The sequence below is a fragment of the Theobroma cacao genome, chromosome 10 (genome assembly GCF_053813885.1).
Source record: "Theobroma cacao isolate CCN51 chromosome 10, ASM5381388v1, whole genome shotgun sequence".
Classification (NCBI taxonomy): Eukaryota; Viridiplantae; Streptophyta; class Magnoliopsida; order Malvales; family Malvaceae; genus Theobroma; species Theobroma cacao.
In genome coordinates, this window is record NC_142648.1 from 5593953 (window position 1) to 5666041 (window position 72089).

General features: G+C 33.5%; 5 protein-coding genes across 13 annotated transcripts in view; 4 read left to right on the top strand and 1 right to left on the bottom strand.

The window, feature by feature from the left end:
- Positions 1-13886: 13886 nt before the first annotated feature.
- FU (kinase family with ARM repeat domain-containing protein) lies at positions 13887-24895 on the top strand. Of its 4 annotated transcripts, none has more exons than XM_018129698.2 (23): positions 13887-14012; positions 14377-14511; positions 14600-14674; positions 14787-14879; positions 14965-15039; positions 15151-15243; positions 15475-15538; positions 15646-15730; positions 15868-15940; positions 16104-16172; positions 16270-16350; positions 16558-16639; positions 16734-16886; positions 18110-18248; positions 19354-19537; positions 19893-19994; positions 20075-20623; positions 20766-21920; positions 22342-22575; positions 23129-23272; positions 23488-23568; positions 23700-23888; positions 24429-24895. In XM_018129698.2, exons 2-23 carry the CDS (start codon positions 14422-14424, stop codon positions 24672-24674), a joined length of 4056 nt encoding a protein of 1351 aa, XP_017985187.2. In that variant the 5' UTR covers positions 13887-14012; positions 14377-14421; the 3' UTR covers positions 24675-24895. The 4 variants fall into 4 exon arrangements, with proteins under 4 accessions (XP_017985187.2, XP_017985189.2, XP_017985188.2 ...); XM_018129700.2 differs by having other exon boundaries at positions 19366-19537; XM_018129699.2 differs by having other exon boundaries at positions 16561-16639.
- Positions 24896-29636: 4741 nt separating this feature from the next.
- Positions 29637-30850, top strand: LOC18586543 (uncharacterized). The gene has a single exon (XM_007010000.3). It carries the CDS (start codon positions 29992-29994, stop codon positions 30604-30606), a length of 615 nt encoding a protein of 204 aa, XP_007010062.3. The 5' UTR covers positions 29637-29991; the 3' UTR covers positions 30607-30850.
- A 1048-nt stretch (positions 30851-31898) lies between these two features.
- BTR1L (binding to TOMV RNA 1L (long form)) lies at positions 31899-38451 on the bottom strand. 6 transcript variants are annotated; one of them, XM_007010003.3, is made up of 9 exons: positions 38295-38451; positions 38044-38155; positions 36024-36262; positions 35839-35945; positions 34175-34368; positions 33120-33181; positions 32642-32737; positions 32503-32564; positions 31899-32387 (listed from the first exon to the last, which is right to left on the bottom strand). In XM_007010003.3, exons 2-9 carry the CDS (start codon positions 38126-38128, stop codon positions 32291-32293), a joined length of 942 nt encoding a protein of 313 aa, XP_007010065.1. In that variant the 5' UTR covers positions 38129-38155; positions 38295-38451; the 3' UTR covers positions 31899-32290. The 6 variants fall into 6 exon arrangements, with proteins under 6 accessions (XP_007010065.1, XP_017985100.1, XP_007010066.1 ...); XM_018129611.2 differs by having other exon boundaries at positions 33120-33244; XM_007010004.3 differs by having other exon boundaries at positions 38044-38152; positions 38295-38448.
- Positions 38452-58131: 19680 nt separating this feature from the next.
- Positions 58132-62067, top strand: LOC18586545 (uncharacterized). The gene is made up of 4 exons (XM_007010008.3): positions 58132-58308; positions 58662-60029; positions 60171-60274; positions 61515-62067. Exons 1-4 carry the CDS (start codon positions 58156-58158, stop codon positions 61651-61653), a joined length of 1764 nt encoding a protein of 587 aa, XP_007010070.3. The 5' UTR covers positions 58132-58155; the 3' UTR covers positions 61654-62067.
- Positions 62068-71504: 9437 nt separating this feature from the next.
- LOC18586546 (histone H2B.3-like) overlaps positions 71505-72089 on the top strand; it is a 591-nt gene continuing 6 nt past the window's right edge. The window contains exon 1 of the mRNA XM_007010009.3: positions 71505-72089. This exon is cut by the window's right edge and continues 6 nt beyond it. Within this exon, the coding sequence (XP_007010071.1) occupies positions 71530-71961 (432 nt within the window). The 5' untranslated portion in view covers positions 71505-71529 and the 3' untranslated portion in view covers positions 71962-72089.

A 72089-nucleotide genomic window follows, 5' to 3' on the forward strand; every position in this document is an offset into this window, starting at 1 on the left:
CGAAGGACAACGTCTACCCATGTATGTGCAAATGACAATGTAATCAGAAGCTGAAAGACTTTTACAAAGCAGTTGAGAAGTTGGAGTCATCTCAACAAGTGAGTGAATAGCTACTAATTTCTGTTGTGCATTTGTATAATAATTTTCCCAAAAAATTAATCACAATCCCTATTTTGAGTTGTGGGCAATCGAACCTTAGAGCCCACCCCAGATGAGGCCAGCCGAGAGTATTTTATGGACATTGATGTCCCGTCATCTGAGGGCCACCAGTACGTGCCAATAGGACACATGGAGGATCAAGTAGACTGAGGCTTAGGTGTGAGGGAAAAAAGGAGAAACTTAAAAAAGAAAAGAGCCACTAGTGGCATGAAGCGAAGGCACACCACCACTGCTTTAGTGGATGAGCTATAGAACCCTGAGTTTATAGAGGAAGGGGACGACTGTGCCAATGACAGTGAATAGCCGATAAGGACGATTGTAACAGTTTGTGTTCAACAATTCCATATGTGATTATCGAATAACATATCTGTGTTTGTAGTTAGACTATGTGACAACAGCTCCTTAATCATCGAGAGGTCCTTTTTAGATGCACAGTGCTAACGAGCCTTCGATAAGATCGATTGTAAAGGTTTTTGTTCAACATTTTTTCATATGTTTATCGAGTAACACAGTAATTTCTATCATTACAGTTGAAGAAGGTGACGATATCTCCTCAACCACCGATCGATCTTGCTCAATCGTATAGTGGTAACGAGCCGATGGTAAGGATATTCAAGTTGTAACGGTTAATGTTCAACTATTCCATATATGATTATTGAATAACACAGTAATATATATTATTGTAGTTGACCCATTCGATAAGAGTCAATGACGGAGTAGTCACAAAGCGTCAACTGCGACAGATCATGCACCGGCATAAAAAAGACATGTTAGAGCTAAAGGCTTCAATTCAGTCATTGACTCTGGCAATCTAAATGTTTGAGGATTGTGTCGTTGCTCAAATTCTAAAGGGCCTGAAATCACAAGTGCAGTATTCTATATTCGCTCATATATTGGTCATTTACGTTTAATAGGTGTAGTTCTATTTTTTGTTCTTGGTTTATGGTTTGTGGCATTTTATGAGCTAATAGATTTTCCCATTTGCCTCGTTCTGTAGGGCGATCTTTCATCTCACGATGCTGGTGAGGACCACGATGATGCTGATGATAGGCAGCATGATAAACTTGGTGTTCACATTCACGATGACGTTTTTGGTGATGGCGGAGATGATGCTGTGGCAGGGGATGTGACCCTTCAATCAAATGTGCTTAAGGAGACCATGTTCCTGAGGCTGATTCGGTTATCGATGCATCTGCGGGAGGGGATGAGAACATTGCATCACTTCAGGTTGAAGGGGACCATCTTCCTCACAACATTCCTGAAACCAGCAGGTCACGATTGTTGTCACCAGAGTCGTCTGATGTCCATCATCTTGCAGCATAAATTTCAGACCCAACTAAGCGGGCACTGGTTAAAATGGCGAGCAAATACATGGCAAGCCCGTACGTCGACCCCTCATTAAGCCTTCAGGATCAAAAGAACTCAATGGTGGAAGCGTACGAAGTTTTCAAGAAAGACGAGTGTGCGAGGTAAGCTCATAAATAACATTGCAAATATTGTTTTTTTAATGAAACATTAATCCACCAAGGCTTTTCAAACTCATTCTGTTACATATGCAGGCATAACATCGGGATCTTAAGGGATCAAGGGGCTGACTTTTTCACAACATTAGAGCATTCCAAAGAAGAAATGACTAGTGAACAAATAGATGCATGCCTCAGCATACTTTATAAGCAGATGACAAGGCCGAAGTCGAAGTTGTACACTACCTGTGCATGTGTGGTTGACACGATATTCTTCGTAAGTTTATTTGAAAATTTTTCAATTCTGAAAATACTAAGTTTTTTATTACATTAAGTGTAAGATAACGAATACATGCTTCACAAGACACCATCCATATGCTACACATCCCATTTCCAACTGAAGATGCCCAGTCCACTAAGGAAATTTCATGAGTCATGAGGGTACGTGGAGGGTGAGAAGCCGACATACGGCAAAAAATGGGAAGATGTCGATTTCATCCTCGCGCCTTGCAATGAGGGTGGGCATTGGGTGGTAGCGAAGATCGACTTGGTGAGGTGGACGATCGAGGTGGTGGACTCCACAAGAACTTCAGATGCTAAGGATAACAGAGTGCGTGCGGCTCAGATGACACCCCTTACAATAATTATGCCAATCATTTGCCACCAAGCCGGTTATTTCAACAAAACACGCCAGAAGACATAGGATTTGAACCCGATGCCATTGAAAATTTATTTGCCAAAAGCTAAAGTGCATCGGCAGAATGATAGTGTCATCTGCAGTATGTTCATGATAAGGTACATTAACGATATTTTGCAATCAGAATCGATTAGAGTTAAGCAGAATATGATTGCAAATATGCATAGCCAATACGCTCTAGAAATTTTTTCCAATAGTTATGAGAGCGAACCTTGAACATATTGGCCCTTGTCTGTACATTTTTTTTGTATATACAATTAATTTTATTAATTTTAATATTCGTACATTTTATACATTACTTTTTCTTTCTCAATTCAAACACAGTGCCTTTAAATTAATACTGCAACCACATGGTGTGTCACCCCATTGAGGCATGGCGTGTCACCCTTGAATACTGCAATAAGTCAGCGTGTCATGCCAAGAATTTGCTTCCACTCAGCGTGTCACCACAATTGGGGAGTTATAATATTGCAAGAAGTTAGCGTGTCACCATAGAAATCTACATGCACTCAGCGTGTCAGGCCGAGTATCTGCTTCTGCTCAGCGTGTCACCACAATTGGAGCATGCTGTGTCACCCCACAATACTGCAAGAAGTCAACGTCTCACCACAGAAATCTGCATGCACTCAACATGTCACGCCAAGTATCTACTTCCACTTAGTGTGTCACCACAATTAAGGCGTGCCATGTAACCCCACAATACTGTAAGAAGTCAACGTCTCACCACAAAAATCTACATGCACTCAGTGTGTCATGCCAAGTATCTGCTCCCACTCAACGTGTCACCACAATTGGGGTGTGCCGTGTCACCCCACAATACTACAAAAAGTCAATGTCTCACCACCGAAATCTGCATGCACTCAGCGTGTCACGCCAAGTATCTGCTCCCACTCATCATGTCACCACAATTGGGGCTTGCTATGACACCCCACAATACTACAAGAAGTCAGCGTCTCACCATAAAAATCTACATGCACTCAGCATGTCACGCCAAATATCTGCTTCCACTCAACTTGTCACCATAAGATGTCATTGACATATACCAATTACAGCCTAATCGTCACCCCCACACCAGATGATCAAAACTGCCACAAGGCATTTCTTTTATTAACTTAGCATAACATATTTTTTCGTTCATTTTCGTCCTTATATTTCAATGTTATTTTTAACATGTTTTAATTAATAAAAAAATAATTATGATGATTCATAGATGAAATTTGATTGGATGATCCATAAATTTTTAAATTTGTTTGGTCAAATCATGTGTTTTAATCTTAAATTTCATATGATATGTTTTTAATTAGTCAAAAAATTTCTCTTTCTATACTTGCAATCATTTAAAGTAAACTCCTTGGTACAATATTATTATTATTTTGTTAAGTGATTGGCTTAAAGTTTTATATGGAGGTATTAATAACATAAAATAAACGTTGTAATTAAAAAATTACAAAAAGAAATTGAATATTAGGATTTAGAAAGGAATTAAATTAAATCATTAATTGTTTAATACAAGTGGTAATAAAATGTAAGAAAGTGGGTAACAGTATAGGGACTTCACAAGTCTATTAAGTGTTCAAAACTACGAACAAAATGAAATGAATAATCAAATAATATATCTACAAAATTAATAAAAAAGTAAAGAGTCATCTACAGGAGGAAACTAACAAACATAAAATCTAAATATAAATGAATGTAAGCTTCTGCAACAGCAAATTGTGACCAAGGTATTGCACATGGGTTACACATTAAGTTAGGCCGACAAGCTGTCTTCATCCACAAGACACCCTACATTTTCAAACATTGTCCTTTGTATTGGACAGTTGTTGCGTGTGTGACCAGTTTGTCTGTAACTTGAACATGCTTTCAGTTGGCGCCTCCACGAGGGGCCGACTGACTTGGAGATGGTGCCAGATTTGTGGATGGAACTGCAAATGAAGATGGGCAATTCGGTCTATTATGCCCGTACCTCTTGCATTGCGAACATCTTCATGTTCGACTGCCTTCACCAGTCGACGGAATCATTTTCCTCCTAAGCCTTCCCGCTTGGCTTCGCCAAGGTGGTATCAAGACGACAATTTGTTTCACATAAGGGGGGATGTCCCACTCACTAAGATGCCCTACCGAGTGAATGGACCTCGCATAACCCTCTACTAAAACGGTTGTCTTGTAGTAGTCAACGCAGAATTCAATGGCTTCACGTTTGCATTTATTGAAAAATACAATGAACTCAATGTTCAAGCATAATGTAAATATTATGTCAATTAGAGTTTAAATAAGAAATAAAGATATTTTGACCTTATTGTTGCAATGGCATGGCTGCATGGCAGTAAATCTATTTTGGAACTCACAACATGAACACGTCTTCCTGGACAGGTTTACAAGTTCGTCCATCTTCTCGTCTTTAACTTAGAACTTCATTAGATTGATAGGTTTAACCACAAAGTGATGTGCATCATTGACCCATTTACTCAATTGCCTGGCAACCCAAGGGCTGAGGGGCATGGTCACCTTGATGGCATCCTCGTACTAGTCATGGAACCAACACTAGAACTTGTCTCTAATGAACTTGATCAAAATAGTGATTAGCATTTGTCTTGCATGCTTCAAGCATGAGTTAACACATTCCGCAATGTTGGATGTCATCATTTGGTATCGCCTTGCTAGTGAACATGCACGTGCCCATCTCTTAGGGCCTATTCTCATAAGGTCAGTGTGGGCTCTCGCGTGAATCTGCTTGAGTTGGTTCATATGTCTGTTGAAACCAGAAACCTTATAGTAATCTCGAGCAAGGGTGAAAATCATAGAAACGTCATCGCGCTTGAACTTGTTTTTAAAGTTTTTCTTCAAGTGGTAACCGCATAAACTGTGGTGCAGTTCTAGGTATGCATTTTGGATTGTTTTCTTAATGGTGAGATGCTAATCAGAAATGAACATAGTATTTTCAGGACAACCAACTGTATCACACAGCTTGCTAAGAAACCAAGTCCACTAGTCTTCATCCTCAACATGACCGATGCCAAACGTAACTGGATATACGCACTCGTTCGCATCTTTGCATACAACGACAAACAGAACACCCTTGAACCTGTCTTTCAGATGTGTCACATCAATTACAACTGTAGGATACATTACATCCCTAAACCCCCGAATACAAGCCTTGTATGATCAAAAATAATATTTGAATCTTTCTACCTCATCAATAGCCACTGCAGTGACTATGTCGGGATTTTCTTGTTCTAACATATAAAAATACGAGGGTAGTAGTTGAAATGACTCCTTTGGGGGACCGAAAACAAGCGTCTCCACATACTCCTTCGCTTGTCAGGCCTTACCATACAAGCATTCAAATCCCCATTGAACCCTCATCTCACCAATTATGTCCTTAGGTCTCAATGCTACTTCATTAGCTTGAACCTTGTGTGACATAAGTTCACCAATTATCTTCACACTCGCGGTTGCAAAACGCCCTTGCAAACCATCTACAGTACATGTGTGTACTTTGTGGAATGTCCGAACTTGCCAATATTCTCCTCCTTCAGGTAACTTCGTTGCACGCACACTAAACTTGCATGCCTTGTCCTTGCAACCAACCTTATAATGACCTGTACATGACCTTTTTACTCTTATCCCAAAATGCTCTTTTAGAGCCAACATGTTCAAAGCTCGTTTTAACTCGACTTTCGAGGAAAATATTCTTCCTTTGTATAAGTGATCATCTGCACATGTCGACTCTTTAGTTATAATTGTTTGGAAGGAGAACTTTTCTGCACCTGGAATTACCCACGTACAAGATATCCTTACATTTTCCCTTTTCCTGATAACTGTCATGGAGCAATGTATCAGGGGAATGAATCTCGTTCTCATCAGTGATGGGGTTATTGTATATAGGGTCATCACACTAAACATTTTATACATCAACACCTCCAACAGGTTCCGTTTCACCTTCAACATTATTGCAAATTGGAATGTCACTATCATAAAGCTAGTCATCATCTGAACTCTCATCATGCCATTCATCAAGCCCATCATCTAAATTGTTATCAAATATATCTGTACCGACAAGGAACAAATCCTCATTTCCCTCATTAGATGCAGTTTTATCCTCGAACGTCGTAATGTCACCCTCCAACGTCGCAATGTTGTCCTCAAGTGTCGCGTTCTCATTTGAAAATTCCATTACAACCTGTACAGTTTCACCTAATCATTGCATTTGTTGGACAGAAGTAACTATTTGGTTCGACACACATCCTGATCGAAATTGTGCAGCCAACTATTCTATGAATGTCGTGTGTCTACCGGGCTGCACAAACTCTTGTACATACGTCAATTGCCATTGCTGTGGGTTACAGACCGAATGTTGTGGTATATGTGAAGCATTGTAAATCTCATTTTGATTGAGTTGATTACCATGTTGTTTAGCTTCTTCATGTGACATAACATTTGTTTGGCATCCCTTAATGTTGACATACACAGCCAAAACATTCCTCTATTTTAGCATAATTAATGCAATATCCTCATTATCCTTGATAATTGGTCGTGATAGCTCTCCGGGTGTACTAATCAACGTAGGTAACTCAATCTCGTCAATTTCTGAGTTTACCCCAACAACATCTTCAACCAGTTTCATCAAGCCCACAAACGACAAATCACTCTTAACCCTCTGCATTCGTCACTCACCACCCTTGTAAATGCGATCCACCCACTAACCATCTTGTCTTATCACAAGTCGCACAATTAGAACCCCATTGAAATTTTGAAAATAAAATAAATTTGTCAATCATTTAACACATTACATGGCATGTCATGTTCTAGAATTTGTCAGTCATGTTGTTACACGCCATGCATATAATGTCAAATGTTGTTACACGCCATGCGTATCAAGTCAAATGTTGTTACACGCCATGCATATCAAGTCAAATGTTGTTACACGCCAATGCTGACACGCCAATCACTACAATTACTGTCTCCTTACACAAATTAGCCTAAAATACCCATGGCATGTGACACGTTAATCAGTGTAATTACCTCCTTACATGAATTGCCCTAAAATAACTAATGTCATGACACACTAAAATAACACTAACACATGTTGTAAATGCATGGCATGTGACATGCCAATTAGTATAATTACTGACTCGTTACACAAACTGCCCTAAAATACAATAACTAATGTCGTGACACGCTAAAATAACGCTAACACATGTTATAGATGCATGGCGTGTAACAACTCTGGGCAATGTTTCTAATACATGTTCTAATTTACACAAAAAGTTTTAGCAATTTATATGTTACAGCAATAAACCCAATAACATACCTTGATGTCATCTCTGTTATAGGGTTTGTTAATTGACGACAATATGGCTAGATACCGAGAGATAGACCACAGCTCGATAAGGATAATGCTTAACAGAGAGTTGACAGAGTTCATACATTTCATCAGCTGAGAGAGCTGATGACGATGGTGCTCAATAAAGAGTTGACAGAGTTGATACAGTTCAGAGAGTTGAGAGAGAAAAATGAGCGAGCTCAAACAGCTGAGCATTTATTTCTATTTTCTCTCTAGTTGGAGGGAGATATCGGGAGCTTAATTTGTCGTGATGTTTTTAAGGGCATTTTGGTATACTCATGCTTCTTTTTGGCTAGAAACAGATAACTTTATATGGGTGGTTATTTCTGAAATCACCTTATGATAAGGACTATTTCTCACAATTTCCTCTTTGTTAAATTTAGGATTTTATGTATTACATCAGTGCATTTATCATTTGAGGAGGGGTATTACACATAAACGGCCCACAAAGGCACCGGCCTTGTAAGCCAAACCTGTTAATCCGCCTTGCTCTACACAGCTCATTGTTCTACACCTCATGTAGTCTAATCTTGTTAACGTCTTATGCACATAGCAACCCCTATTTGTTGCTGGCTTGATAATTGTCTGGATTGGACTTGTCATAGATTCATGAGCCATGACATTCTCCCCCACTTGTTTCTAGCAATGCCATCGTTACTGAGCAGAAGTGCTCAAATTCTACGTCGTCTTGTCTCAGCACTTTCGGTCATGTGCATGCTTACTTCGAGCACCTTTGCCCTATGCTCAGATTCGGTGCTTAGTCTGTTGACACCATCTTACATTGGCCACTAGTTTGTATGTCAAATTCACCCTATTCCTACGTGACTTACCCCACTACACATATTCCCTAGAACAGTTTGGTTGTACTACTACCTTAGCGATGTGGCACTTTGCTGCCACATGCATCTCAGTTGCGAAACAATACCCATTTGCTCCAAACTTATTGCCATGCCAGCATATTTGGTCTCCGTTCCCTCTAATCGAACTCTCTTTGACTAGCGTTAAGCTCCTTTTACATGGCTCATCTCTCGCCCAACACATGTTATCTCCAGCATATGCCGTTTCTCAAGGTACCTCAATTGCACACTATCTTTGTGAGAAACGCCTTTCTTTCGAGTGAATTGTTTGGACTTGATTGCTCTCAGAATAATAGATCTGAGCTTCTTAACTTCCGAATCACAATTATCTTCCTTTTGAATGATGGTCACTAATTTGGCCTTTTTTGGGCATTCTCACACCTAGTGCTATTTGTTACAAAGAAAACACGAACTTGGCCCTCTTTTCCTGTCTTTAAATGTAGTCTTCCTCTCAACTGGTTTCTTGCCTTTGCTTTCACCACTCTTATCTTTACCACTGATACACCAATCCTAATTGTTGTTGATTTCTCACACAAGTGCACGTATCGTTAACAAGTAATATAGTAATGAAGTAAAATATTGTTCCCACAGAGAATTGTTTAATACCTACTATTAACTACTAAAACATAACACCTTAGTTTTATCTGAACAATTAAAATAAAAAAATTAAAACTAATAAACTGAAACTAAAATTAAATAGTAAATAAAACTCACTTAACTACTAGACCTAAGATTATGATATCCCTTAATACTTCATGTGATTATTGTCTCTCTTTCTTAACTCAATTTAATGGATTAAATTGCTAACCTAGAGTCCTAAATTATTTACAAGTCTCTATCGAGTTTCTCATAAAAACACCTCTCCCAATTAATTAACTATATGTCTATGTAAATTAAATTGAAGAATGATTTATTAAATTTGTGCTCTAATCCCGACTATGTATGGCTTATAGGTGTATATGTACCCTATATGAAAATCAAATCACCTAATCAACTAAGTGCATTCGATCATACGTTATTCTATTCAAGGTCTACCTAAATCTCCTTCGTCAAGGTTTAACCTAGGTTTCCAATTCAATCTAATTAATGATCGAACAATTAGAAGCATTAAGAATAGAATAAAATAAATGACTTAAATCAGTAAAACATAAACAAAAGAGAGATAAATAAATCAGACTACATATTGAGTTCAACCATAATCTTAGATTAATGAATTAGTTCCCCATCAAGTCACACATCATCATTGAATAAAATTTAAATATTAAAAACAAAACCAAGAGAATAAAAGAATAAAAAAAATAGAAAAACTTAAGAATTGTATTCTTGATCTCCAAATCTCCTTGAATTCTTCAAATTTTTCTCAGCTTCAATAACTCTGTGGCTTGACTCTCAATTTGGTGTTTCACTCTCTTCTCCTTTTTCTTAATAGTCCTCCGAAAGGTTGCTTTTATAAACTTTGAAGTTAGGCCAAGTTGGGTGAAGAAAGAAGTCAATTTTAGCTGGGATTTCCTCATTAGACTATGTGGGTCGCAACCTTGCCCAATTAATTAATAAGAATCGTAATTGCTTTAGGACTACTACAATGTATTAACTTTGGAAAGATTTTTTGACCACCTTCCAGGCTGAACTGGGTGAATTGGTAAACATAAAAGTTGTATATTTTTCTCTTACCTTTTTAATGGTCTAAGAATCATCTCATTTGGAGTTCTGTAGAGAGAGTTATAGCTGAAATACCAAAATATATGCAGTGAAAGTCTACACCTCAAAATTGCTCTCCTTCTTTCATTAAAATTCTTCCTTTATCAAACACCTACAAAAGCACAAATAAATTAATAACAACCTATCTTAACCACATTAATACCAAATTAAGTATAAAATTAACTAAGATTAGATTGACTCACCTAAATTAACTAATTTAAAATAATGAAATAAAATCTACTAATTTCTATGCATTACTATAAGAATTAAGCTAAATTATTATCAAAATTAAGCCCAAATAACTTTATATCATAGAGGTATCACACCCCCATACTTAATATTTTGCTAGTCCTCGAGCAAAATATAGAAAAGAAACTAACTTACGAAAATCAAATTCAGATAACAAAAACAAAATAAATATAGTTATTTCTACTACTACTATCACTACTAGGGATAAAGTGCACCAACTCAATGATTTCACATAATTTTCTCAAAAGTATGTCTATCAATCCTTAACCTAAGGAAAAATATAGGCATCATTCAAATTCATGTTTCAATTCCAATGTAATCACATTTTCGAACGGATTTCTGTGTATGTGTGTTAAATCTTTTACCAAGAATATCATGACATCCGGATGATGATAACAAAACATTGTTCACTCCATCTGTTTTTGATGATAACAAAAAATTTCTCATTCATTAATGTCTAACTTCATTAATAAAGTATGCAAGATATCCTCCGTCAATAAAATAAATAATTGAAAGTAAAATCATGTAATAGACAGTCTAATTAGTTAAAGAGAGAAAAATGGAAGGATTTTGTAAAGATAGAATATTAGTAACTGATTATCAAAAGGCTTTAATTATTTAAAGAATGGCTGGGCTATAATTTAAAACAAAACAGAAAAATTTTAATTAGTTAGCACTTAGCTTAATTGATTAAGAAGGTGTTGGACAAAGGAAAATGAAGGCGTGTTAATCGATTAAGGCATAAGGTTAGTCGGTTAGAGCATAAAACTTGAAGAACCTCTAAGCACTAAAATTCAAATTTAAGGTGAAGTTGACTGTTGAAGGGAGCCAAAATGAAGAAGTATAAATTCAAAGAATTTTTAATTGATTAGAACTTATGTTAATCGGTTAAGGCTTAAGGAAGTTAAGCTCCAATCAGTTAAGGGAAGAGTTAACCAGTTAGAGGAAGACTATTGTTTAGAGAAAAATGAAAACAAAAAGTTTGTAATCAGTTAAAGCAGAGAACAAGCAACAAGATAGTGAAAGATAGAGAACCTGTAATCAGTTAGAGCAGAGATCACAATAGCAATACTGTACAAGGCAAAAAAGTGGTAACTGGTTAAAGCTACTTGTAATCAATTAGCCGAACTCTGTCTACTTTTTTGAATTTAAGCATTTGAGGATAAAATAATGGTTGGAATGGCATCAGAGTTCTCCCCAAAGGTTAAAAATTGTCTCTAACAAAAAAATCTGACTCCTTAAGTGACCTAATGCTTGCTTGGATTGGATTTGTCATGGATTTGCGAGCCATGACACCTGACACTATTTTTTAAGCACAAGGTTGGCCAAACATGAGAACATTAATATATTACTAAATAATGTAATTTAATTAAAAATTTAATCCTAAAATATATTTAAAATATTAAATATTAATATAAAAGTATTTTAAATATCTTAATAATAAACCTAACTTAATTATGCTGGTAGAGCCGAGGCTAGGATTCTCAGTCAATCAAGTCTGAGAAGTCTCTCCTTTTTTTCTCTTACCTAGAATGGAAAAAAAAAAAAAAACTTCAAACAAGTAGCTCGTGCAACATCTCCCACTTGCCCTTCTTTTTCTCAATCTTATATCTCAAATTGTGTCATGATCGGGCAGCCATGCAATGTATTTCACTTCTAACTGTAGGAAGAAAGGTTCAGCGCAACATGTACACAGGCGTTAATGTCTTTGTTTTGACCTCAACCTAATATTTTTATTTGATAAGCACTAGAAGAGATCTAAAAGCAAACATTCCATTGATTGAGCACCCATTCCTGTGTTTTATGATGATCCAACTTGCTATCTCAGCATAAGATTTCCTTGGAGATACAAAGATTCAAATAAATAATGAGCAGTGAGACTTTAATGGCCTAGTATGACTAGATAAAAGCAGAACCATAGTCTTCCTCCAAGGATTGGTCATTTATGAGCTTTCCTTTCTTTACGAGATAAGGCCAAAATAATAAAGATAGAGCTAGTTAAGCAAAGTAAGATTGCACATTGAGACATGTTTAGTCTTTAGGTCTAGTTTGGCATTGCTGTTATAGTTGAAAAAAGCTCGAGTTGGGAAAAATTATGTTTGTAAAGAGTTATACGAGATTGCTATAAAAATTACGGTTTGAGATTTTCAAGTATTTGGTATTGCTATTAAAAAGTGCTGTGGAGAGTTCAAAGGTCTTAAAAGGACATAACGTTGAAATGTAAAAAATAAGTCATTTCTTTTCAATACTATTTAAGTAACTTACTATTAAGACATACAAAATAATATATGAAATTTAATTTTAAAAATTTATACAAAGTAATAATTTTTAGAAGTATTAAAATATTTCAAGTTAGAAAAAAAATAGCTATCTTCCTTCTATATTATCATTTTTAGTTCAAACTATGTCAATATCAAAAAGCGATATTGCTATATATTTGAAATAGAATCCAAAAAAAAATGATAATTTTATTAAAAAAAAGATTGAAGGATAATGTTTTATATTTCACATCTTCGAATAAGGATGAATATTTAGTAATTTCTTCCGTAAACCAAAGTTTGTGAACCGCCAAAACACCTTAAAAGGGCTTTTGCCATTGATTCAAGAATTGTTATAAAAAAAGTGATTTTATACTTGAATTCATGATGATTGTAAAAAATATGTTTTGAAAGCCAAACATAGTATCGAATTAGCTCATTGGCTTAGTTTGGCTTGGATCCCAAAATGTAGTTTTTTATAAATAATATAAAGTCAAACACACAACAATTAAAAATATCTAAATATTTAATTTTATTAATTGATGTATGATTTTTAATAAAATCTCATTTTTTTCAATTAAATAAAACACATGATAATTTGATTTAAAACACAATTTAACGGTCATTTTATCGACTAACCGCGAAGGCTCTTTTTAACGGTCATTTTCTGACTAACCCCAAAAGCTCCTTGGAAAGTGCTTTTGTGATTTGCAACTTGCAACTCATGGTTGGTAGAGGAAATGACGAAATCCCCATTCCTATTTTGTAAGATGACAAAATTATCCCCTCTTCAATTATAAAACTATCCTATTTTTTTATTTTATTTCAAATACATAGCATTAATTTTATTTAAAATGAATGGAATATAATTATTTATTTTTTAAATCAAAGTAATTTAAATTTCTTAAGAAAATCTAAAAACTATGTTTTTGAATAAATTTTTAAAATGTTTCATAATAATTTATTTTTTGATACATATTGAAAATAATTTACTCAAATAATATTGAAAATGATTTTTTTAATTTTTTCAATGTAATACCAAAGAAAAGATATTAAACCAAAATTCTTCAGAGAAAATTTTCAAAACCGCACCCAAGGATCCAAACCCAAATAAATCGACCCGGAGAGCCTACTCCGTACTAACTTTAAATCTGACGAGCGGGACTTTCTTTAACACTTATTTTCAAAATTTTTCTCTTCAAAAAAATCAGTCTAGCTTTCCTCTCCTCTTTCTCTCTCGAAAACTTTCTCTAGATTTGCTTGGCTCCCCTGGTTCAAAGTCAGGTACTTCCCCTTCTCTGTTCTCCAAATATTGTTATTTTATTTTATTTTACTCTTCATTTTCACTCCAATGCTACTACCATTGATCGCCGATTGAATGCAGGAAAAAGGAATGCGAAATGAAAATTTTAAAAACCTAAAGCAAGTTTCTAAGTAGTGCTGTTTTCTTTTTTCTTTTTCCTTTTTTTGCCTCTAAATTTTTAAATTTTCCTTCACTTGCTCAGCTCCCAAATGGTGCTCGATTTAGAAATCTTTCGTAGAGTTAGGGTGTATGTTACCTGTTCATCTTGAAAATAGAAATTAATTCTAATTTAAAGCAGATTTTTAGATCCAAATTACTTCCTTATTATTATTTTTTGTTGCTTAGCTTGAAAACAAGAAGCAGATAAGTAAAAATTGTGGAAGTAAAAGAATGGGAATAGAGGAGTATCATGTAATAGAGCTAGTAGGTGAAGGCTCTTTTGGAAAAGTATATAAAGGACGGAGAAAATACACCGGCCAGGTAATTTTTCCATTTCCATATCATTTCTTTTTTTTTTTAATTTTTGGTCAATTTTTTTATAATGTTATTATATAATTTTCAATATCAGACTGTAGCAATGAAGTTTATTATGAAGCATGGGAAAACTGAGAAGGACATCCATAACTTAAGACAGGAAATCGAGGTATCATCTAATGTTTCAAATAAATGCATAATTATTCTTTATAAGATTTGTCCATGCCAATGTTGTTTAATTTTTTTTGGTAATTTGTGATTTAACCTCTTACTTTTTGCAGATTTTGCGAAAGTTGAAGCATGAAAATATCATAGAAATGATTGATTCATTTGAAAGCCAACAAGAATTCTGTGTTGTCACTGAGTTCGCGCAAGTAATAATCTCCTATCTTTAAATGATGCGCACAACTGATTAATTTGGAAAATATTATAAGTTGATGGAGTTTTCGTGGTATGCAGGGTGATCTATTTCAGATTCTAGAGGATGATAAATGCCTTCCTGAAGAACAAGTTCAAGCAATTGCTAAGCAACTGGTACTTTCATCTTAGAAATGTTGCTGTCAAAGTGAATTTTTTCATTACTGGCTTCAAGCTCACTAGTTTGCTGGACTTGGAATTCCCCTTCTTTTGGTTGTTATTATGTAGGTGAGGGCATTGCATTACTTGCATTCCAACCGTATCATTCATCGTGACATGAAGCCACAAAACATTCTCATTGGTGCTGGTTCTGTTGTTAAGGTTGGTTTGTTAGATGCTATGCATGTGTTTAATAAGTTTAGCATTGTGTCTGTGAAGAGTAGTCATGTTCTGATTTTTAGTTAGGAATTGGTAGCATTTTTGTATCATTGTGCTAATTGTACACCTTCCATATTCATGTCCAATTCGATGCTGAGGCCTCTTACTTTATGCTAATTGTTCTTCAAAGGGCATCTTTTGTTTGTAACTTGTGCAGTCTTCCACTTATTGCAGCTTTGTGATTTTGGGTTTGCACGTGCAATGTCCACAAATACTGTTGTTTTAAGATCCATAAAAGGTTTGCCTGATATTAGTATATATATGGCTTTTTAAGTTTCTCTCTTATTCAACCAGATTTTCCTTCATTTATGCTAGTTCAGTAGTGCTTCTACAAATTTTTTGCAGGCACCCCTTTGTACATGGCCCCAGAGCTTGTGCGAGAACAGCCCTACAACCACACTGTTGACCTGTGGTCTCTTGGAGTTATACTGTATGCACGCATTTTTCCTAATTTTACAGCGAGGAAGCTCTTTGTTTAATTGATTTTTTGCTAGATGAATAAGATGTGCTGTCATGTCCTTTATCTCTTGTTCACATTGAATTAAACACTAGCCATAAATGCAACAGGTATGAATTATTCGTTGGGCAGCCTCCCTTTTATACAAATTCAGTATATGCACTCATCCGGCACATAGTGAAGGTGCACATTAAGAGGAATCTTATTTTTCTAAAAAAATTTTCCTATTTAGTGTATTATTAAGGCACAATTACCCAAAAATTTTTTCTTTAAAATATAATTTTGCCTTGCCTAACTGTAAATTATGCTGTGCCAAGGAAATACTAATTTACAAGCAATATTTCAGGATCCAGTCATATACCCTGATGACATGAGTGCAAGTTTCAAAAGCTTTCTTAAGGGATTGCTTAACAAGGTTTTTCTGTTGTCTAGATGCAAAGTTATTTGTTATGATCTTTATCTTTACTTTAAAGTTCAAATCCTGATTTTATTTTTAATATCATTGGAAACAGGTACCTCAAAATAGATTGACATGGCCAGCGCTTCTTGAACATCCATTTGTTAAAGAAACCTTAGATGAAGTTGAGGCCAGGGTAATGTAGCTGATGTGTACAAAATATTATGCTTCCATTATTGAGATAAAAAAATGCAAAGAGAAACTTTTGTTTACTCTAAGCAGCAAGAGTCTGTACTCCTTCCAAGAAAATTGTCATTTTATCTTCTATAGAAGAGAAACTTGTTAGTTTTTTCTTTTCTAAATCCTTAGAATATTAAAGTCTAATTTTAGTCAAACATTCAAGGAGGTGCTTGCTACAACTACTCCAACCAGGCGATCTGATGTTGCATTGAGGGGTGAGGAAAACAATTTCCAAACACCAAATGGTATATTTTCCCTTTTGAGAACATTGCTTTCACTGCTTATTTGAAACATAGAGGTTTTACTCTTTTTTCACCATCGTGAACTACTTGATCATAGGTCAAGGCAATTCTCCTGCTGCTTCAGAGACTTGTAATGCTCCAAGCCTTCACAGTGATGCTCAAAAATATAGTCCTAATACTGTCCAAGGAAATTCTGTACTTCATGAGGAGTTTCCTGGATTTTCAAATCCCAATGACATTAAGCAGTCAGGTAGACAATGCTACGTTGTTGTTTTCAGTTCATATTTGTCCATTAGTGATGTAGAATAAGAAAGGGAAAGAGAAAAGGTTAGAAATCAGAGTTGAAAATAAGGGGTAGAGGTTCAGAAGAATCCTAGATATTGGGTGTTCCACAGTCTCAATAATTGATAATCCAAAACCAACTAGAAACTAAAAAACATCAGTAAATCCTAATGCCCTAATACTTGGACAATAAGGAAAACACTAATTAATACAATATAGCCTAAATAGTAAAATCATAACTCTATATTAAAATATCAAATAAACTCATAAAATATAACAAAATCACAAAATTTAACTAAAGTTCAAGCAACTCTTTTCCATGCTGCATTAATTGGAGAATATTGTGATCTGATGATTGGTGGAATATACACATTGACTTTTGCTCACAGATTGATGATTTTAATACTATATATTTGCCCCTTTCTCATTTTTTAATTTTTAACTGAAATTCCTAATGTAATTTCAAGCCATGTGTCCTTGTTTAGTTTTGTTTATTTATTATTTGATATTATCATTGTTTCTTTTTGTCAAGTTCATATAATTTGCCTATGTTGTGGAGTTACTTGACTATTGTTTGTTTTGTTTGACTTGCTCCAGAAACACTAGGTCGATCTAGTTTTAAACTTGTAAACTGAGATTTCTAAAGTAGTTTGAATCTTGCTCTTTTCTACGTGTTTATCTTTTTGAAGTGACCATAGTTCTGTTTTTTTTTCCCCTCATATTTGTATAATTTATTTATGATGTTTTGAATTCTTAATTAAGTTTGATTTCCTTGACCAACTGGTGCATCTAGTTTTTAACTTGTGTTATTTGACAGAGAGAAATAAATGAGTGATTATTCCCTCCTGTGCTACATTTGCCTTTTCATTTGTTGTTCTCGTGCATGTTGCAACCTTTTCATGTAAATGTAAGCTTTTCTTTTTGTTAAATAGGTTAACCATATCTAATGAAAGCTATAAACTAAAGAAACAGTTCATAATAAGAGGTCAAGGGCTTTAAGATGAACCAACTGATGCTCTATAGAGGAATTTGTCCTCCCTTCACTCTGAAAATGATAGAATCTTAACCTACTGTTTTTAAAGCCAATCTTGTCTCTAGTGTTAGTATTCTCTAGCTTTATTATCATTCAGAAATTGGTTTTCTCTATACATTTCATTGTTATGACATTTTAAGATTTATATCTCTCTTCAGGTAACCAGGCATTGGACCGATTAGAAAATAACTCCCGCACAGTTAATGGTGCACAAATTATTGGTAAGGATAATGAAGCATTAGCACTTGTTTTGCTGCCAATCAAAAGATGGTCAGAAGGATCACAAAATGCTTGCAGGTAAAAAAATGAGTCTATGGATCATCTTCATTTAGCATCAAGTATCTAACTTGATTGTCTGGTTGAAATGTGTTAGTTATCACTGCAGCTTTAGTTCTATTTTTTACTATTTTTTTTTTTGGTTTTTCCTAAGCAAAACATAGTCAAAGTTGTTGCACTATGACCAGCTTCCATTGCAAGACATTTTTTAGTCTTAGATATGAATGTGAACTTGCAAAGAATGGTTTATGATGAATCTAAAAGTTATATCTCATTTTGTAAGTGTGCTATCACAAAAAATTATTTTAGCTTCACATATTGGCTGTTTTGCCTTTATGTAGAACACAGTTTTAGTAACTAGTTTCTTTCTTTTTTATGTTTTCTGAGTTTTTGTTTTTTTGGCAGTGGTCCCTACCATGTTTTAGAAACTAAAACCATATATATGCATGCTAAGCAGTAAAAACTGATCCACAAAGGGAGGGGGGGGGGGGGGGGGGGGGGAGAGAGGAAAGAGGTGGTACTTATTTAACTAAAGTACTTAGTATTTCCAAGTATTGAGGTTAGACTTTCTCAGTTTCTCATTTCCTTTAATGGGGGACTGTCTGTTTGTTATAATTGTTACCAAGTTACATTGGCAAACACTAGATTCCAAGGCAAACTATAGATGTTAAAATGGCACAGGATAAAAATGACAAAATTTAATGTCCAAGATTCCAATTTCCAAGTGATGCCTTCATATAATATCAACAAAAATAAAATAATTGGAAAATTCAGTTATTGCTAAGTCATTAACCAAAAGACATCTCAAAGATTTCAAAACCAAGGAGCAGGGTGGGGGAAAGATGGAATCATAAATCATAATCAACATGGTGCAGCTAGGGAAATGGTCTTTTTCACTATTGTTGAGGCAGATTTTCTTGAAAGATAAACCTTGTATCATTTTATAAAATGTATTTCCAGAGTTATTATTTCAATGCTGGCTATAATGTTGCTCTGTCATTTGGTTATTTTGTTTTACTTGATTCCAGTGTTTCTGAAGCATTCTAGAGTGGCTTATTATAAATCTCCTTGAATCAAATTCCAGATGTCTACTGATACTTTCTTGAAGTCAGCTCTCATTTTACAGTGGCTTGTACAGGGATCAAGATATTCTCCATTCAAGTCAGTCGTTGAGAATTCTTTCAAATCTAGTTTCAGCTGGTGCTCTCCATTCTGATGGAATTCTTGATGAAATAATGTGTGAACTTCTAAATTTCACTGCCATATTAGTTGGTTTGAAATCATCTGATGTTTTCGAGCTAGTAGCAAAGGTATAAAACTAATTCTCATTCAGTAATTCCTCCCCCATTTCTAGCACCATGTATCATGCCAGCTTAGCCTTGGGTTTTATGAATAAATCAACCATGTTTATGGTTACTTTGATTTTGGACATAGCCACCCAGTTTTCATAATCATAAACATGCACCGTATTTTCTTTTCTCTATTTTTTTTATTTTTTTTTCTGTCAAGTGTATTGAACTTTCTCTATCTGGGTTTCTGAAAACAAATGACTATTATGAAAAGTTATTGAAGAGCTATCTAAATATTGATCACTGAATCATTTACAAAGTCAAACACTCTTTCCTACTATTATATATGGCTGAAATTTCTCTGTAAATTTTGCAGAGTTTTTCAGTTACTAAAATGCTGCTGGCAGAAAATAATGGAAGTGATATTGCCAATTCATATTTCAAGCACTGGGTTGTCTTAGTTGAAATTTTCTCACAGGTATATTTTTCTATGGTTTATATTGGTCTCTGCCAACAATTCAGGCACCTTATTCAAGCTCTGTCATTTTGTTTATATAGGTCGTCGGTTGCATTGAAGATCCCTCTGGGAGAGTTTTCTCTGAGTCTTGTGCGTGCATCACAACTATATTAGCTAGAGTAGCTCAGGGTCTTAGAGCATATTCTTTGACTCAGGTTCCTAAGGGAATCTCTTCTCCCTCTATGGTGAATGAATCATTGAAACAGATTTTGGACAATGCTGTAACGTCCCGTTTGGTGGACCACTTATGTCTTTGTTTAGCAACTTCAGGCTCAAGTCTCAGTTCTGGATCCACAAATATGCTGCGTGCTGCTTGTGAAGCATGTAGGGCTATCTGGTCATTGATGGATGCTCTAGAAATTTCTTTTGTGAAGGAAAATCCCAATTTGTTTCCCTTGGATGCTTTGTGGAATCATTCTTTGGTCCGACTTGACATCAGAGATCATGCCCGAGGTTTGCTGACTGGAACAGAATCAGCAAAAGTTATTGATGTAGTGACTAGGGCATTTGTCAGATCAAAAGCTGTGCAATTTGCTATAGTCCATTGCCTTCATCAACGTGTAGAGCCAGCACTATCTGCTGCTATTCAGGTATTTCTTCCTGTTTCTGAAAATTTTTCCATACTGAGGAGCAGCTGAAGACTTTAATTAACATTTATTTTATATCCTAACTATATTTGGTTGCTTATTGTAGCATAATATATTAATAGATTTTTTTCTTAACTTGTTTCAGATTTTGTCAAGGTGCTGCCTCCACAATGGAATTATTCCAACTGTTCTTTGTGGCTTTCCGAATTCCCTGCCTGTTACCACTGTTGTTAGTGGTGGAGCAGATGGTACCATTGTCTCAGAGCTATTCTCTATATTATCTTTGTGTTCATCATTAAGCAAAGATGCACAAACTGAGACAGCTAATTTGAAGTGTAAAATAAGCAATCCTCCAGCCTTGACTCTGCATTCCTGCCTTCTCATTGCTACAGTTGCTCAATGCTTAAAGTCTACTGGAAGAAATTCTGCATTATTTATGCTTACAACCTCACCAAAGAAGCAACTCACTCGACTTTCGATCCTTGCTCACCATGTTTCTTCTAATGATACAACTATTACTTCATTACAACCTCATTCTGCATCAGCCATGCTAGCTCTTGCTTCCATTCTATCGCTTGAAGGCGGACTGTCCGTCGAGTCTTCCATATCTGAAATTGCAGTGCCCTTGATTCCTCCAACTAGCACACTTTGTGATCACCTTAAAATTTCATCAGAGATTGAAAATGAAGTTGGCTCTAAGAGCCCTAAAGTGGTTCTCTCATATTGGCATGGTCTTAGGGATGGATGTGTTGGCTTGTTAGAGTCCAAGCTGAAATGGGGAGGACCATTGGCTGTACAACAGTTGATTGCAAGCGGTATCCCTTTGCTTCTTATTAATTTGTTGGCCAGCAACCATCTGAATGCTTCACATCAAGGAGTTGGTAGCCTCAATGATGGAGTTGGCTTGTCTCCTACAGGGGTTGTATGGGCAGTTTCAGCAATATGTCACTGCCTTTCAGGTGGACTTTTAACCTTTCGTCAAGCTTTGCTCAGCAGCGAACACATGAAGCTCATCTGTAGTTTGATATCTGATGTTCATCTCAAGCTTGTGAGGTCTTGGATTGGGCCTGGTGGAGGGAAGGATGGAGTCAGAGATATGATAAATACAGTAATTGATTTTTTAGCATTTCCTTTTGTTGCTGTACAAAATGCTCCTGGCTTGCCACTTGCCACTGCTTCTGTAAATAGTGGGTTTATCCTCAACATGGGTTCACCTGCTAGTAGAGTATGCATGGAAGACAAGGACATGGTGAAAGCAATTGAGGATGACATGGGGAAATATATTAAAATCCTCCTGGAGGTCAGATCCTATCCCTTCTTTCTTTTCCTAGGCTATAGGTTGGAGTAGGAAGGCGGTTCTCCAGACTGCTTTCTTGTGGGGTTATCATAAGAAAATGTGCCATTCAAAGTGTTTCTCTAGCTGAAAGGTGCTTGGTTATAAGGAGGAAGCTTATAACTCCTATCTGGCTGTTCAGTGCCCAGGACTGTGTGCACTGCTTTAAATAAGCAACTCGCTAACTTTCTAGAGATGGTTTCTTATTTCTTTAAGTGCCGTTTACCCCCTTAACTTAAAAAAAGAGGTCATGGAAAAGCACACATTTGATGGGCTTGTCTGCTTTCTAGTTGTTAGGTTTGATGTGAATAATGTTTAAGGTGCTAAGATAGCCTCGAGTTATTGAGAGCCTATACTTTCCTCATTTAGTGTTTTCTGAAATTCTCAGGTGGGAGTGCCTGGCATCATTCTTCGTTGTTTGGAGCAATTAGAGTCAAAGGACCTGGGAAGGACCGTTGCATTTCTTGCCAAAATGATAGGACATCGACCACTTGCAGTTCAACTTGTTGGGAAAGGGTTGTTGGATCCAAATAGAATGAGAAAGTTGCTCGATTGTTCAAGTCCAAGAGAAGCCACACTGGACACTTTGATGATTGTTTCTGATCTAGCTCGAATGGATAAGGTCAGGTTATGTTTTCATCAAATTGTCAAATAGTCCCTGCTGAATCATTAGATGTAAAAGTTAACTTAGTTCCTTTCCATAGTTAAATTTAGCTTCTAAAACACAGTGGTCTGAGACAAGTGTTTTCCAAAATTGAATGAATGGCTCAGCTAGCAGCTTAATATGAAAACTTTTTCCTATTTGAGCAGTCTTACAAAGGTGATCTTGTAATTTCAATTTTAAGCTTTCTTTTATAATGAAGCCTTTTCTCCCCATGGCTGAGTTGTTACCCTTTCATTTCCTTATCAATCATCATGTTGTGATTTATGTTTAATTCCTGAAATTATGCAGTTGACGTCTTTCCTCCATTGTATCTTAATTTTGTTTGATTCATAAGGCTTTTCTTCTAATGACTGTGGTCTCCTATGAACCAGTTTATGGATTCTGAAGTTTCACTTAGAAAGCAAGATAAAATGTAAATTTGTAGCCTTTTAGATCCTCTTTTAAAGGGGGATGAACTTATACTAGAAGCCCATGGTCTGACTAATGAATTTTAGATCATATGGTCATGCAGGGTTTCTATGAATTCATTAATGGGGCTTCAATATTAGATATTCTGCGGGGCTTTCTCACTCATGAAGATCCCAATATTCGTGCCAAAGCTTGCAATGCTCTAGGCAACATGTGTCGCCATAGTGCATACTTTTATGATGCACTGGTAAGTACCAAACAAATAACAATATATCACATTGTGCCATGGTAAACTGTATGAACTGGAGTTCTATAATTTTCTCAACATTTTTCAATTCATTACTTGGACTTTGGGATATGGAGATAAGCATTGTGATTTTTATCAGTCTTTGAGCACAAACACCATATGAAAAATTATGTTGCAGGCTATCAGATTCTTACTGACCAATGTATATGCTGTAGGCAAGACATCACATCATTGGGCTTCTTATTGATCGGTGTGCTGATCCAGACAAACGAACAAGGAAATTTGCATGTTTTGCAGTAAGACCTGTTCTTAGTGATTATGGCAGTAGCTCTAATTATAAAAATTATAGAAGCAGTATGTCTTTGGCTCTATTGCTATGGCATATATACATATAATTTACAGCTGCTTATTAATTCTCTCTCCACAGATTGGGAATGCTGCCTACCATAATGATATGTTGTATGAAGAACTCAGGAGATCTATACCTCAACTAGCAAAGCTCCTGCTTTCAGCAGAGGAAGACAAGACTAAAGCAAATGCTGCAGGTGCATTGAGTAATCTTGTACGCAACTCAAACAAGCTCTGCGAGGAAATTATCTCCAAGGGGGCCATTCAGGTCAGTAGACATAGTGCATTGATCCTAGTGTTATTGCTTGTGTGACTATTTGATAACAACAAATCAAGCTAGCTCTTTAAGCTCCCAAGAAGTTAAATTTGTGAGTCATTGAAGCTTGAAGTCATCGTTGGTTTCAAAGACATGCATGCTTTTGAATTTTTTTCTAGTCAGAAAACCATTGTTAAATAACTTAATTTTCAGAAATTGATATATATCTCCTTTAACGTCTCTGTTTGAAAGTAATAAAAAAACAAGGTGATATGGATATGTAACACCAAACACAGTTGGCAAGAACTTTCATATTTTGGCTGCAATAGGGGCCGCAAGACATGAGCAAACAGAATTTACTAATTCTTACACCTTGATTACCTAACTTAAATGGTGATTCCCGTTTGCCTTTCTTTTTTTTATTTTCTCTTATTGGCAGGCTTTATTAAAATTGGCGCAAACAGAATTTACTAATTCTTACCATCTTGATTACCTAACTTAAATGGTGATTCCTGTATGCCTTTTTTTTTTTTTTTTTTCTCTTATTGGCAGGCTTTATTAAAATTGGTAGCTGACTGTACAGTAGTTGCTTTAAACCCAAGCAGAAAGGATGCTATTAATGAGTCACCTCTAAAGATAGCTCTTTTCTCACTGGGAAAGATGTGTGCATATCCACATTGCCGACAGTTCCTCCGTGCATCAGAGTTGTTCCCAGTGATTGGACGGCTTCGGCAATCCCCAGAATCAGGCATTGCAAAGCTCGCCTTAACTATTGTCAGCAAAGTTACTGATGCGTGAAGCCTGAAGGTAAAAACAGTTACTGGTCATTTCTTTTGACCTCACCAACTTGATTTCCACTAAACCATAAATGGTAGTTCTTGGTCGGTAAAATTGAGGCCTAAAAGATCAGAGATATTTGCCATAGCTGTCAGTATTATTTTGAGCTATAGACACTGCAAAGCATTTCTGTATATATATGTTAGTATTATTATAGTATATGATGTTATTCATCATCAATCTGCTAACAATATGCGATTTCCTTTTCTAAAGAATAATATTTTACATTGACGGGTTTTTTCTGTACTTCTGCCATCTCATTGATGTATTCATCATTCCAACAGTTTGAGCTCATGGCAGGTTCCAAGTAAAATTTCCCCCAATAGTCCTGAAGAAAGGAGGGGGGACAAAAGAAGGAAAAGTAAGTTGAAATTCTTCTTAAAAAATTAGTAGAAATTCGCTGTTGTACTTGAGTATTTAACTTAATAAAATTATATGTCAAATTGCCATTGACCTTTTGGCTTAGTTGATTTAAATTAAAGAATTAACAGGGTTAGGCTGCGTTCAATGAAACGTGTTTCTTGTAGTTTAAAAAGAAATTCAGTGGATTATTAGCAGATTCGGCACTAGGCAGTAGCCAGGATTACATTATCTGCTCATGTGATTCAATTCAGTACAAAATAATTAGGGAAATATAGATGATTTGTCCATCACAAGCTCAACATTATCACGTGATATTATGTTAATATGTTAGGTTTGGGTTTTCATATAATAGAATGTTAGGTATGATACTTTAAAAATTACATCAATTATTAAAAAAATTTCAATGAATTTTTATTTGTTTATTATGTTTAGTTAAATAACTATATTTTTATTTTATGTTAAATAAATTTTTATAATTTATCATTTTTATATTTATATGATGTTTAGGTGAAAAGTGAGAAATATCATATGGTTATAATTATGTCATATTAACAAATTATATTATTATCCACTACAATATGTTAGTTTGACACATTAAGTGTCACGTGATATAAAATGATAAATATTTTAATAAATAATAATTAGTTATAAAAATTTATTTGATTCAAAATAAAAATATAAAGATTTGATAAACACAATAAATAATAAAAATTTATTTAAATAATTCAGTAATTTTTTAAAATATTATGTTAATATTAAAACTAAATTTAAAATTAGACCTATCAATTATTATCTTTATTAAGATTTTTGAGGTTTAACCATTTAAAGTTGTTATCTTCTTAGACTTATTCATAATTTCGTATGTATCCAAAAGAAAAAGAAATCAAAGTGCTCATCAAGAGCCATGGAAGACAAAATCAGGTATCTGAATAGAAAATGAACATTCCTCTGGAGACAACAGTTTTAACGATCTAAAAATGGAGTATATATGAGCTTCATGTCTAAATTATTTCCTCTTTCCATTGGTACTGTCTGTCAGCAATATTACTTGATGCATAAAAAAATGAACTCAAGTCTTCTGTTTTCACCTCATAATTCCATGTAAAGTCATTATCATACATTCCAGGCCATCAACATCAAGTTCGTCAACCCAGTGTGAATCCAAAGATTCGATGGTTGAAGAAGAGGACCTTAAAATGTTGAAAGAGTTGGTAAACCTAAAACCACAGTAACCACTAATCAAGAACAATACACTTTTATGCACATAATGCGTGCCACTTAAAAAAACCCTTGGGTCTTCCATAATGCCTTCCACTCCATCTTTTGGCAATCAACAACAACACATATTTCAAAACTAAATTATAATTCAATCTCCTAATCAATGTGTTGGATGTGCATTGTCCAATCTCTTTCCCAGTTAGAGGGTAACATACGAAACCACTTCTCAACATTGTTAACATGTATCATTAGCTTATCAAACCAATCTTAACAAGATTGAAAAGAAATAGAAAGAGTTTTCTGTTTACTTGCGATCCCATAATGAGTTAAGACTTTTTTTGCTTTTAATTTATTTACAATCTTTATCCGTACCACAACGATTTAAATTGTTTTTATTTAAAAATTATAAATAACATTATCTAAATATAACAAAATAGAAACGATAATGTTTAAATTCAAATCATTGAGCTTGTATTTGTACAAAACTATATCTTATTTATAAATATCTATATTTTAATATTTACTTTTTTTATCAATGAAAATTAAATAGTTACGACACTCATTATTTATATATATAACACTAAATTTGTGGTGTAAATAATAAGTGCTTTAAGAGCTGTAATTCATTAAGAGAATACATATAGTCAGAAATTGAGTGCAACCCCCTATGGTAATAATTTGGAGGAATGAGTATGATGGGTATAGAACGCTATGATTGAAAGCAAGCATGCTAAGAGAATAAGGGCAAATTGGTAGGCAAGCAAAGTAGAGAAAGCAAAATGCCAGTTGTCAAGCGAAGCGTATATTTTAAGAAAGGAAGGGAATCCCACCAGCATTCCAAGAGAAATGTATTGGAGAGGGGAGGGGAATTTTGGGTCGGTGAGTTAGTGGGTGTAATATATTTGTGGCCTTGGATATTACGTGTCCAAATGACAAACACCATGATCGCATCATTCTTGAATCCTCCGGGTAGGGGCCCGCCTTCCAAAGATCTTTGCAAATATTATTCCTCTCTTTTCAGCTTGATATACGTGGATTTTGCAAACAGTATGTACTTGGTAATGATAAAAGGATAAGTCTTCCATCAACAAGTGAGGGAGAGTGACCAAAGTTTAATTCCAAGGCTCATTTCTTTATTTCTTTTACATTGTAGGAATTGCCATGTGTTTGTCATTTGGTTTTGACTTTTAAACATGTTTTAGTGGGCAATATAATTAATCAAAGTTTATCTTAGATCATTTACAGTTATTAATACATGATTGATGAGGTTGAAAAGGAATGGAATTGCATTGCATGATCACTCCATTATTATATTATAAGGTAAAATAATCTCACTTTCTTAATTTTTAGTTATAATTTTATACGGGTTTATTAGTTTTTGAAATGAATATTTTTTTTAAAAAAATATAAATATCATTCATATAAAATATAAAATGACTAAAATACCGTTTTTTCTTTCTCTTATTTTTTTCTCTCAAATAATATGATCGATGGTTCCCATTTGTTTGCTGACTAGTGTTCCCTTTCCTTAGGGAGCACCAGATCTGGTGCTCTCTCGATTTTTTTTTAAATATATTTAATAGTAATTTTTTAAATTAATAAAAAGTAAAATTATATTTTTAATATTATAACGTCATCAAATTAACAGAAATATTAACGATTGACTAACGGTTGGACCTATATGTTTAGTAAAAAAAAATTTTAAACAAAATGTCTATTTCAAAAATTAATAGATCTTTTTGAAATTATGACTAAAAATTAAAAATATGAGAATATTTTACCTTATATTATATTATATATGACATGAGACAAAATATTGTGAGGGGGTTAAACTATACTTCATTGTATATGGAAAATTATCTACAAAGGAAGGTTTTGGTAAGTGGTAGTAAATAACACCCTTGGGGGTATCTTTGTTTTTTTTTTAATTTAATAAATTTATACCTTACATAAAATGTATCTTTAAAATGAATATTTATACGAGACATGGATATTTTTATATGTGGTTAAAGTGACACATGTTTAACTTTTTTAGACAACAAATTACAGGGAAAAAGAAACCTATGAGAGAAGACAGAGGGGAAAAGAGTCTAAGATGGAAGGAACAGTGAAAGGGACAAAGAAAGTGAGGTTAATTGAGAGGGTTTATGTTAATTAAAGAATTATTTAGAGCTTAGCAACGGAATGAGAGAAAAATATTAGAGCATTTGAATGATGAAAAAAATAGCAAAGAAGAGAAGAACAGTCTCTATAGATAAGGGATCATGTACCAATCAATGAGCAAAATGCTCGGGTGCGAAGAGAAGAATAGTTTAATTAAGTAAACATTCTTTATTTCAAATTAGGCAAAACAAGCATTAAACATGTATATGTAGTTAAATATTTGTTTATTATTTATATCAAAAATAATTTTTAAAATTTGAAAATTAATTATTAATAAAATCTTTTTTTTTTGTGTTTATAAATGCTATATTGTGCTATAAATATACCATAAAAAATCTAATACTCTGAGCATATACCATGGGCTACACAAAACAGTTAAATCTATATAAATTAACACTTTTGAAACCATAAAATTTTTATTAATTAATTGAGGTATTATTTAATCGATAAATTAATATTTTTTTTTCAAAACATTAATTGAACATAATATATATGTATTGTGCATAATTTTTTCTTTCAATACATGAACATTACATCATAGTACCTTAATACATTAAGAAAAGTTCGAGATGAGGTCCAAAAAAACATCAATTTCAAGAGAAAACAAGTAACATTGGAATCATATTTTATAAATGTTTTTGAAATTGAGTAATGTATATATATAATTTTGATATATAAAAAGATTTATATCAAGTGAGACTTATGTATTTTTTTTAAATGTATTATCTTATGAATTTAACAAATTATTAATTTACTACATTGGCCTCAAATCGGAACCGATTAAAAATATTATTTAATCGAGGTTATCAAATATTAATTTATAGAGATAATATTGTATTTTAAGATAAAAATGAAGGATCATGTTTCTTACTCTTCTTTTTTTTTTTCCTTGGTCTTTTCTTAGGGAAAAATGATAAATATCTTCAAATTTAATGTATTTATATATCATATTTAAATGGGTAATGTATAGGGCTCGAATAACGCAACTTGTTTATTATTAATCCAAGGTAAGAGATATAAACTTGGATTGCATTCTTATAGTTAAAATGATTTGATTGTTATCATATAAAGATTTTGTGGTGTGGGAAGTACATGCATTCACATAAGGACAAAAATAATACAAAGGCATCCCAATTGGTCTCATCCCCAAAGTCATATTTTTATAGGCATAGAAGCTCAAGTCAAAAGTGGGGAAAGAAACTTTAATCCTGAAATTGCATGCAGACAGTAGAAGACAGTGCCACCACCATCACCACCCAACGCCACCCCACCACCAACACCACTAACAATCCCAAGAGCAAGCGACACGTTCCCCCATTATTATCTTCATCTCATTCTTCTCTTTTTACCCAAAGAAGCTACTAGAATTTCAGCTAACTCTGGGGAGCTGTACTTCTTTGGCTGCTGCAATGCCTATAAATACACACCCTGGCCTCTCCCCTTTTCTCAATCAGCAAAGCTTGCCTTCTTGTATTCTGAGTGGTACGTACAATACACTTTAAAGCTGCATTGAGCTTTTGTTTTTAGCTTCAAAATGACCAGTTCTAGGGTTATTGGTGCTGCATTCTTGGTTTTGCTCTTTGTGGACTTGGCCTTTGCTGCTAGGTCACTTAAGGCTGTAGGCAAAGGAGGAGGTGGTGGTGGTGGAGGAGGAAGCGGGGGAGGTGGAGGTGGTGGCAATGGTTTGGGGTCAGGGTCTGGATATGGTTCAGGGTATGGTTCTGGAAGTGGCTCCGGATATGGCTCAGGAGCTTACGGTAGTGGAGGAGGTGGTGGTGGTGGTGGCGGAGAAGGTGGTGGAGGTGGCTCTGGATCAGGCAGTGGGTATGGGTCTGGATACGGGTCAGGATATGGGTCTGGTAGTGGGACAGGAAGTGGAGGAGGTGGTGGTGGTGGCAGAGGAGGAGGTGGTGGTGGAGGTGGAGGTAGTGGTAGCGGAGGCGGTTCAGGCTATGGATCCGGGTCTGGAAGTGGGTCTGGATATGGAAGTGGTGGTGGTAGGGGTGGAGGTAGTGGTGGTGGAGGTGGAGGAGGTGGTGGCAGAGGTGGCGGTGGCGGCAATGGTTCTGGCCATGGTTCAGGCTATGGAAGTGGCTCTGGCTATGGTTCCGGGTACGGAGGTGGCGGAGATGATGATTACTTACCATAAATGAAGGATGAAAGTTTACTTAGGTAGCCGTATATTCAATCTTTGTCACTTGTAATTTTGAAAATAAAATTGCAATGTCTTGATCCATGCATGCATTTGTTTGGACGGAGTACGTTGCATTACGTTAATGTTATTAGGACTTTTCTAAGAGTAATTATGACACCTTATTACGTGTCATTATTATGATTATTGTATCATCAAAATAAATAATAAATACTAATAATTTTCTATTTTTCTTCTTAAATCATGTGTTTTTCTTTTGTTAATTTTTTTTTATAATTGAAAAAAAAGATATTCGAATCTTACTCTTTACATAAAAGATCATATACCAAACAATGAACAAAATACTTGAGTGCTATTAACTCTTTATTATTTATTATGAAAAAAAATAATAAAAAGTTAAAAAAATAATAACCCAAAAAGTTCAAATAAAATAAAAAATATTTATTATTTACACACACCGTCATTATTTTTGTTTCTTCTTCTAAAATTTCAGATTATTTAGCACAAACGTTATATTAATAACATCAACATGCATGAGTAATTGACATGACTTCATTTTTAGAATATGAATGGGATGTTTGTAAGTGATTTGTAATTGATTCTGGTTACATTATGTATTAATTGGATTTTTAGATTTTATATAAATGTGTCATTTTATGGATATTAAAACATTTTGTACCGAAAAAAGAGAAATTTAAATTCAATTTTTTAAATAAGATAGTAAATACATAATTGTTGAGAGTAAGTGCAATTTCCATATTTTGGATCATTTATTCTTATTTATTTTTAAATAAAACTTATATAATGACTAGATAAGAGGAGCAAAAATATGTTTAGAGATGTCTAATTGTCACAAATCTCACAGAGATGAGATGAATTTTAAGTCTATAAATACGAGTCTTTCTCCACTTATAGAACATGTCTTTTCGGTTGAAAATGTAGATATTTACACTCTATTTTAGAAATTAAAGTCGTTTAAATTCGGATAAGTGATATAATATCATTCCTAACCATTGTTTCCTTCCCAAGACTTAAATGCAAACGTAATGTTATATTTTTAGTAAAAGGATGCTCCTTTGGCTTTAAATCAAATATTGACAAATGAAAATAAAACAAAAATTAAGAAAAAAGAAACACTTCTGATTTATAATTTAGTATTTTTAAAATATTAAAATTGTTGAATGATGATTTTTGTTGCAGCCCATACACAGAGGGGTCTGTTAGATGTTTATATAAATGGAGGGAGGGGTGGAATCAGCAAGGAACAAGCATAGAATAGGATCCAGGTCTCAAAAAACAAAGGTATCCGATCCCCATCCTCTCAAATTATAATTCAAGATGTTCAATGAAGCAGGCTACAACATAATAATATACCATAAGTAAACAACAGCTAGCTGTTACAATTATATAACCAAAAGGCAATCATATAGCCTATTCCAACATCATTTCCTCTTTTTTTTTTTTTTTTGGGTTTAAATCAATAAATTTAGTCTGTATGTTCCGATGAATCCTAAATAAGTGCTCTGCTTGATAAAAAAAAAAAATGTCACGTTTTTTGCTGCTACCGTCATACTCTCAGCTTTGTCAACTCATGATGTGCCAATGAATGTGGATATGTTTCTAATCGTAAGCGGTTCCACCAAAAGAGACTCGAACAAGAATGGTTCTCGTAACCCGAAAACTAATCCATCACCCTATCGGTGGCGTATGCTACCTTCTGCATTATCATGGACTCAGCTTGACGAATTGCTCTCTGTGATCCCGTGATTGTAACTTTCCTGCCACACCAAGGTAAAAGATAATAAGAAAAAAGTTTCCAAGGAAAAATGAAAAATCACCTCATAACTCCATGTTTTGCCTAGCTAGCAGATTGACAGTACTGAGATTGCATACCTATCTGTTGTTCCAGACATGAAATCACCTCTATCCGATATTTTTATCCTGGCCCCACTTAGCTGCAATAACAACATGCTCAAACTCAAACATAAGCAATAATACAGAACCAAATGATATCTATTTATCATTTACAAACCTGACTAATTTCCATAATATTCCTTCCGCCACGACCAAGAACCAGCCCAATATGCCCATCCGCAACACCAATCGTGACAGAGTTGCTACGATCCTCCTGGGTAAACATATGAAAGACTTCTCCGTCAAGCAAGATCTATTTACTACACATATAGCATGAGTCGTTTAATTGAAAACATCAGTCATCATGTGTTAAATGAATAATAAGGATTTTAGTGTAGAGATATAGAAAATGGGTACGACAGTCGAAATACTGTAATACAACAATTCTAGAAGAAGTAAGATGCAATTTGGCAGAAATGAGCTAATAAAGAACTATTCTATGTGTCTGCAAATATCAAACAAAATGCTTATATGAGTGTACTCTGTATAGATGCCAAAGTATAACAACAAATCAATATATTTTGCTTAGCAGTAAATGAAGTAAATAGCATCAGTCACCAGGTATCGTGGATAAAACATAAAAGAAAGAGATGAACCTTGTGATTCTGAAACTTCCCTCCAGCCCCGTTTGATGGATAGCTCATTGAATTGTAAGTCGCTGTTGCAACAGAAGGAAGCACATATGCATATGGAATACCATGAAAACCAGAGAAGAAAATACCTAAAATTTCAAGTTAAAGAAATCTTACTAGGACCAAGTATAAGAAATCTTACTAATAATATATCATGGTAATAACTCCACAAAGGACATACAATCAATATCAATACTAATTGCACATTAAGGACAACTCACATCATAAATTCACAAAGAAATGACCATTAAGAATCAGACTACTTGATGACAACTGAAAATATCTTGTCACAGCATTCAAAAGAAAAATTTCCAAGGAAGTGGACCACTGAATTTTAAGAACCCAAAAAAAAAAAAATCTTCCATAATATCTCATTAAAGTTAAAGGAGCCATCATGCTTTTTGTGCCACATTTTTTTGGAGACTATGCTTACTTCCAAATTTAATCACCATGTGGAGAAATCTGCAATCATTCTTCAGTTAGAAATAAATTGCATGGGTGCAGAACCTATCAATTTGTTGTGTTTGATTATGCCCCTTTGCTTTCAGGTTCGTGAGATCAGACTAGATGGCTCAGGTCCAGTGAAAAACAATATGACAACAGTACTATAAGCATGCAGACTATCCCTCTCATGAGGAGGAAAAAATGCCAAAGAATACATGTGAAAGTAAAAGTGTTTGATAACATCAGAAAATGACATGGAAGACTCCTGTCAGGCTTGGGCTTTGGGATAGATGCAGTGATGTAATGATGGTTATTATGGATTAAAAATTATGTGAAAGAAAAAAGTTAGAAACAACATGCTGATAGCCAAGCTTTAACGTTTAACTTAATAGAACAGTTAGAAAGCTCTGTAAATAATCAACTGTTGGCATATCAGGACCTATGACATAATTGTTAAGGCAATAGTAAGATAAGGGAGAATATAAAAAGCAAAAGTTATGTCCATAAAGCAGAGGCAAATGATGCACATATAGGAGTTTCTTTAGACTTGGTAGCCAAACAAAAAGAGAACACACCTGCATATGAAAATGGGGCATGCATGGCTTGTAAGTAGTGAGGGTCTTCACTAAGCTTGGACAGAATCAAATCAATTGCTCGCATCTGCTCATCTAGAGTGCCAGTCAGTGTCACTAGCCTATCATTCAAGCCATAAAAATTATTATCCTGTGGAGATATCTTAATGCCAGCTTGGGAGTCTTCAATAAATGACCTACAAAAAAGCATAAATAACAATCAGGACTTACCTTAACCGTTTAAAACAGTCAATACTCATACAAAGGACCAATACACACACACACACACATATATATAGTTGTTTCTTCAGTATATAAATATCTGCCATGCATTTTCCTCTCATGGGTTAGCAGCAAGCAGTCATGTTGTCAATGATAGTGTTCATACAAGGCAGTGAGGATGTTAAGAATTTTTAGGTCTAAATAACCATTTATAACTTCTTGCAGGGCTCAAGCCACATGCAGCAGGGGAAGCGACATACTTCCTGGATCAATATGACTTCTCAGTCCAATTGTGCTTGTGGAAGTTGTAGATAAATATAGAAAAGCACAGGCCAATTTAACACTATTATATCTTGCATTGAAGTTACTTTCGAGGAGGTTATTCCATCTCAAAGAACATGTCCTCAGTCCATTTAACATCCCTTGCATCAAATCAAGTTTTAAGGGACAATAACTATATATAATTGGTTCTTTTCCATGATTCTAAGCTGGTATCCAAGCTTTAGTAGAGCCCAATGTACTTAAACTGAAAAAGGAAGCAAATATGGCAGAATGTCTTGCAGTTCAGATCTATAGATGCCAACTAGACCTTCATGTTATGAAGCATTCTTCTCAAAGCCTTAATTCCGCATATTTAGATTTTATAATGAAACCAAAAGACCAATGACCAAATAAGCTTCTCCAAACAAATTACCCCAAGTTTTTAATCTTTTGAAACCATTTTGTAAAATAAATTTACTTCCAAATTCTCATCCAAGCCCATTCCACAAAAGATTTAACCATGATATACTCACAAACCTTGGTTAGACAGGTCTTCTACAAATGAAACCTCTGGCAAGTTGTCACATTTTGCCATATATACCTGAACTAATTCGTTTCCTAAAGCCATTACCATGACACAATCTACTTGGGCATAAGCAGGTTACCTACAGACAATGCTAGAAGTAACTCACTGTGATGCACCAAAAGATTGGCACTATGGTAATCTTTACTAAATTTATTCCTATTGGCAAGAAATGCTCCTTTCCATCGCATGTCTCCTCAAGTTAGCTCTCAAATTCATTGTAGACAACTCTTTGAATGTGAAGTTGCCAAATCATCCCCAATTCATTGCACACATTCTTAGACATGAATCAATTCCAAAATAAGTAGTTCATTCACCAATAATGCCTATCTGAATATCCTATAAATCAATTGTAGGTTAAAATTTTAACAAGGTTTATCCCCTGCAAATTAACAGCACAATGGAAGAATAAACAGGCACTCTTTATAAATAAGCAAGGTCAGTATGCTTCAAGTATGTCAACAGCACTAAAAATTATAAAATTCAAGTTAAAAAAATTGATTTCAAGCCTGCAAAAAATCATTTATTTCACTGCTGAAGTTTCAAAATTATAGCAACAAAAACATGTCCAATAATCAGACTATCCAAGTAGACTACTTACTTTATGGTAGCCCCTCCTTTCCCAATTATGCTGCCACAAGAGCTATTGGGAACAATTAGCCTAACTTTTGTTCTTGGTTCAACATCATCATTATCTTCAATATTAAGCTGACCAAGAGAAACAAACTTATGTTATCATCAGACATACATAGAATTTATAGAGTTAAAAGTTATCATAAAGATCACCTCATTCAATAATTTAGCAAGGATAAGTTCCATGGCTTTGAGTACTTCATCAATTGTTCCAGAGATCATAATGATCCTGTCTGATGTTCCTGGAAAAAATTCATGATTGCGTGACAACTGAATTCGAGCTCCAGATTTTGACTGAAATTCGGTAATTGTCGAACCACCCTTTCCAATTACAGAACCAGCCGCAGCATTAGAGACAAGAAACCTGATATATGTGTGCTTCTCTGCAGTTTCTGACAAAACAAGCAAGAGCAGAATATTCATCACTTGATTCAAAGATCAAAATTGCATTTGTAACAAATGAGGAATCTTGGAAGCAAACATGAACATTTCAACCATTAGAGCGATCTCCTTTTTAGTCCTACTATAAGAAGAAAATAAATGCTAAAGAAGAGTATCTATGCATCACTTCACACAATACCTAATTGCTAATGCACAAAAAAGATCATAGTAAATGCATAATAAAAACAGCTTAAATTTGGTGGATTCAGTACAACCAGTACTGCTTATTAAGAAATGCCACCCTGCATTTCTGATAATAGGTCAAATCATAATATTGTCAAAATCATCCATATGGAAGAAGTATAAACTCTGATTTAAAGAAAGCTAAGATCAGATTTACATTTTTAATGCAAGTTTTATGAACACTAAGCTACTAAATGATTACTCACCACCCAAGGAACTCGTATCCCTAAAAGACCTCCTTATTCTCATCACTAAATAAAACCTTAAGACCCCTCTTATCCCATCACTTTATATTAAAAAAAAAACAAATGAGAGCCGCTGAAGTAGATGGTAATTTTTAATGGACACATTATAGAACTGAAGGATATGGCTTAGAGAAAACTATAGGAATATGAAAGATTGAGCTCTTGCTGTGGATAACAAGATATGCTATTGATGTTATTATTAAACTTGATGGCCTATTATACTTAACGTATAGTTTCTATGAAGCTAAATCAATGATTTTAACAATATATTCTATGATATTAGAACCAACCAAACATTTAACATAGCCCTTCCCATTAATAATGCCAATTATTAATTCTTCAAAACTGGGGCTTAATAATTTTCACACAAAGATACCAAGAACAAATGCATGAAACAGCTATTGCATGTCATGCATACAAGAAGGAAAGAGAGGGTGACCACAAAACAATGTCTAAGATGCACAGGGCTAGCCAACTAGAAAATATTAGATGACCACCCCACACCCCTAATCAAATATTAGGCATCTCTAAAGATAAAGGGATGTCACTCCAGTTGTTTTCTTCTCTTCCCCTTACTAAGCATCCCCTTTTTATAGTCTAAGAAAATAAAACTCCCAAGTCAAAGAAATCAATTCCCTCATAATCTACTAGGACACCAATATAACATTTCCCATTTTCAGATTTCAATTACATTATGCTCTCCAAAAGTATACCTCATTAAAGCTGACTAGACAAGCTAACTGAATTTTAATCCCACTCTGCAACTAAACAATTCAAAAGATAGGTCTTCATTTAATTTCGCAGCTAATTTTTTAAATTTTACTAAAGAAAAATGAACACCAACAACCATAACAGAAACAACCCTTACTTTGAAATATAGCCCTCACAACTTTGTTCACCTCAGTGTCAATCACACTTTTTTGCAGTTATTATAGGAAAAAAAAACAGACAAAAAGATAATGCCATGTGAACTCCAGGATTTCTCATCCTTCTATTCCCTGAGTTTCCGCAGATTCAAGCAGAAGATAAAGGCTTAGAACAGACACTTCTTTTTCTCACTCTCCGCTTGCCATTCCTCGCCAAATGCAATGCTAGGGTTAGGGTTTCAAATTATCTATTAAAATAAATAAATAAACGAAATAAACAACCCGAAATTCAAACAATTTTACACATTAATCTTTAAATTGAAAAAGAAAAACAGAAAAACTTAACGCCATTGACACAAAAGAAGAAACAAACGAAAAAAATAAAACCTCAAAAATGAAAAGCTTCAACGAAGAAAAGAAGATCAGATCAGAAATTACCAGAAGTCGGCGATTTAGGCGGCGGCGGAGATCTCTTCCTCGCCGCCTCTGGTGATGACACGTAAGACGACTCCGTCGACTCCATTCCTCTCTTATTCTCTTCTCTTCTCTTCTGAACCAAAAACCAAAAATAACACTATATAAATAAACAAATAGACAAAAAACAATGCAGAGCTTAAGCAACGTAATCAAATTTCCTCCTAATTAATAGAATGTTAAACAAAGAATTAAGAAAAAAAAGAAATTAATACTTTTCTCTTTCAGTTCGCAGCTTTTCTCCTTCCTCCTCTTCTTCTCTGGTCTGAGCTGAAGGTTTCTGATTTTCCCTTTCTTTTTCGTTATCTAGCCATCGCTGGCTGGCTTTGAGTTTTTATTTTTGATATTATTTTACAATTTTATAATTTATTTAAAGCGTGAAAACCGCCTATTTTTTGTCAAAATTAATAATGTTCAATTGGGGATCGGTGGAAGGGGGGGCGAGGGAGGCCCACAAGGTTGCGACCACGCTAGGCGCTTCGGCTAACCTGTCATGATCGTGGCCCACTCTACTGCCAACTGTGAATTTTCAAACCGTTGAATTTCAGCTTATGATAATTAATTACTCACGATTTGAGATTGATTTTGCTTTTAAAGCCTAATTTTTTTTTGTGTAATTTAGAATTTTCAAAGCCCAACTTGTTTGGAATAATAAAAGAAAAGTGACATTGGTGAGAAGTGAGATCTACTTTGGGATTGAATTGGTTTTTTATTAGTGTCATGTTTCCATAGTTGAATTTGTCACACATTTATGTTACTATATTGTACTTACAAATCTAAAGATCTACTAGTCCTATTCTTAGGCTTGCCTTTTCTTTTAGTTCGTTTCATAACGGTAAAGCTTACTACTTCAAATGCAAAGATAAGAATCCGAATATTATTATAATGGATACCAATAATTCGAATAAATGACAGAATTTTTGCCGTTAAGGTTTACATTATTCATACAGTAACGCTATATCTATTTCCCAACAATTCAGACTTGATTTAGCAATTATTATAGTTATTTCTACCAAAAAATTGATTTTTCCCCACTTCTTTAAATGTTAAACCATTTGACACAATCTTTTAAAATTTATATGGACTATATACTTAATTTTACTCAGATTACTAAAATATAAAAAAAAATTAACAATTCATATTTGATTTCAAGATTATTACTATTTTTTACAAAAATAAGAAAGTTTTCAAATTTCCACACCCCTTTCTATCTTTGTATAAATAAAAAACAATGTAAAATACTCAAATATTTTTAAATTTTGATCAAAATTATATGAAGATTTATTAGATTTTAAAGTAAACACTCCATTCTAAAAAATATTTTCACTAGACACATAAGTTTTGTCATTAGTCAATTATCAATATTTTTATTAGTTTGATAACATGATAATATTTTTAAAATAATTTTACTTTTTATTAATTTTAAAAATTATGATTAAATAAATTATAATTTATTTTCAAAAACAAACCCGACCTCCTACTACTGGCAATCAAGGTTCCCAAAGAGCATCGATCTAGTGCTCTCTAGAGAAGTACAAGGTGAAGATGGGTGGTTAATCGGTACAAAAGGACATCACCAACTAGCTTGAGAGGAAGAAAACAATAAAAAAAAGAAAAAAAATGTATTTTAGACATTTCATATTTAATATTAATGTCGTTTAGAGGTTTAGGACGGAGTGTCTATTTTAAAAATTAATAAACTTTTATGTAATGTTAATCATAATTTAAGCATGTCTAGGTATTTTACCCGAAAACTATAAAATCATTTTCCACATCTCTTATGTACCTCGTGTTATAAAAATATAAAATCATTTTATATAACAAAGATAATTTGATGAAATAAATAAATAAGGCAATTGGTCAAATGGGTAATGGCATTCGTGGTTGCTTTAATAAGCCAACTACTAATGTCATGTAAACATACTTTTTTTTATTGACTAAAAATATTAATAATGAAATACCCCATATTTTGATATAGTGATAAATAAAGTTGGTCGAATGTGAATTGAGGCATAATAAGAAACTTTAGGAACCAAAGAGACAAGATAAAATTTTTAGAATAAAATAATATTAAAATATTAATATTTAGTCGGATGTCGAAATCAGACATGAAGGAGGATCATATGGTTGATCCAAGTAGGGGAAAAGATGTCAAGCCTGACTCTATAAAATATTTGTCATGACATACATGTGATGGATAACATGTTTGCATGCTAGGAGAGTCCCGAAAAAAATTTATAAAAGTCGGTATTGTACATAACAAAGTTGATTTACGCCTCGAACTAGATCAAATAGAGAATTTAAGATGAAATTAAGAATATTAAAGTCCCAGAATGGTTTAATATGGTGATTTGGAGTTCAAGGATCAATTTGGAGTTAAACTGGAATTTTCACTATCTAGGGGCAAAATGGTCATTTGCCACCTGAGGACAAAATGAGAATTTTTAGAAAAGATTTTTGGCCCCATTTGACTTATTGGAGTATGATTTGAGGATTAAGAAGTGAAAAAAAATTATTATTCTTGGTATTTTTCAGAGCATAGGGGTAAAATGGTAATTTGTCACTCCATGGGCAAAATAGTAATTTTTCACCACCAGGACATTTGTCCAGCACATGGTTTTCCCTTATTCTCATTTTGACCATTAACTAATTGTGTGGTGGAAATAAAAAGGATTAAAATTTTTAAAGTTTTAAAAACAGGCCAATGACATGATGTCATGTGTCATGCCTTTATTAATTTATTATTTTCCTTTTTAAAAGGCACAAAAATTAGCTCATCTTCCACCCCATGGCCGGCCAAACCAGCAAGAAGAAAGAGAAAACAAAAATAAAACCCTAGAGAGAGAAAATCAAAGAAAAAGTGTGAATTTTCAAGGAAATTAAGTGAAAAATGTGAGATTTTTTCTATTAAGCTTGAGTTTTCTTATTCCCAAGCATTTCTCCTTATTTTTCATGATTAAATTGCATGTTTTCATGGTGATTTAATGGCTGGTCATATGGGTCTAGAGAGAGAAACTTGTTGGATTGAGTTGATTTTGATATATGTTAGTGTTTAGTTTTAGTTTAGCATGTTAGTAAAAAAAATATGTAGAAAAACATTCATTTTTCTCATTACCTAGCCTTAGCTGAATTTTCAAGTCAATGGTCAGGAAGAATGTGATGTTATTATAGGTTATTTGATTATGAAATCATGGTTTTTGATATGAAAATTAATGAATTATAGAAAGAAAATCAAGTAGGAAAAATTGTGACAATGATACACCATTTTGGCTGAATTTTTCCAAGAAGGAATATGAATGTGGCTTTGCTGATTTTTGGGTTATTTGGCTAGACATTGGCGATTTGAAGCATTAGAAAAAAGAAATGGGATTAATTGGAGCTAAATTGGATGCGTATTTCAATTTATCGGGTAAAAGACCGAAATAGGTCAATACAGTGTTTAGGCAAAATTTAGACCTTTTGCATTTCATATCATGCATTAGTGATCTAAATTAGTTAGTTCAATTTAAGGGCAACGTAGTAAATTCCTTGATTTTATACTGTGTCAAGGTGGTGTGCCCTTCGACAAAGGCAAGGAAATTACGCTTGGGGATCACTAAGCTGAGTACACCCGAAATCTGAACTTTTGAAACTTGTGAGTAAACCTATTATCGTTTGAATTATCTAGAGTAGTTTTTATTCAATTTTGTGATTTGTGAAAATTATTTTAAATGATGAATTTCTTGTTTTATGAGAAGAATATGAATTTATAAAATAAATGGAATTATAAAATAAATTGAAATTTTTATAAATTGATTTGCAAATAGAATGTTGGATTTGAAAATTTGAGTAATTAGAGACCATGTGATTTATTGTAAATTATGATTTGAATTAAATGGCTTGTGATAAATTGGCATGATTGGTTGAATTTATACTTGTGTTAAAAAATATGAACTGTCTGTTTTGCCTTGATAAATTGGTTAGTAATGTAATTGCCATGCTTTGCCATTGAAATTTGATCAATTGGTGGATTAAAGATTAGCTACTGTAATGGCGAGGTTCCGTGGACCAACCTATTAGAGGGGCACGGTAAACTCCTTTATATTCTCACCTCGGTCGTAGAGGTGCGTAGGGTATCTCCTGAGGTGGGCTTTTTGAGTGCAGTTCACGTTAACCACCACGTGAAGTGAGACTCAGTCAACGCCAAGGAACGACTGTTTTTTTCTTTTTAAATAAAAACAAGTTTTATGATTATATAAAATTTTTCACAACCTTGACAGACTCGGTTGGGTACCCCTGGTCCAGGTGTCCCCGAGTACAGGATTTGGCATGAACCAAGTTTTGAGAAATTCACGAGACATATTGATTATTTGGTTGAAATGAATATTCGTGTTGTAAGAAATTTGCTAAAATGAAGTATTTTTAATTGTCTCCCTTTACTCGCCTTTAGATTATTTAAATGGTGTTTGTTTACTCACTGAGATTTTTTAATCTCACCCTTTTTTTTTATCCCATCATTTTAGGCCGGGTTAGCCTGTAGATAGCAGATATCGTCGAGAACTATAGTTGGCCATACTACTTCAAAAATTGTAGGTTTACTGTCTTTACTACTTTTGTTCATTTGTGGGCCCACGTAGCACTGTAAATTAAATTTCATACTTTGGTTTTCCGTATTATAGTTTGTATAAATATATTTAACTTTTACGCTACTAAAAATCATTTTCAGAATACTCTATAAATATTAATTTGTAAAAAAAATAAAATATTTTGTCGAATATTTTTATTTTATTTAAATGGTTATAATTCCATTTTAAATCACGTTTTAGACATTCAAATTTAATTTCGATTTTGAAATATGCATTTCTCGCTTAAGTACTACATTTTGGTCGAATTTGAAATTTTGGATGAAAAATGACCAAAATGCCCATGTGAAGTGAAATTTATTCTTCCACTGTTTTAAATCGGAAAAAAGGCTTAAAAGCCTCTAAAATACGACATTTGGCAACGATTAACCACATGGGAGATAAGAAACTGATACGAAAGCCTTGCGAAGTCTCGATATGGTATTCGAGGGATGAGTGCCTATCGGGACATCGTGGCGGTTGTCACGGACTCAAGGATGGTTTCGAGTCGTGACAAATAATCATTAAGAGAAAAAGTTGGGATAATAACTAAAAGTATTTGACTTAGTACCCATAAATAAATATCTCAGTCCTGATTGGAAATGATATACTTTCAACTCCATTTATTTTAGCATACCATTCTAGATTTCAGCCATATATAGAAATTTGACTTTGCTTAAGTACATTATATATGTATTTTTTAATTTTTTTATTTATCCACTAGTATATTTTATGATTGATATATTTTTTATTTAAATTTGCATTTTTTTCACTTTTTATAATTTAGCTTTTATTTTATACTCATTTTTATTTTTTATTTTTTATTTACTTTTTTTGTAAAAAAATTTAAAAAATCACCTAAACAGAAACTTAATTTCTATAATGACTAAATAATTGAAATCTATATTACCTTTGCCTATTGCTATTGGACCAATTGAAGTATTTTAGTTCAAATGAGTCTAAAAGTAAACTCCTACGATCAATCGTTGGTGAACTCGAGCCCTGCAAAATTACTACATCATTATATCATCATTAAATACAGCTAATTGATTTTAAAATATATTTTTGATAAGCAAGTGACATGTCGAATAACTTTGTATGCCACATATTTGAGTTAAATGATTCTTTATTGATATTAGCATTTTTCATTTAAATTGGCTTTGTTTGAATCGAAATAATTTGATGGTTTAAGGGTTCCTTTGGCACGATGATGAGATTCGTAATGATGAAAGTGAAAACAATGGTGGCGATGAAATTAATAGACCAATGATGAGATTTAAAAACTCCAATCTATATACCGCACTTTCCCATTTTGTTGATTTTTTGTTTCTTTTTTGGTTTTTTTTTTGTTTTTCTATTGTGGCTAGGGTATAATGGCTGCTAGAAAGCCAAGATTTTTTTGATTTGTAGGTTGTTGCTATTAGGTTGGATGTGTTTTTTGTTTCTAGAGGATTGTTTTTTGGATTCTTTTTTTCTCTCTCGTTTTTTGTTTTCAGTTTTTTTTGGAAGATTGTATTTTCTTGGATCGTTTTCTGGTTTTTGAAAGATCAGACTTTTTTGGATTTTTTTTTAGTCAGGCTTTTTTTTTTTTCAAAAATCCCCTACTGCCGTTTGTTTTAGGCATCCTTTAAAGAGCTAGATTGTCCAAATTTTTGGACAATCCAAAGGTGAATTATGCTCTTCTGAGCATGATTTCACAAGGCTTTAGCAAATAGGAATAGTTGGTAGCCGGAGGTGACCACTCCTCCCAAAATCCGATTACTTTTCAAGGGCATTAATGCCTTGTAATGATGGATTGGAGAAAAGGCTGAGCACACGCTCAATCCTTTCCTATTCATTCATTTTTTTTTCATTTTTTAATTTATTTTTCATTTTTTAGTTTTTTTATTATATTTCATTATTTTTTATTTTTTATTTTTTTGAAATAGGTGTCTATAATTGCCCCTCTTTGTACATTCTTGAGAATCAAGAATAGTGCAAAGACGTAGACACCGTATTCAATTCATCTTGGGGTAAGTTTGATTCTAGCAATTTGATATAAGCTTGACCTATCTCAAAACAAGTTTGATTAAAAACATGGAGTCCCTAGACTTGACTTGGGTTCGTAAAAGAATGAAATTTCTAAGTTTGATATAAGCACGACTCATCTCAAAATAGGTTTGATTTAAAAAAAAGGAAAATTTCTAGACTTGATCTAGGCTCGACCTATCTCAAAATAGGTTCGACTCAAAAATTGAAATTCCTAACTTGATCTAGGTTCGACCTATCTTACAATAGGTTCGATTGACAAATTAAAATTCCTAGACTTGATCTAGGCTAGACCTATCTCAAAACAAGTTCGATTAAAAAATTGAAATTCCTAAACTTGACCTAGGCTCGACCTATCTCACAAAACAGGTTCGATTTTAAAAATTAAAATTCCTAGACTTGACTTAGGTTCGACCTATCTTACAACAGGTTCGATTTAAAAGTTGAAACTTTTAGACTTGATCTAGACTCGACCTATCCGACAACAGGTTCGATTTAAAGAAAATTGTAACTCCTAGACTTGATCTAGGCTTGACCTATCTCACGACAAGTTTGATTTAAAAGTTGAAACTCCTAGACTTGATCTAGACTCGACCTATCCAACAACAGGTTCGATTTAAAAAATTACAACTCCTAGACTTAATCTAGGCTCGACCTATCTTAAAACATGTTCGATTTGAAAATTGAAATTCCTAAACTTGATCTAGGTTCGACCTCTCTTAGGACCGGGTTCGATTTTAAAAATTGAAATTCCTAGACTTAATCTAGGCTCGACTTATCTTAGAACAGGTTCAATTTAAAAAAAAAATTGCAACTCCTAGACTTGATCTAGGCTCGACCTCTCTTAAGACGGGTTTGATTTTAAAAATTGAATTTTCTAGACTTGATCTAGGCTCGACCTATCTTAGAACAGGTTCGATTTGAAAATTAAAATTCCTAGACTTAATCTAGGCTCAACCTATCTCACAAAACAGATTCTATTTAAAAAATTGAAATTCCTAGACTTAATCTAGACTCGACCTATCTTAGGATAGGTTTGACTTAAAAATTGAAATTCCTAGACTTGATCTAGGATCAACTTATCTTAGAACAGGTTCGATTTGAAAATTGAAATTCCTAGACTTGATTTAGGCTCGACCTATCTTAGCACAGGTTCGATTTTAAAAATTAAAATTTCTAGACTTGATCTAGGCTCGACCTATCTTAGAACAGGTTCTATTTAAAAATTGAAATTCTTGGACTTGATTTAGGCTCGACCTATCTTAGGACAGGTTCGACTTAAAAATTGAAATTCTTAGATTTGATCTAGGCTCGACCTATCTTAGAACAGGTTCGATTTAAAAATTAAAATTTCTAAACTTGATCTAAGCTCGATCTATTTTAGGACAGGTTCGATTTTAAAAATTAAAATTCTTATACTTGATCTAGGCTCGACCTATCTTAGAACAGGTTCGATTTAAAAATTAAAATTCCTGGACTTGATCTAGGCTCGACCTATCTTAGAACAGGTTCGATTTAAAAATTGAAATTCCTGGACTTGATTTAGGCTCGACCTATCTCAAAACAGGTTCGATTTAATTCACCGATGCCAACTTAATTGGATTAACTTCACAATGAAAAACTCAAATCCTTTTATCAAAGTTTTATGACCTTAACATTTTAGGTCAGCTAAATTCCTATTTTTGAAGCTTGGGACATGATTTAATTTTGATTCTTGTTTTGAAAATGATCATGTGCATGGCTAGGCATGTATGCATGATTGAAATGATAGAATGCTTTCATGTTTATGATTCATTAAGGTTCCAAGACCCTTCTCTTGCTTCATCCAATTTTCATTGCAGCTTTCGATCATCTTTGCCTGTTTACTTTTCTTTTGGTTACTTTAGGTAACTCCTGAGTTCCCTTAAACACCCTTTCTTTTGATATTTGACTTTTTTCCTCAAGTTTAAAGCTATACCATCCCTTTTCCTCATTAGTAAGTCTTTTATCGAACAAAGAACGTAATTTCTTGCTTAATTAGTTTATTTTTTTTACTAATCATCATTCATTTCTATGACAATTATTATGTGAAATCATGGTATGGTAAAGAACAAAGAGGTTGAAATAAAGAAGAAAATGAGAGTTTCAGATATGAGAATTCAAATAATTCAAGGAAAAGAAAATTTACAGAGCAAACATTAGATTTTTTAAGTAACGAACACTTAGACCATTTAAAGAAAACAATCTGATTTCCAACTTCAAGAATTATCCTTGATTGATGTTTTGAGCAAATCTGTAGGTTGCAGACTTCATAACTCCCCCTACTTTGCGAAATTGTGGAGCTCCGTTCATAGTGTATTTTTACCTCAATTTGGTACTCTACTTGGGCTAACAATTTCATTCCAAATTCCTGCCTTTTGGCCTCAAGCCGCCCTTTTCGAGTTTTCAGCGTGAGCCTCCTCCTTTGGATACGAATTGCCCTTTTTGGGGTTTTCAACACAAACCCCCTCTGTTTCTTCTTTTTTTTTTTTAAGTATAGTACTTCTTCACCGCATCCGCGTTTATTGGATTAGGCAAATCCTCCCCATCGATGTCAACTAAAATCAAAGCTTCTTTTAAAAAAGCCTTCTTTACCACATATGGTCCTTCCCAATTAAGAATCCACTTTCCCCGAAAATCGATTTGATTAAGGAGTATTCTCTTGAGAACCAACTCTCCTTCTCGAAACTGCCTGGGATAAACTTTTTTCTCGTATGCTCGCATCATCCTTCGTTGGTACATCTGACCGTGACAAAGAGCCACAAGCCTTTTCTTCTTAATTAGATTCAATTGTTCATAGCGAGAGCAGACCCACTCAACATCTTTCAATTATGTTTCCATTAACACTCTCAATGATGGGATTTCTACTTCAACAGGTAGAACTACTTCTGTACCATATACTAATAAGTACGGAATTGCCCCCGTGGAGGCACTTACAAAAGTTTGATATGCGTGCAAGGCAAAAGAAAGTTTCTCATGCCAGTCTTTATAGACTTCAGTCATCTTTTCAACAATCTTTTTGATGTTTTTATTGGCTACCTCTACCGTTTCGTTCATCTTCGGAAGGTAAGTTGTCGAGTTATGATGCTTGATTTTGAATTTAGCGCAAACCTCCTTCACCATCACACTATTCAAATTGCTTGCATTATCAATAATGATCCTTTCCAACAGCCTATATCTACATATTATCTCCCTTTGGATGAACTTGCACACCACCTTTTGTGTCACATTGGCATAAGAAGCCGCTTCGACCTGTTACGTGAAATAATCAATGGCCACCAATATGAATCGATGTCCATTAGAGGCTTTTGGAGTAATAAGCCCAATCACATCCATTCCCCACATTGAAAATAGCTAAGACACCGTGAAAATGTGCAATGGGGTGGGTGGAGCATGGATTCTATCTGCATAAATCTGACACTTGTGGCATTTTCGAGCGAAATTTATGCAGTCTGATTCTAATGTCAACCAATAATACTCAACTTTCATAATTTGTCTAGCCAACATATGTCCATTAGCATGAGCTCCACAAGTTCCCTCGTGGGCTTTTTTCAGTAACATCCACACATCTCAAAAGTACTTGATCTCGACATCTTTTGTAGAGCACTTCTCCGTTAAGGAAGAAACCCATTACTAATCTCCTAAGAATCCACTTGTCATTGTCTGTGGCATTCTCAAGATATGCCTGATGCTTGATGTATTGCACGATATCATGATACCACAACTTACCATCAACCTCTTCTTCAACATTCAAGCAGTGTGCGAAGACTTCACGGACTTCTAAATCAAAAGGGCGTACACTAGCCACTTCTTTTATTGTGAACATCGCTGCGAGAGTGGCCAAAGCATCAGCAATCTGATTTTCTTCTTGAGGCAAATGGTTGAAGCTGATTTTCTTGAACTGTTTACTTAATTCTGTAACCAACTTTTGATATGGAACCACTTTAGAATCTCTAGTTTCCCATTCGCCTTTCATTTGACATATCACTAAAGCTGAATCCCCGTAAATCTCTATCGTGTTGACTTGCATGTCGATTGCTACTTGTAATCCCATTACCCACACCTCATACTCCGCCATATTATTAGTACAGTTGAAATTCAATCTTATCGTGGCTGGATGGTATTTTCCATATGGAGAAATCAACACTGCTCTAATTTCATGCCCCAAAGCATTAGATGCCCTATCAAAATACATTTTCCATGGATTAAGCTCATTGGGATCATCATTTTCTATGTGCAAGATGGCCATCAAATCTTCATCTGGAAAGTCGAAACTCACAGGTTCATAATCCTCAATAGCTCGATCTGTGAGGAAATCAGTGATGGCACTCCCTTTGATTGATTTTTGAGACACATACACAATATCATACTCAGACAGTAGAACTTGCCATTGTGTTATTCTTTTAGACAGGATAGGTTATTCGAAAATATACTTGATGGGATCCAATTTGGCCACCAACCACGTTGTGCGAAACAACCTATATTATCGGAGCCTCTAGGCGATCCATGCTAGCGCATAACACATCTTTTTTAGCACAGAGTATTTGGACTCATACTCCGTGAATTTCTTGCTCAAGTAATATATGGCATATTCTTTCTTCCCAGTTTCATAATGTTGCCCCAGTACACATCTTATGGAATTCTTGTTCACAGTCAAATACAAAATAAGAGGTTTTTCAGCCGTTGGTGGTACCAACACTAGTGGATTTGTGAGATGTTCTTTGATTTTATCAAAGGTTATCTGACATTCTTCATTCCACTCTCCTAAGTCTCATTTTCGAAGCAGATTGGATCACATTTAAAGGTGAGTTAGGATATAAATTGAGCAATGTAATTCAACCTCCCTAAAAATCCTCTCACTTCTTTTTGTGTTTTGAGAGGTGGCAATTCTTGAATAGCTTGTATTTTATCCGAGTCCACTTCAATTCCTTTTTCACTTACTACAAACCCTAACAATTTCCCAGAAGGAACACCAAAAGTACATTTGGCAGGATTTAACTTGAGCTGAAACTTTCAGAATCTCTCGAACAACTTCTTGAGATTGACAGTATGATCCCTTTTTGTACGAGATTTTGCAATCATGTCATCCACATATACCTCTATCTCTTTATGCATCATATCGTGGAACAAAGTTACCATTGCCCTTTGGTAGGTGGCACCTGCATTTTTCAATCCAAATGGCATTACTTTGTAACAAAACATTCCCTACATGGTTACGAACGTTGTTTTTTTCATATCCTCGGGTGCCATCTTAATCTAATTGTACCCTAAAAAACCATCCATAAATGTGAATATAGCATGTTTTGTTGTATTGTCCATAAAAGTATTGATATGTGGCAAAGGGAAGCTATCCTTCGAACTTGCTCTGTTCAAATCCCTGTAATCAACGCACATTCGAACTTTTCCATCCTTCTTAGGAACCGAGACTATATTAGCTACCCATTCAAGATACTTAGCCACCTCTAAGAACCCAGCATCAAATTACTTTTTTACTTTTTTTTTAATCTTCAGCAACATATCTGGCTTCATCCTTCTTAATTTCTGTTTAATCGGCTTACAATCCGGTCTCAAAGGTAACTTGTGTATAACAATGTCAGTATCAAGACCCGACATGTCTTGATATGACTAAGCAAACACATCCACATACTCACGAAGTAATTCTTCTAGCTTCTGCCGTTCACCAGATGATAGCGAGGTACAAATCTTAACCTCTTTCTTTCTTCCTCATTTCTCAGGTTAATCGTTTCTGTGAGTTCCTAATGAGGTAAAATCTCCCTTTCCTCCTGTTCTAACATCTCGACAAATTAGGGGGTAAGTCATAGTCATCCACTTCCTCTTCATTTTGTAATTCATCAACATTCGAAACTTTCTCGAAATCCACATTCAAATTGTTTTTTAGATTGTTTTCATGTTCATTATTTAAAGACTTGCAAATTGGTACAATTAGACACTTGTGTAGGCAAGTATTTATTGGCTAAAAGAATAAATAAATAAAAAATATGCGAAAAGGTTAATGAATTGTGAAACACATCATGCTTTGTCATTTTAAATGATTAAGGTAACATAAAACCCTACTTAAACAAGAAATTACTCTTGACGGCCTTGGGCATAGACATTTAGGTAAAATCGTTTATTACATTTCCAAAGACTTAAAGATGACGGGTAACTCTGTGGCTATCTAATTGATTAGCTCCTCTCCCGACAGTACTAGATACACCACAGGGACCTTCTCGTTAGGTTCTTCATCTTTGATCATATGGATTGATAGCTCATCAAACATCCGCAGAACCTGATTGACCTCTTCCGATGCCTTGTTGTGAATGTAACCTGCGGAGCAGAAAGTCTCATACAAGTGTGGAATTGTCCTTTTCTCAAATTTTTCTTTCTTTCCCTCTAGCTGAACCATCCTCTTAATCTTCTTTTGGGCTGCCAATTTCTTTCTTTCTTCTTTGGTAGATTTGTACCCCAAACCGAACCTTTCCTCATTCTTGATTGGAGTTAAAGGATGACTAATTCCTTGTAAATTCTTCCCTAGCCCCAAACCAGCACGACATCCTTTTCCTACTATCTGTTTAACCCCCATTTTAAGTTACTACTAACAAATGAGGAGTCGGTATCACTTCTCCTTCCCCCACATAAGTAGCATTAACAAATTCAAAAAATCTAAAAAAACACTCTAGGATTCTTCCGCTACCTCTACATAGGGAGCATATGAGGGTTAAATAGTGTCAAACCCTGTTCTATAAAATAATTACGACGTCATTTACATGCTCAATCGAATGTTTACATATTTAAGAATTTCGAAAAATCGTTAAAAGAAGATATTGCCCCTAATAGTACCATTAAGTTGATTAAGCCTCGAACTAGTTCAAATAGGAATTTTAAGGTGAAATTAAGAGTTTCACAGTTCAGGGATGACTCAAAATGGTAATTCGGAGTTTGAGGATCAATTTGGAGTCAAACCAAAATTTTCATTATCTAGGGGCAAAATGGTCATTTGCCACTTGGGGACAAAATGAGAATTTTTAGAAAAGATTTTTTTGGCCCCATTTAACTTATTGGAGTATAATTTGAGGGTTTGGCAGTGAAAAATTTTAATTCTGGTGATTTCTATAGTGTAGGGGCAAAATCGTAATTTTTCCATCCGCGGATAAAATTTGAGATTTTGAGAGAATTTAGATCACATTTGACAAATTGGAGAATGGTATGAGTATAAGGGATGAAAAATATGTCTATGGGTAATTTTCCAATTTTTGGGGCAAAAATGTAATTTTTGACTTTTACGGGGGTAAAAGTGTAAATTTTAAAAATTACTCCACCAAGACTTTGGATAAGTCTGAGAATTTTATCTAAGCTATGGACATGTGGGACAAGTGTATGGTGAAAATTTGAAAACAAATGGATGGCTAGAATTTAAGGAATTAATAAAAAAAAATGAATAAAATAATATTATATTATTTTAGCCTTTAAAAAGGCCAAAATTTCCAGAATTCTCATCTTCTTCAAGCTGTCCAAACTAGGAGAGAAAAAGGGGAAAAGAAATAAGAACCCTAGCTGAAAATTTTGGAGAAAATCAAGAGAAATCAAGAAATCAAGCATTAAAAAAGTAAATTTCATTTATTTTCCTTGTGATTTTCACTACCCATGCATTGTTTTCTCATTTCCATGCAAAATTAGAAAGTGGGTATGGACACCCATGCTGGCCAAACCTCCATGGATGAGTTTTGAGCTTGAGTTTTGGTTGATTTTAATTAAATTAAGTGATTTTAGTTAGGTTATATTGAAATATAGCAAAAATAAGCTAGAAAAATAACTTTCTCCCATTGAAACCCATTATGCCGAATTTTCTAGGGGAATATTGGCTGTTGATCTTGATGTTTATTTGAGGAATTATGATGAATTATGAGCCTAGAAAAATAATGGAAATTTTTAGAGCAAAAATACGAATTTTTACCCACTAGGGGTATTTTCGTAATTTACTATCGAGACTGATAATTTCCACCACACTGAGGGACATTAAGTCAATTTGGGTGCAATTGAGGTATAGAAACTGAAAAAAATTAATTTGGAGTTTAAACGGACGCATATATCGATTTATCGAATAAAAGACCGAAATAGGCTAACATCGCGTTTAGGCAAAATTTAGATATTTTGCACTTCATATCATGCATATACACCGAGCCTGAATTGATTTTATAATGGTCAAGTATTAATGTGGTGAATTATGTATTGTATATTGTGGATAGGTGGTGAGCAAATTACACTGGTTAAAGTACAGGGATTGTGTTTGAAGACTGGGGTTAGGAGTATATCGACTCCTAGAACAGTGAGTGAACTTATTATCATCTTAATTATCTAGATTAGTTTTATACAATTGTGTGATTTTATGAAAAATGGGTTTAAATGGTAAATTGCTATGTTTTAGGAGAAATTGTGATTTTATAAAATGATTTTATAAATTTTCTGGAAAATCGAATACTGATTTTGAAAATAGAGTCGTTGGAGACTGCCTACTTGTGTTGTAAAATTATGATTTGAATTAAATGGCTTGTGATAAATTGGCATGATTGGTTGAATTTATACTTGTATTGAAAAATATGAACTGTCTGTTTTGCCTTGATAAATTGGTTAGTAATGTAATTGCCATGCTATGCCATTGAGATTTGATCAATTGGTGGATTAAAGATTAGCTACTACAGTGGTGGGGGGTTCCGTGGATCAGCCTATTAGAGGGGCACGGTAAACTCTTTTATATTCTCACCTTGATCATAGAGGTGCGTAGGATATCTCCTGAGGTGGGCTTTTTGAGTGCACTTCACATTAACCACCACGTGAGAGTGAGACATTAAGTCAATTTGGGTGCAATATTGGCCGAATTTTTTAGGGGAATATTGACTGTTGATCTTGATGTTTATTTGAGAAATTATGATTAATAATGATGAATTATGAGCCTAGAAAAATAATGGAAATTTTCGGAGCAAAAATACGAATTTTTACCCATTAGGGGTATTTTCGTAATTTGGTATCGAGACTGATACTTTGCACCACACTGAGGGACATTAAGTCAATTTGGGTGCAATTGAGGTATAGAAACTGAAAAAAAAATTAATTTGGAGTTTAAACGGATGCATATATCGATTTATCGAGTAAAAGACCGAAATAGGCTAACATCGCGTTTAGGCAAAATTTAGATATTTTGCACTTCATATCATGCATATACACCGAGCCTGAATTGATTTTATAATGGTCAAGCATTAATGTGGTGAATTATGTATTGTACATTGTGGATAGGTGGTGAGCAAATTACACTGATAAAAGTACAGGGATTGTGCTTGAAGACTGGGGTTAGGAGTATATCGACTCCTAGAACAGTGAGTGAACTTATTATCATCTTAATTATCTAGAGTAGTTTTATACAATTGTGTGATTTTATGAAAAATGGGTTTAAATGGTAAATTGCTATATTTTAGGAGAAATTGTGATTTTATAAAATGATTTTATAAATTTTCTGGAAAATCGAATACTGGTTTTGAAAATAGAGTCATTGGAGACTGCCTACTTGTGTTGTAAAATTATGATTTGAATTAAATGGCTTGTGATAAATTGGCATGATTGGCTGAATTTATACTTGTGTTGAAAAATATGAACTGTCTGTTTTGCCTTGATAAATTGGTTAGTAATGTAATTGTCATGCTATGCCATTGAGATTTGATCAATTGGTGGATTAAAGATTAGCTACTACAGTGGTGGGGGGTTCCGTGGACCAGCCTATTAGAGGGGCATGGTAAACTCCTTTATATTCTCACCTCGATCGTAGAGGTGCGTAGGATATCTCCTGAGGTGGGCTTTTTGAGTGCACTTCACATTAACCACCACGTGAGAGTGAAACTCAGCCAACGCCAAGAAATGGCTGTGATGTTCAACGAAAAATGTGTTTTATGTGAAATATGAATTTTTAACAGCCTTGACGGTCTCAGTGGGATACCTTGATGAAGGTATTCGCGAGAATAATTTTGACAGGAGCCAAGTTTTGTGAGATACATAAGCCATGTTGATTAATTAAGTAAACTGAATATTCATGTTATGAAACATATATTGGAAAAGAATATTTTAATTCGTCTCCATTTACTCGCCTTTAGATAGTTTAGATGGTGTCTGTTTACTCATTGGGATTTTATAATCTCACCACCCTCAATTCCCCACATTTCAAGGTCGGGATAGTCGGTAGATAACCGATTGCATCAAGGACTTCAGTTAGCCTTGCATCGACAAAATTGTAGGTTCACAAACTCACATCTTATTGGTTAGTTGGGGGCCCACGTGTCATTGTAAAAGTAATTTTATACTTTAGTTATTTAATTTAAAGTATGTATGAACATATTTAGCTTTTACACCATGTTTTTGGCGGGTTTTGGTGTTTTCGAAAAAAAATGACGAAAATGCCCCAGTGAGCCAAAAAATAATATTTTATTGTTTTGATTTGGAAAAGACTTATGATTTCTTGAAATGCGAGATTTAATAACTGTTGCTCACCGGGGAGATGCGGAAGCTGATGCTAAGCCTTGCGGGGTTTCGATCAGCATTTGGGGTAATTAGTGCCTATCGAGACGTCGCGGTGGTTGTCACGGTCTCGATGGAGAGTTTTGGGTCGTGACAAATAGCTAGTATATCTTCCTTCACATATACACTTATCAGTTGGCCCTCAGTTATGAATTTAACTTTTTAATGAAGGGAAAATGGTATGGCTCTCGTCATATGAATCCATGGACACCCTAGTAAGCAATTGTTAGACGGGGCAATGTCCATGACTTGAAATTGGACCTAAAAAATGCAAGGGCCAATTTTTATCGGCAGTTCAATGTCCCCTACCACCTCCCTTGTGGTCCCGTCGAAGGCCTTTACAACCATGTGGCTGGTTCTCATATAAGATATATCTACTGGCAACCTAATTAAGGTAGAGCGAGGTATGACATTTAAAGTTAAGCCATTTGTTAATCAAGACCCTGGGTACGGCATGGTCCTTGTATTTGATGGTAATGTGCAGAGCTTTGTTACTTTCCCGACCACCCAATGAAATTTCCTCATCATTAAAGGCAATAAAGTTCCCAACTGTAATGTTTCCCACGATATGGTCCAACTTTTTCACCGATATATCATGAGCCACGTAAGCCTGATTCAAAACCTTGAGTAGTGCATTCATGTGTGCTTCCGAGTTCAAAAGCAAAGATAACAGTGAGATGCGAGCAGACATTCTTGTTAATTGCTCCACCACACTATACTCACTGTGTTTGACAAATTTGAGAAATTCACCTGTTTCTTTCTCCGTAACAGGCCTTTTAAACTCGTTGTTCAGAGTAACTGGAGGTTCGGGGCATTAATGCCCTGTAATGATGGACTAGAGAAGGAGCTGAGCACACGCTCAGTCCTTTCCTGTTCATTCATTTTTGTTCATTTTTTTAATTTATTTCTTATTTTTTATTTTTTGGTTTTTTTATTATATTTCATTATTGTTTATTTTTTATTTTTTTGAAATAGGTGTCTACAATCATCAAGTGTAACTTGAGTTTTAAAGCCATTATCATTTGCTAACTTTCCACTTCTCACCTAAAAAAAGCATATAATATTAGACTTAAAGTCAACAAAATTATTAGATTGAAGGGAAAAAGTAAAAGTTTCTAACAGTTGCAAGAGTAATCCATTAACAAAGATTGGAGCAAATTCAAACCAACAACATTAACAAATACAATGAAAAGCTAAGATTCGACATATCAATTTTTTGCCCAAAACAACTTGCAATGCACTGTCAAACAAATCTTCCCTCTTCTATACATCTTTCGAGTCTTTTCGTTGAGTTCGGGCAACTTGATTTAGGGAATAGTGGGCGAATAAGTAATGGAGATATCAAATTGGAGATTAAACTTGCATTTGGGTCCTAACCTTCCATTTCGAGTTTCCCCTTTTTAGAGAATCCTTCGTTAACCTTAGATTTGGATTTTTTTTTTGGTTAAATGTTTGATTGAAATACGAAAATTAGCATAATAAAAGGACTTGATAATCCCATCTCAAGATGAAGAACAAGAAAGCAAATCTAAAATATAAACCCTAAAACTGAATTTGGAGATAAAATAAAAAGAATAAGAGAATATTTTGAATGTTCTGCTAAATAACAAGAAAGTAACGTGAAAGAAGTTTGTGGGAGTCAAAATATTTTGTTTTTATTTAATTAATTATGAAAAGTTTTTTATTATTAAGTTTTTGAAAGTTTTGCTTTTTTTTTCATTAATAAGGTGGCAACATTTAATGGACTTATACACTATTAGTATATCAAATATTAATCCAAATATTATGAGATATCTTACCCTACATTAGATGTAAATGTGATTGTTGAGACTTATATAAGGATTTAAGTCAATCACTACTAACAACTTGAACTTAAGCTTTTAAGAGTCATGTGATTTAGACTTGAAAAGTTGTTAGACTAGTAATGCTTGAATCTAGGTTATTACAATTGGTATTAGAGCATGTGCCAGCCAAATGTGGGCCTTCTTATGGGATGGGTCTTGATTATGATTTAATATATAACTTTGATAAGCATTTCAAGGATTTGAGAGAGTGTACCCATCTTATATCAGATGTGAATGTGATTGTTAAAACTTATGTAAAAGTTTAAGGTAATTACTATTAACAATTGAGCTTAAGCATTTGAAGATAATGTGATTTAGGTTTAAAAAGTTGTTGGGTTAGTGATCCTTGGTTTAAGATAGTTACATTTTAATTAATCTAACACTGTGTTTTTGAGATATTTAACTAAACATTAATTATTTTTCAATTAACTTTATAACTAGCTTAAATGATATCAATAAGTCTAAGTAATGGTATATGATTATTCTTTAAAAAAATTCTTCAATTTATTAATTTTAATTTTTCCCCTAAAATAAATCTAATACAAGATATAACATAGTTATCTATCTTATTTAGATATGAGAATTGACACGCTTAATCTAAATTTCAGATCTTGAATGTAGTATTTTTATAATTTTGTGTCGTGTTAATGAATCATGATTATCGTTAAGCTTTGAAAACATATTTTTTTTGTCTTGTCCAAAAAAGGGGCCAAATTGTAGTAAATAAAAGCTTAGGCCTTATGATCTTAGTCCAATTCTTCTGCATAGGAAGTTTCAAAATTATATTCGAAAAACTTTTTATGGGCCATAAAAGTCAAAGCCCAATAAATTCTTAATACAACCAAAATTTTAATTATTTTTCTACATAGAATGAGGGCCCCCAAATTTTAGATTTGAAAAACATCGCGCGAAATCAAGAATTTTTTTAATAAAAAAAAAGAAAATTAAATTCAACTGTCAAAATTCCCAAGTAGTCCTTTCGCTTTATTTCAGATCTCTTTTCTCCCGTGATTTCGGGGTTAGCAATGGCGAGGATGGAGAAACCTGTCTTAGCTGAAGATAGTTTGTCTGAATCCGAAGAGGAAAATGCAGTCAGCGAAAGCGAGAACAGCCAACAGTTAGATGAAGAAACGACCTCATTTGTTCAGAGAAAGCTGCATCAACTCGAGTACGAAAATGTTAGTGTCTTTCTTTACCCTAATCTTAAGTATATTACTATCATTTCTTTAATGCATTTGCGTGTTTTTTTTCCTTTTATTTATTGGGCAAATTTAATTTCGTTTTGGTCGTTTGCTGTTTTCGTTTGCTTTGGATATGAACTGAGAGATTTTGATGCTAAAATGAGTTGAAATTGTTGAGGAATTATTTCTTTTTTTTTTCCTCTGTTTTGAAAATAGTGAAATCAAACTGATAAATTGATAGAACGCAATGAATAGAGTCTCAGTACTGAACTTAAAATAGTATTTGATTGTAAAGGGTCTATGACATACAAGTAGTAAACCGTGAAGTCTTTTCTCTTTGTTCATTTCAGGTTGATAACAAGCAAAATTGCAATATTGAAAATTTACAAGTTATAGGAGTTGATCTTTTGTCAAAGATTCAGAATCTTGAGAATGGATTTGCTCGTGCCTTTACAGAATCCAAGATTTCTGAATTTCCTGTTGGCAACATTGAAATGTGTAAATTAGTTGCGGAGTTGGATGAACAGATTCAACTTTGTTTAACCGAGTTAAAGCAACTATGTACTCTTAATTCATTTGCAAATCCTAAAGGAACTTGTGGTAATGATGGATTGGGAATTTTGAAAAGTTCAGATTCGATAAGTCAAAAACAACAATTAAGTTCTCTTTATCAAGAAGACAGTGATCTGGTAAAGGAATTGTCAGCAAAAATACTCGAGATGGAGAAGCTTAAATCTGACAATTTGCTCAAGGAAAATGAGCTTGAAGCTTTAAGGCTGCACCAAAAAGATTTAGAAACTCAGCTTTCTTCTGTTGAGAAGGAAAAAAGGCAGTTGGAGGAAAATATAGAAATCATGCGAAGAGAAGTTGTTGTTACTGCTAAATTTTTGGATGATTTACGGAGCGAAATGATGGACCTTAATAGCAATATGGATTCCCAGATTTCAGTCAACAAAATTCTTGCAAAGAAATCTTCAGAACTTGAAAACGGAAAGCAGGCAGTGGAAGTTCATTTATCAGAACGGTTATGTGATCTCGAAGAACAATTAATGTATGTAACTGATGAGAGAGAGTCATTTTGTTTGGAACTACAAACTCCAGAATCTCAAGCTATGAATTTCAAAGATGAGATAATGAGAAGATTGGAAGATGAAATGGAGGCACAAAAAGTTGATATGGGACAGAAGATGGAACAGATGAAAAGGCAATTGTCAGAAGTTCAAGAAGAGTGTGAGTGTCTAAAAATTGAAAATCTCAAACACATTGAAGAATATAATATGCTTCAGAAAGAAAATGGAGAACTAATAAAGCAAAAGATGGAGTTACATGTGCATTGTATGGTCTGGGAAGCAGAATTAAAAGAATCAGAAAAAGTTTTTTCAAATATACTGAACAAAGTAGACAACCTTCAAAGAGAGAACCAACTGTTAGAAGAAGAAGTTTTGGCTCAATTGCAGAAAAAGTTACTCCTTCAGGATGAAGTTTTGGCTCTTAAAGAAGCAATTAGTGAAGCCAAGTTTGAAAATGAAATGCTGGAAGCTTCTTTCGTGATGCTATCTAGAGACTATGAAGAACTTACAGCTGAATCAAGTTTATTTGTTCAGAAAATCTATAGTAGTTGCAAATGTAGGAAAATTGCCCTTGAAGAAGCCTTGGGAACTCAAGAAGCTTTGCTGGAAAATGAGCTGGCCCAGATTAGTAGAGAAAATCGCATACAGGTTAATGTTGCAATCTTCGTTTTTCAATTCATGCTAGTTGATCTTAATCTTTACATTAGGCACTCATATGTTTGCAAAGGTTCTCTATACAAGAGATGTAATCAGTTGCTCAAACAACTATTCTTTCTCCGTATGTTTCAGGTTGATAACAAGCAAAACTGCAATACCGAAAGTCCTCAATTTATAGGAGTTCAGCTCGCAGAAGGTTTAGAGGCAAATGACATGTATAAGTTCCAGCTTAAGAGGTGGGTACAGATGGTAGATTTCCTGATCCAAAATATTAGAAATCTTGTTTTCATAAACCTAATATCTAAAATGGGGTATATAGTTTTTACTTTTAAATGAACAATTGATTATCAAGAAAAAACTTTTATGTTCCATCCTTATGGTTTTTGGATAAAGTTATTGTTTGTCTAATGAATTTGTCTCAAGTAAGTATCATGATAGCAAACAGTTACTTACACAGCTCCCGGCTACAATTAGAAACCAGTTTTCAGTCCAAAGCTTAGGATGCTTTTGCAATACATTAAGTAAGTTTGATAAAAAGGTTAGATAAAAGATCCAAATCCGATGATAATTGATAGGCCTTTTAAGCAAATATCTTTGTTGGTTTAGGATGATAATTGATATTCTTATTCCTTGAACAAGATAAAAGAAAAGAGAGAACATTTTTTTTGTGGAGCCTCAATGGTGCTTTCGCAACCTCAAACTTTAGATATATTTCTGTGGCTAGAAACGAGGGTGCGGAAAGAAATATAATAAAAATAAGGTTGAAGTCGAAGATTGGTTCCTATACTATCTCAATATTAAGGATTTATTCCCCATACTATAATTTCAACCAATTTAATTCTTATACTTTCTTTAAATGTTAGATTGAGGATAATTGTTGCTAGTGTGAATATTTAGCCGTTAAATTTGTTGATGTGGCATTATCTTGGCCACGTGAACCTTTTTTGCCAACTAGCCACTTGGTCCCTAATAGTTATTCTTTTGAGTTTACTGATTATAATAATTAATAATAATTCATAATTAAAAAAAAAAAAACTGAGATTTTTAGGCACCCAGAACATGTAGCCAGATGGCAAAAAAGTCCTTGTATCATGCCACATGGCCAAGATTATGTCACATCACCCAATTTAATTGTTGAATATTCACACTGTTAACAATTATCCTCAATCTGACATTTAATAAAAGTATAAAACCTAACTGATATTATGGCACAAGGATTAAATCCTTAAAATTGATATAGTATAGTTCCAACCTTCAACTTTAACCTGAAAGTAATCATTGTACTTGTACAACTGTCAAAGTCAGTTATTGAGTTGCAGGCTTGATTGTGCTAAGTATACATATTGTAATTTTGGCCTTGGCACATTCTTAATAAAACTTTACCACCTTATCAGAATTTTGGGCAAAAATAAGCCATAAGATTCTTTGCTGTGGGTACGAATGCTAACAATCTTTGTAAAATTTGCTTGTGTTCAGTTTGTTGTCAAAAGATGTAGGCATTCATTTAGATCTTCCTGAGAACTCAGCAGGTGAAGTAGCTGCAGGAAAAGACAGACGCGAGTGCAAAGTATCAACACTTGAGGTAGAGATGAGTGCAATGTATCAAATATGCTGAGGTAGAAGTTGATCGAGGGGGTGACTTGTGGTGTAGCTTAAGGCTGTTTATGATAGAAAGGGCTGGTTTCGGAATCCAGGGAAACTTTGGTTATATTTGTCAATGAGGCTGCCCCAACACTAACAACTTCCTTTCACCAATTTGTTGTTTTCAATGGTTATGTAGATCTTCTGTTAAGCAACTCAGGGGCCTGCTGCTCCGGGCAGAAGTCAAGGAATGGATCTTCGGGTTGAGTAAGGGCTAATTGTAATATAAGATGGAAAAATGCAAGCTTTGTACTCAATGTATATCAATAGTTGTTGTAGGTAGTTATAGCAGTTAATTATTATTGTAAGCCTTGATGTTTCAGATTTGGCGGTCATGAAGAACTCCCGTTACATTCATCCTTCATAACCTTCTCAGTTGATTCTGTTCTTTCTTTTTCTCATATTTTATTCTCTTTACAGATTGAGGCAGGCAATTGCTTTCAGATATTTTTAAGTGCTCAATGGTATTCAGGTATGACTTTGAGATTTTAATTTTCATAAAGGGGATATGTCTACTTGATAAAATTATTAAACAAAAAGTGTTTTGACACTTTTAATAGTGTTCTTATTATTTGATAAATGAATTTCATTTATTTATTTTTTTAAAAAGACATAATATCATTTTATTTATAAATACATAAAGTAACCATATATCATGACTTGGTCACTAGATTTTTTTAATATATATATATATATATATATATATATAACCAAATAAAGGAAAGAAAAAATAAATTGTAAAATATTGAGAGTATTCATTTATGATACTACCACTTGTAAATATAAATTAAAAAAAAAACTAAAATACTAATGGTATGAATATTTTTGTGAATATCTATTTATATTTTGTATATATACATTTGGATATAAATTAGATTGGATAAACATTAGGATTTAATACATCCATTTAATCCCTTAGTATTATTTTCATCATATACATTCAATCTAAATAAGGGGTTATTAGTTTATAAATAGATTCTTTCACGTTATTTGTAGATATACACTTGAATAAGATTTTTTTACTCTTTTTAAATACTTTGTTTCCCTTTAAATACTTTCTCTTATATTTCTTTTATATTTGTTTTTTTAAGATTTATTTAATTACACATTATCAACACGATTATTTAATCTCTCAAGTTTTAGAATTATTATGTTTTCATCATCTTCAAGCTTTAAAAAGATTTCAATGATTGGATTTTGATTTCTGATTTTAGAAAATCAGGTAAGTGACTTGATATTTTTTTGGTGTTTTTATTCCCAAAATCAAATTTAATATGAATTTTACTATCATGGTATATATATTATATTTTGTATCTTGCTATTAATGAAAAATCATAATATCCATTCCTTAAAGTGAATGTAACAAACGAGATATTAATAAAAAATTATAAATTTATCTATTTCTTAAAATGAATGCGACATCATTTAATAATTATAATCATAATTATGAATCTATCCATTTATTGAAGTGAATGCAACATCATTTGATAATTATGATCGTCATAATAATTTAAAATATTACTATTTTAATTTTAAGAATAATTTTACCATCAAAAGTGGATGAATAATTTTATCATTAGAAGTGGATAGATACTTTAACCCACTAACTCATCAGGAGTGGATAACCCATTAAGAAGTTGATGAATACTTATAACTCATCAGAAGTTGATAAATAATGAAAAGACAATAATGGAAAGAATAAAAGGAATATAGAAAACATATTATCATTGATATGGCATGAGAGATCATCCGTGCTTGTTGTATGTCTTGAATTTTATGAAGCATCACTAAAGATTAAAACATTTTGTGATGATTTTAATCATGATTAAGTTGATATAGCACACTAAGATGTTTGTTCATCGTGAAAGAAGAATTGATTATATGATTGAAAATGGAAATATCCATTGTTAATTTTCTTATCCTGAAAAAGGAATTAATCTTTTGATTAGTAATGAAAATATCTAAGAATGAACTTAATAGTAATTGGTACATTTTAGTATAATTACATTATGAAGATGCTTTAATATGTTTAAATATGTTCATATTATATGTTTTAATTATATATTTAATGTTTTTTCAAGTTAACTTGTAAATTTCTTATCGTATCTATCTTAGTTTATTGAAAAAACATATGGATATTCATCTTGTTGGATTCAAGATCTATGATGTAAATATATGTCTAGTAGACATTGCTACAACTCACACTATATTTAAAGACAAGAAATAATGTTTCTCACTTGACAACTGAAAAAACAAATATCAATATAATATCTGGTAGTATAAGATTAATTGAAAGCTTCAAAAGATGTAATATTTTACTACCTCGAGGAATAAAGTTTATAATAGAGAATGTATTATTTTTTATTAAGTCTCAAAGAAATTTATTAAGTTTTACAGATATTCATCTGAATAGATAGGCAACATATGAAAGAGACACTTAATACTTCTATATTTCATCTATTATCTTCAATAGGAAAGGTGTGTTGTAAAAAAAAATTAATAGCTTTATTCTTTGGATTAAACTACACTAATATGAGAATAATTGAAACTAATAATAAATCATAAGTTTACTAATGCTTTTAATGTTTGGCATGACCGATTAGACTATCTTGGTTTAATAATGATACTGTCGTAACGTGCGGGTCCGGGAACCCGACTGCCAGATGCAGAATGTGAAAACTCACTAAAAATTAAACTAGGAGTCGCCACTAATCTTTTTTACTATGTACGATTGGCCACCTATTGACTCGATTCTAATCGATGAAAACTTAAATTAATTTTAAGCCCACCGAAAAGAACCTTAAACTGGTCTACGATTTTCTAGATCTAGGTTCGGGAGTACGGTTACGCCCGGGGAAGGATTAGCACCCTTAGGACTCCCGTTCCATGAACGGTACCATTTTTAGATTATCCTATTAGGCTTTAATTTTTAAATTAGCTATATTTCCTTAGTTATTGTTCACTTATTTTTATCTCCTATTTGACCTAAAATGGAATGCAAATACGATGCAAGATGCATGGCGTGAAAAAAAATACCGGACGAATAACTTTTTATCGAGGATATTTTCTCGAATCCGCCCATCATACTGGTGGGACTCGAGGAATTCTCTCACTTAGGGAATTATCCGAGAAATTTGCCTTCACAAATTTGACGAATAATTTCCATCATCGGAGTTATCGTACGTTTTTCTTTAAAAATAATATTTTCGTGCATAATGAACCTAATTCGGGCGAAAGTCTTTTATTAAAGATGTCTCTCGAGCCCTCCCATCATACTGGTGGGACCCGGGGACACCTTTTCACCTAAGAAACTTTTCGAGGAATACCCGCATTCGCAAGATCCTCGGAAGATCCCATTATCGGGGCTTAAACTTGAAAATAGAAATATTTATATGCAATGATATGTATGATGCAATATATATATGCTATGCTAATGCAATTATCTATATTTTTTAGTTATTATTAATTAATTATTATTTTTATTTTATTATATTTTTTGTTATCATATTTTCTATTCTTATTTCTTATTATTATTTTTTTATACTTTACATTTTTTGTTCTAAGTTCTTATGTTTTTCATTCATAATTAGACAAATTGTTTATAATTCTATGTTATTTTAGTGAATAAAAATTTTATATTTATTTTTTTATTATACTATTTTTATTTTATGTATTTTTATATTTTTATTATTCTTATATTTTTCATAAGCAATCTTTTATTCAAACCTAATGCCTAAGATCTTATTTTTTATATATATTTATTATTTTTTTTATCTTTATCTTAACATTTTTTATAGTTTATGCCACTTAATATTCAATGCTTAATTTTAAATTAGTTATTTATTTATTTATTTATTTAATGTCATGTATATTGTATTTTCACAAATTAATTATTTATTATATGTTTGAATTGTTATTATTTTTTATCATTTTTTATCATTTATTATTTATTTATTATTTTTATCAAATAAATTTTTTTGGTATGGTCAAACTCTTTATTTATTAAGAATTTCAAAATCTTGAAATCGAAGCCCTCCCATCGTACTGGTGGAGCCTTAATTCGAATTCCGAACCTAGGGAATATCGGCCCGGGATTGCGACTTCTCGTATCCAATCGATTATCCCATCATCGATATTAAATTAAACTATTATTTTATTAATGATTCTTTATCTTATCCTATTTTCGTTCTCTCCTCATTCGTATTCCTTTCTCTATTTCATATAAAGCTATATTATTATTTATTATTATTTTTTTATTCATTATTTATTATTATAATTTTTATGACTCACAAAGTATTTAAATTTATTTCTTTTACCACTAATATTCACCCTTATATTTGTTGTTTGCATTAATTCTTATATTTTTAAATGTTTATTTATTTATTTTTTAAAAAAACTTTCAAACATTATACTAAATGATCTAGCTAACCCATATTCGGTCTAATCATCACAAAACACAAAAAGCCCATAAAGGAATAAGTGAAAATTTTTTACCTGACTTGGGCTCAGATACTGACCCAAGTTCAATAGGACAACCGACTGGACCCTCTTCCCGAATTCACTGTTGGAGGCCCAAAAGAGTATTCTTCTTCCTTTGAAACGACATCGTTTCAGCTTCTTTGTGGCACCCAAAAACCGATTAGCAAAACGGCACCGTTTTGCCCACTGCCCTTTAAGCTTCTCCTTCTTTTCTCTTTCACTTCCTCTCTCTAAAAAATATTTCCTTCTTCCTTCTCTTCGCGGGCGCCGGCTTCTCTTTCCAAAACCCTTCACCGGCCGGTTCTCTCTTAGCCTTCTTACTTGAAGGCCGCCGGCGTTGCTCCCTAGCAAGCGACTCTCCCTTTCCCTGCTCCTTCCTCTCTCTTTTCTTGTTGCCCGAATGGCTTTCTCCCCTAGCCGGCACTACTCCTTACCACTACCGTCGCCGGTTACCGCGACGGTCGGGTTTCCTCTCTACCACCGATCGAATGTCTCCCTTCCTTTCCTTACGTCGGATCTGGTGGCGCGACGATCGGGTTTTCTCTCTATCGCCGATCGAGTGTCGCGACGGTCGGGCTTCCTCTTCTACCGACACAAACCCTCTATTACGGGCGCAAAGATCTGCTCTTCCTTTGCCCAAATCGGGTTCTCCCTCTACCGATCTCTCCCTGTCGGCCGCCCCAAATCGGTTTCAGATCTCTCCCAAACGAAAACCCAACAAACCTCAAAACCCTGTCTTCCAACCGGCGACAAGAGCCCCAACTCTCACTGCACACACATTGTTTGATTTTTTTGATTTTCTTGTGGATTCCTCGGGCTGCTAGAGAACTTAGGAATTTTTTGTTGTGGTTTCTTTGCTGCTAGGATTTTTTCTCGAGTTTGAATTTCTTTGGCTTGCAGGTTTCTCCCTCGGTTCCCCCTTTGCCCTGATTGTCGATTTTTGGCTCTACTTTATACTCGCCCTTTTTGGCTTTTACAGGGTGTCCTCCCACTACTTTGCCAAACGCGATTTTCGCGTCTGGCACTGTAATGGTTGTTTGGTGCTAGCAGAGGCGTCCTCCCACTACGTTGCCAGACGCGATTTTCACGTCTGGCACTGTAGTGGTTGCTTGGTACTCGCAGGGGCATCCCTGCCAGTACCTTTTTTTTTTAATTAATGGTTTTATTATATATATATTTTAATTATCAAATCAATTAATTTTTGGTTTGTTGTCTGTTAAAAGTTGAGTGTCTACAGATACGAAAAATTATTGAAAATTAATATGATCATTCATTAAAAAATTAAAAGATTTTTTAATCTAATTAAATACTCATTGGCTACTTGCTCTCTAGGTAAATTAATTATAAGGCTATCACTAGCTAAAGTTGAGACTGAATTTCTTATGTTTTTAAAATGTATTCAGAGTTATATGTGGATTCAAACATCTACTATGTGAACCATTTAGATATTTTACGATTTTAATCGATGCATTGCATCGACTAAATGGTCAATGTGTACTTCTTATCAACTTGCAATTTAACATTTGCAAGATTAATTACCTAAAACCTTTGTTTGGAAGCATATTTTTCTGATTATACAATCAAGATAATTCATCTTCATAATGCTGATGAATTTACATATGAAACCTTTAATATTACATTTTAGTTGGAATAACTATTAAGGAACCTATTGCTTATGTTCATACACAAAATGGTCTAGCAAAATCATTTATTAAATACTTCCAACTAATTGCAAGGTCATTACTTATTAAATTTAAACTCTCAATTTCTATTTGGGTGCATGTCATTTTGGATGCAGCAACATTTGTATGCAGTAACATTTGTATGCATCAAGCCAAACAAGTTATTATAAATTTCCCTTATACACTTGGTTTATGGTCAAGAACTAGATATTTTTCATCCAAGAATTTTTGAGTGTGTGGTATGTATTTCAATTGCTTCACCACAATGCACATAAATGAGTCCTTAAAGGAAGTTAGAAATATATGTTGGATACAAATCTCCATTTGTAATCAAATAATTAGAATTATCAATAGGAGATTTATTCATGGTAAAGTTTGTCAATTGTTATTTTGATAAAATATTTTTTTCAACATTAGGGGGAGAAAATAAGTAACTGGAAAAGAAAATTTATTATAATGAATTATCATTATCTAGTCTTGATCATCGTACAAATCAATATGAACTTGAAGTTCAAAAGATAATTCTTTTCAAAATATAGTAAATTAGTTGCTAGATGTATTTACTAACCTAAAGAGAATAATTAAATCTTATATATCAGATGCAAATACTACTATTAGCATTGATGTCCCTGTAAGACAAGGTATGCCAAAAGTGTAGAAACCATTCAGTTCCAAAGATAAAATTTTCAAAAAAAAAAGAACCAAATATTCAAGATGGTCAGAAAGAGGAAGTAGAAACTCTAGAAGAGACTCTTAACATAATTGATAAAATTCTAAAATAAAATTAGTACCTGAAATAATTGAAAATGAAAAGATCTTAATCAATTATGTCATGACGGGAAAAGATGGAACCATAATGAAATAAACATCGACGATATTTTTGTATACAATGTAGCGCTCAATATTATAAAAGAAAATGAGGATCTTGAACCTACATCTGTTGAAGAATGTAGTCATGGAAATGATTAGTCAATGTGAAAAGATGCAATCAAAGTAGAATTAAATTCACTTGCAAAACGTGAAGTTTTTAGACCTATAGTCCGTACATCAAATGATTTAAAACCAAGAACTTAAATGGATATTTGTGCGAACATGAAATGAGAAAAATGAGATTATGAGATTTAAACACGGCTTGTCGCACAAGGTTTTATTCAAAGATCTGGTATTGAATATGAAGAGATATATTTTCTGATGGATGTAATTACAATTTCATAATAACTAGTTTGATAATATATAAGAAGATTGAAATGCGTCTAATGAATGTAGTTACATTCTATTTATATGGTTCATTTGATATCGATATATATATATAATCTTGAAGGATTTAAGTTGCTTGAAGCACAAAATTTGAATTCTTGAAAAATTTATTCAATCAAATTAAATAAATCTTTATATAGTTTAAAACAATTCGGACCCATGTGGTATAATCGCCTTAATAAATATTTGTTGAAAGAAGGCTATAACAATGATCCTATATGCCCATGTGTTTTTATAAAAAGATTTAAATATGAATTTGTGATAATTGATGTTTCTTGATAACCTAAATATTATTGGAACTTTTGAAGAGTTATTAAAAACAGTGGATTACTTAAAACAAGAATTTGAGATGAAAGACATTGGAAAAACAAAATTTTGTTTGGGTCTTCAAATTGAACACTTCACAAATGAAATTTTTATTCATTAGTCTAATTATATAGCAAAAATGCTAAAATAATTCTAGATAGACAAAGTATATCCATTGAGTTCACCAATAGTCGTAAGATCACTAGATGTGCAAAAAAACCCTTTCCGACGTCATAAAGATAAGAAAAAACTTTTTAATCATGGAGTATCGTATCTTATTGCAATTGGAGCACTAATGTATCTTGTTAACAATACATGACTTAATATATCAACTGTTGTGAATTTATTAGCAAAATATAATTCTTCTCCAACTTGAAGACATTAGAATGAAATTAAACATATACTTCGATATCTCCAAGGAACGATGGATATTGGCTTATATTATTTAAATGCATTAAAATTAGATTGAATTGGTTAGTCAGATGTAGGATATTTATTTGATCCACACAAAGCTCAATCTTAGACAGATTACTTATTCACATATGGAGGTACGGCTATCTCATGACATTCTATAAAACAAACTATAGTTGCTACTTTTTCTAGCCATACAAAAATTTTAGCAACTCTATGAGGCAAGTCGTAAATGTGTCTGGTTAAGATTTGTAACTTAACATATTTGAGAAATGTGTGGCTTGTCAACCAAAAAAGAAATTCTAACAACATTATATGAGGATAATGCTACTTGCATAGCACAGTTAAAGGTGATCAAACAAATCATATTTCGTCAAAATTTTTCTTCACTCATGATCTCTAAGAAAATGGTGATATTAGTGTTCAACAAATTCTTGCAAGTGATAATCTAGTAGATTTGTTCACCAAAGCTCTTTTTACTATAACATTTGAAAAGTTGGTGCAAAAGATTGGAATGTATCATTTTAAAGATTTCTATAATGTAGTCATTGGGAGGAGTAAAATATGTATTGTACTCTTTTCCTTCATCAAGGTTTTTCCCACTACATTTTTCTTGATAAGGTTTTTGATGAGTCAGTATTTCAAAAGCTCATTTTTGAAAAAAATTATGTACTTTTTATCCTTTGTTTGAATTTTTTCCCAAAAGGTTTTTTCCTTGTAAGGTTTTAATGAAGCATATTCTTGATACAATGGATATTCAAGGGGAAGTGTTATAAAAATTTTTGTGAATATCCATTTATACTATGCATATCTAGATTTGAATGTAAATTAGATTGGATGAATATTAGGATTTAATCCATCCATCTAATATCTTAGTATTATCTTCATATTGTAAATTCAATTTAGATAATGGGTTATTAGCCTATAAATAGATCCCTTCACTTTATTTGTAAATATACACTTGAATAAGATCTTGTTACTCTCTCTAAATACTTTGTTTCCCTCTAAATACTTTCTCTTATATTCCTTTTATATTTATTCTCTTAAGATTTATTTCATAACAACTAAAAAGTTTTTGTATTATTTCAAAATTTTCAAAAAAATTTCATATTTTTTATATTGTATGCAATTAAGTTTTAAAATATTAGTTTTATTTAATTAAACCTTAATTTTGCACAAAACCTGCTAAAATCTATTATTCTATGACATTAATAATTTACATGACCATTATCTCTCTTGTCAATGTCGAGTGGGTATATATATGATACAAAATATTTTTACAAACTTTACTATGTAAATATCAACTTCGTATAAATTTTTATATTTTGCTTTATGAATGTTAATTTGAAAAAAAAAACGAATTACGTAAACATTAACATGCTTCAAATTAATGGATTTTAGTGATTTACGTGTAAATAAAGATTTAATTAAATAAAATTAAAATTTTAAAGGCTCAAGTAAGTATAAAATTTGGACAAGTAGGGGGACCTTTTTAATATTTTAACCACAAAAGGCAAAAGCTTAAAATATTCCAACGGTTGGTAAACAACAATCTATCTTGACCGTCCATTCCGGTTCCTTAAAATCCAAAAAGTGCACGTCATCAATCCGCGTCCCAAAAAGACCAACCAATCACCTCTCTTCCTCTCCTTCTATATAAACAAAACCCATCCTCTATCACTTTCCCATCAGTTAAAAATTTCGATTTAGAAGAAATGGCGCCAAAGGCAGAGAAGAAGCTAGCGGAGAAAAAGCCGGCGGCGGTGGCAGAAAAAGCTCCTGCGGCGGAGAAGAAGCCGAGAGCAGAGAAGAAAATCCCAAAGGAAAGTGGATCAACGGCCGACAAGAAGAAGAAAAGAGCGAAGAAGAGCGTGGAAACGTACAAAATCTACATATTCAAGGTATTAAAGCAGGTTCATCCAGATATAGGGATATCGAGCAAGGCAATGGGGATAATGAACAGCTTCATTAATGATATCTTCGAGAAGCTTGCTCAGGAAGCTTCGAGGTTGGCTCGGTATAACAAGAAGCCAACCATTACTTCGAGGGAGATCCAGACGGCGGTTAGGCTTGTTTTGCCTGGAGAGCTCGCTAAACACGCTGTATCGGAGGGGACTAAGGCTGTCACTAAGTTTACAAGCTCCTGAACAGGGTTTTTCTGAGGGTATTTTGGGAAGTTTGATTTTGGGTTTGGGTTTTTAGTTGTAAAGACTATGAATATGTTTTCGGATATTAATGCTGTTACTTTTAAATATCAATTGGTGCCCAATTTCGA

What these genes read in the sequence shown, in the direction of transcription:
- FU (XM_018129698.2), top strand. Translation starts at nt 14,422, where the DNA reads ATGGGAATAGAGGAGTATCATGTAATAGAGCTAGTAGGTGAAGGCTCT. An exon ending in TAGTTGAAATTTTCTCACAG is followed by an intron (nt 19,995 to 20,074) that starts GTATATTTTTCT and finishes TTGTTTATATAG; the next exon opens with GTCGTCGGTTGCATTGAAGA. An exon ending in CATACTTTTATGATGCACTG is followed by an intron (nt 23,273 to 23,487) that starts GTAAGTACCAAA and finishes TATATGCTGTAG; the next exon opens with GCAAGACATCACATCATTGG.
- LOC18586543 (XM_007010000.3), top strand. Translation starts at nt 29,992, where the DNA reads ATGACCAGTTCTAGGGTTATTGGTGCTGCATTCTTGGTTTTGCTCTTT.
- BTR1L (XM_018129611.2), bottom strand. Translation starts at nt 38,128, where the DNA reads ATGGAGTCGACGGAGTCGTCTTACGTGTCATCACCAGAGGCGGCGAGG. An exon ending in TTGCTAAATTATTGAATGAG is followed by an intron (nt 35,946 to 36,023) that starts GTGATCTTTATG and finishes TCTCTTGGTCAG; the next exon opens with CTTAATATTGAAGATAATGA. An exon ending in ATATTATGGAAATTAGTCAG is followed by an intron (nt 32,565 to 32,641) that starts GTTTGTAAATGA and finishes TTGTTATTGCAG; the next exon opens with CTAAGTGGGGCCAGGATAAA.
- LOC18586545 (XM_007010008.3), top strand. Translation starts at nt 58,156, where the DNA reads ATGGCGAGGATGGAGAAACCTGTCTTAGCTGAAGATAGTTTGTCTGAA. An exon ending in ATCAACTCGAGTACGAAAAT is followed by an intron (nt 58,309 to 58,661) that starts GTTAGTGTCTTT and finishes TGTTCATTTCAG; the next exon opens with GTTGATAACAAGCAAAATTG. An exon ending in GTAGAGAAAATCGCATACAG is followed by an intron (nt 60,030 to 60,170) that starts GTTAATGTTGCA and finishes CGTATGTTTCAG; the next exon opens with GTTGATAACAAGCAAAACTG.